We start from the raw sequence: 72,089 nt of genomic DNA on the forward strand, positions 1-72,089 counted from the left end.
TTTTCTAAGTGTTTCATACCAAAAATGACACACATTTACATCATCAGAGAGGAAGTTTCAGCTGATTCTTGGAAAATGCTGCGTGAATAGCTACAGACTTTAGGGCTTAATTGCCAATTATGCCAAGGTGTTATTTATGCCTTAAAACAACTTTGGATAAAGAGTTGCTGAAATGTAAGCAGTTTTTCCACGTTGCTCTTGCCTGCCTGGTGCAAATCTCTGTAAAAATTCGGGCCACACGGTGAGCTAACAATGAGATGTTTTGCTGCTGTTTAAAGAGCTCAGGGTTCATTTTGCCTAATCCCAACTAAGCCTCTCTAAAGCTGCAGGGAGTGCTCGTACAGCCCTTCACGCTGCCTTACACGGGTCTACAACTCTCCTCAGCTTTCTCCAGCTCCTCCTCTCCAACAGGACTACCTAGAAAGATAAAATGTTTTATTTTGGCCAACTGTAGCACACCAAAGAAGGTATCTGCAATGTAAATTTGTTCTTCAATTAAAGCATTAATTAAACCAAAATTTCAAAATATCGGGGCCTTTGAAAAACTCCAGTGTGCAGCAGTCAGGAGTTTTGAAACAATTGTTCAACTTTCACTTTTCAAGTATACCCTGTACTTTAAATAGAATTACTAAATTAAAAATGTAAATTGGACTGTGTCTTTTAACAGTTGGTGATTTGTCTATTTTCCACATTTTATTATGCATAATTTTTATAATAAAGAAGGGATTTTTTTTTCATCCCTGTTCTAGTTGATAGCAATTTTTCCATGCTTCTCAAGGCTAATGTAATAAAACTACATAAAATGTTTAAGAAGAGCCCCATTAAAATATACAAAGCATACTAATTCATGAAGTCAAAGTCAAAGCAGAGTGGAAATATGAGCTTTAATAAAACTATGTCTGTTGTAAATAACTATTCAAGCACAGTCATTTTTTTGCAAATTGCATGGGATATAGCTCGGTCTACTCGAAGCAGAGAATCACTCAGCAGGATAAATGCATCTTAGTCAGAAATAGATTAAAAGGTACAGCCGAGCCATCAATAAGAACCAGATAGCACAGTATTATTTGCTGTTTGTTTTGAAGATGTAATTGCAGATCCCAGGATTTCAATAAATCTGTGCACATCAAGGAAGGAATTGTAGAGAGGAACTGGGGCAACACGAAGAGCGTTTGGTTCTCGCATGTCGCACTGCAAAACAGAGAGGGAGCATTCAGTAAATTCAGGTCACTTCTTGTCTATCTGTCAGGCTGTGTTTTTAAATGCCACAACTTGTCTCCAAGGAAGAGTACTGGACTGACAAGGAAGCATGTTTAAAACCTTTGGGATCCTCAAGGAGCTACAGTGAGGAGCATGATTGTGAAAAATTTAGTAAGAGTAGTTTTGCCTAAAAAAATGACACAAAGCTCAAGATGGGCTCAGGACTTTAGCAGTGCCATTGAGGGCTTCGATCCAGCTATGTAGCCCCAAAATTCACTTTAATGCCTATAACAACCCAGAGCTGAAGAGCCACAGAGATGCCAAAAAAAAAAAAATTAAACCACAAAATCCCCCCATTCCAGTATGTGAGTGTCTTTTTCTAAAGGTACAAGTAATGGCACAGGCATTGCAGCATTTTTCTTCCCCTCACTGTGATTTTGAACATTTTCCTGAATATAATAATCTTTTATATTTGAAAAATATCACTGCATTGCAAAGACAAGCCAACAGTGTGAGGCCCCGTGCTCTGTTAAAAGCAGGAGTTCCTGGAATTCCCTGGCAGCACCAAAGCAGCAGCATATGTAACCTAAAAGAGGTGCCCTTTGGAGAGACAAGTGACCAGCAGAAATAAAACTGATATCTCATTTATATGGTATTATGCTATCAGCCTCACCTCCCAGTACATCTGAATCACCCAATGTATGGCCCTAAATTTCCCTTTTATTCTTTTGGAGCAGTGCTTGATGGCAACTGTGCCATTACAAGGAAGTGCTGCTCAGTGGCTGCTTTTCTGAGTGCTAAAACACATCTCTATGCAATCTATCACAGCTTTTCCCTTGCTCCATCTCAATGTTTCACAAAGCTTTTGGCCATTTGTGGATCAAGAAGAGGACTGATGTAGGTCCAGAGTTCCTTGTCATGTAAATCTGTAGCTGTGCCTCCCATCCTCAAGCACCCATGATACAACTCTATCCTCAGCAGACTCCAGAACCAATGGAAATAAGTCAACAGTGAAAGATCCTAACAACTATTTCATAAAATAACTCTATGTATTTGACAGCTTGCACAAGTAAAAATTGAAATTGAAAGAAATCATCATCAGTCCTAGTGGGTTTTTGCCTTATATGAAACTACATTTGAATAAAAGCAACGTAATATTTTGTTACTTGTAAAGATGAAGTTTGATTTACTTACAGCTACTCCTCTCTTCTCCAGCTCTTTAAACACAGATTTGATTGGAAGGGAAAATGACAAAGTGAGCTGGCATCCTCTCTCCTCAATCTGAGATGGTGTGATTATTCTTACAAAGGGCTTCTCTGGATTTGTTTTATCCTCACTGTAGTAATGCTTTATCAGGTATTCCAGGTAACCAGTGAGTAGAATAGATTTCCTCCTCAATGCTTTCATTGTAGTTTGGCTAAAAACCTGTGATGATTTGAAATCATTAGAATGAGAATGTGTTGCTGTAGAAAATGAAAAGGAAATAAAGAAAGATTTCTCTATACATTATCACTGGAATCAGGTAGTAACAGCAGAGAGAGATTTCACATAAACATGACAGGACTGGGCTTTGGAAAACACAGGATAATGTTATGCTTTAGATAATGACAGATATTTGTGCCTACTGTTTATACACATCTGTGTTTGCAGAAATAACTTGAACACAAAGCCAGTTTGCTAAGAGAGCATTCCTCTGCATGTCTAAAGGGGATCCATAAATCCTCTGTAGGTACAACAATGCTGAGTGAAACTCAAAATCACACTAAAGTTTTCCCTTGTATGTACCTTTAGTACACACCTTCTCAGTCTCTACAACTCCTTGAAAGGAGGGTGTAGCCAGGTGGGGTTTGGTCTCCTCTCCCAGGAAACAATTGATAGGAAAAAAGGGAACGGCCTCAAGTGGCACCAGGAGAGGCTTAGTTTTGATATTAGGAAGAATTTCTTAACTAAGAGCGTGGTCAAGCACTGGAACAGGCTGTCCATGGCAGGAATCACTGTCTCTGGAAGTGTTCAAAACCACGTAGGTGAGGCACTTGAGGACATGGTTTGGTGGTGGGCCAGGCAGTGCTGGTTTAATGGTTGGACACAATGTTCTCTGAGGTCTGTTCCAAAGTAAACAATTCTACTAACCAAATCCTAGGGGCAAGACTGGAACATCATGACTGGTGTAGAAATTCTTGTCTGTGAAAGCACAAAATGTACACTAACATTGACTTTTCAGCTTTAAGTTCTGTACAGGCTCGCTCTCTATAATCTACTCTTACACAGCTACAAGAACTGGTGAGTTTCAGACACTCAAATTATCATGAGGCATGCAAGAATGACTGCTTGGAAGTGGCAGTGCTGTTAGGCCACACAAACAAAACCAATGTGGTAGAGGAGTTTGGGAGCAGAAGGTGAGACAGCTTCTGCTTTTGCTCTGGAAAGGCTCCATTAAAGGGAATGATGGAAATGCAACCCCAGAAACAATTTACCCCTGCCTTCCTCAAACATCTCTTTCCTTCTTCCCATGGAATTAGCTGCAGGGGAAAATGACAGGGATACAGGCATGCAAGAACCCAACAGCCACTTCAGATCACATCCTGGCACATCAATGCTTGTGGGCAGCTCTGCCTCCACTGGCTGCAGCTGCAAATCAGAGGCAAGGCAGTGCCCTGGATGAAAATCCATGGATGAAAATCCATGATCTTCACTCTCAAGAAATCACTGTTCCACACTAGAGAAGTAATAATTTTAAGATTACTTATATCATAACCTGAAAAAACATAAAGAGAAGTACCTGAAAAATCCCACTCAAAATACACCAAAGTCTAGTTTCCAGCAGCATCTGGAAAACATTGTTTTGTAGGACATCCCAAATCTCACTCCTGATGCTATCACAGCCACTAGATGCTGCACAAAACCAAGAACCCCTGCATTTGTGCTTGTGAAACAGAACGTGGATGCTGTAAAACAGATTTTGCAAGGGAATAAATGTGACAGGGACCAGAGCCACCAGCAGTCAGCAGTTGCACAGGTCAGCAAAAATCTAGAGGTGCTTCCCTCTCCACCCAGGTAGGCAGAGCAGACACAGGACTGCTCAGTGCATCACTAGAGGGAAAACAGATCTGCCTCTTATTCCTCCAGGATTTGCAGGAGTATGAGGGATGGATCTCCTTAGGCTACATGCAAAAATCTGCTTCCACAGGCTTTGTGCAAGGAATACTTGGTCCCCTGGGTGAAATTTTTTGAAAAAGGTCTTTAAAATGTGTCTGTAGAGCGCTCCCCTTTTTTCCATAAAAGGCAGCAGCTAGTGCCATAACAGTCACTTTAAGCATTATTGAGGAATAACATCCATTAACACTTGCAGTTTTCATTGTTTCCATTGGAAACACTGCCTTCTGCTTAATGTGTCCCAGTGAAGGTGGCATGCAATTTCACTAGCCATCTCTTGCCAGACATGAAAACTATTTTGTTTCCCACTGTATTAGAGCAATTAGCACTGGGAAATACTGGCTGTGCCAAAAGGTAATGTGGGCAGGGAAAGGGGAGGCAGTGGAAACTGCTCAGCCCTCATTGTTCCAGGCTCCCTGCAGTGGGCTAAATGACACCAGCCCACACAAACCCGAGCACTCACAATCTGGGTCATGGCAGAACAGCTTTCAGCTTATCTCGAAGGTCACATAAAGTTTAAAACAATATATTGGATGTTTAAGGACTAAAAAAAATAAATTGTCAGGCGGAACAAGAAGCGCTGGCTGTGCCCTTTGCAGTCCTTCAGTGTTGCATGTAAGATGGAGAGATCATAACTAGCAATTTTGACTTTGTTTGCTGAAGATGCTGGTTTTTTCAGTAAATACAGAAGAGGGATGTGGACACAGCTCTTTGTTCCAGCATCAGCTCAGCTATTCCACTAGAACTAATAGAATGCTAATCAGAAATAAATTTCTGCCATTTATGCTGGTGGAAAAACCTTGCTACCCAAGGCTGCCTTGAAAACCAGCTTAAGGGTTATTTTATAGCAGAATATATTGCATATAGCAGGTAAATCTGAGTAACACCACGCACCAAGAGTCCTGATTTCAGGGGTGAACTATCCTTATGAGAAATGCTGGAACATATTGATGTGAAACACAAGTGTTTGGGGAAAAGCTCCATGCCCTCAATCAGAGATGGGCTGTGCTCTCCAAAGTGGATCAGAGGCTTTCAGCACATGGATCACACCTTCAGAGGAGGAATTAACTCTGTATGGCAGCACTGCCCTTCCCACAGCCACAGCATCAGTGATTCATACAGAGACAGGTCAGAGATGAGGCTCTGCTCCTTTGACCACCAGAAAACAAATAATTAAATGAAAGAAAAGACAGCTTGGAGCTATGCCACACTCATGGATGCCCCTTCTAGGAAACATTTGCAGATAGTTTCTGACTCTTCTGCTTGTAACCAAAGGCAGGACAGGTTCTCTGAGCCACTGGATCAGTTGATCCAGGACAGCAAGAACACCTAATTGTCTTTCACAAAGGATATAAGTCTGCTTTGCTGGTGAAATATATGAAGCAGCAGCTCTGAATGCAACTTTTCAGACTTATATGATTCCTTTGCAGGAAGATGCTGAGCATAATCCTTCCCATGAGTAGTACTGAGACAAGGCACTGTTGGACTTAGTGGTCTCAGACATCTCTTCCAACTTTAATTATTCTGTGATTTTGAGCCATGAATATTTCTATGGGATAAAGGTGCTGTTTGTACTGAGCTCCTAAAAGCAGGGAGAAACACATTGCTAGAGTTCAGGTTTGGAGGTGCAAACCTCAAATACTGTTGGTCCAACTCAGGGTCCTCCAGCAGAGTTTGTGAGAGACATGGGAACATGAGTATATTCATTAAAGGCCTTGGTCTCTCAGGGCTGTGGGGTTATTTTGTTTGCTTTTCATTACTTCTCCCTTTCCCTGTTCAAATATTTCACAATTTTCTTTAAGGGAGACAGCAATAATACACGTAACATTCATTAAACATTTTTATACTCTTAAATTCAGGCTCAAAGTAAAGCAATTACTTACCTCTAAACTGGCATGCAGAGCACAGACCAGTAAAATTGGAGGATTTGATAACCGGAATCCATTAATTCCTTCACTTAGTTGTAATTCTGGAAAATGAATAACTTATATTAGTATTTTTTGATTTCTTCATATTAATGGATTGGACCTTATCTTGAAGTCTGTCCTCACACAGTAAAATATTTCCCTAATGTGGCCCATAGGAATGGGTCATTAAAAGGAAATAGTAATCTATTCCCAGCTAATACTTTCAACTTCGAGAGAAGCCCAATTTTATCCAGCAGAAGACCTCATTAGCAGCTTCATGGGAACCAGAGAACTGCAATTAATTTGTTTAAATGGTGTGTGCTAAAACCACCTTTACACTTGAATCTCTTTTAAGGCTGGCACGAGGCAGAGGAATTCCAAGTCAGCAGCGGCACGCTCACGTGGAGCAAGGAATCACGTTCCTTCACTTTATTGAGCTGATGAGACACATGGGAGGCTGCATATGCAGCTAAGTGTAGCTTCAGGCCAAGGAGAGGAGCTGCCTAGAATTTGCGCTGTGAAATTTCCCAAAATCTATTTAATAAATCTACAGAAGCCTCGCTGTAAGTTCTGTGTCACCGTTGATATTTCACGCTCCAGCACCAGAGCGGGAGGACGCGGCGGAGGAAACGCTTTTCACACACAGCAGACTGGCTAATTTTATAATGCCCAACTTCTCCCCTGTAAACTGCTCATGGAAATGAATAAACAATGTTTTTCTTCTTCTAGCAAATTTCAAGGCAATTTGTGTCTCCTGCTGGCTTTCCATAGTGCCACTCTCTTGCATTTGGTCTGAAAACAAAGAGCAGACTGAGGCTATTAGAGAGGTGCTCTCCAGCCAAAGCCACATCAACAGGCACTGCCACAGAAAATTAAAAATATATTAAAAGCAAAACAACCAATCAAACCAAAAAGCTCCTTTCTCATCCTGATCCCTCAGGATAGTCTCTCTGCCATAGTTTAAACTGGAGCTGAACGGTCTAGCTGTCAGATTTGGAAAGGAGCTCTCATTTTGTGTTGGGACAATAAACACTATTTCAGAGCAGGTTTGTCTAATAACCCATCCCTCCCTAGCGCAGGAAATTTGGAGATGCTGAAACATTGGTGGGATTTCATACTTTTGTCAGTTACCTTACCTGAATTTGTATAACTTCTCATTAATTCCAGTAGAACTAATCCTGAAGAAAGGTATTACCCCAGTAACTGATGGCACATCCTCGCTCCTCAGAGACTTATGAATTTAATTCACTGAGATACTTTGAAAGTTTCATCCATATTCTATATCTGCTTTTTGAAGGTATTTCAGCAAAATGTCTGGGAGCAGACAGTCAAACCCCTATGCCCACACACAAATTTATTCCAACATTTATTTTTTTAACTCCACTGCCTCACATATTTAGGATGAGTTTAGCCTAATGCTTTTAACATAAATGAGGAAATGCAAAGTTCTGTCCTTTCTCCTTAACCTGCTACAAAAGTGGAGCTGGTTCTATATAAATAAATCAAATAAGGTAAAATTGAGAGTGCATAAGTACATACTGTTTTCCATGAGGAATCGTGTTTTGAAGTCATGGCCCCACCAGCCGACCAGCCTAAGATTTTTTTAAGAAAATAAATTAATAGAAAGATTAATAGCTTTTAATTTAGCTTTAAGCATCAAGAATTATATAAGATTAAGCAATATATACATTTCCAATAATACATTTTATTTCTAACAATGACATAAAAATTCAATAAATTCTATAAAGAGTTAGCACTAAAAACTTAACATTACCATTTGAGAATTTCTCTTTTACTGCAAATAATAAAACACATCACGTCTTTCAATTAACTATTGATTTTAACAATATCCATTTTCTCTTTATTCACTTCACAAACCAAAAAATAGTACAGAAATATTTCCACTGTTTGGTTCCAAGGCATTAAATTCAAAACATTCTCCCCTGCTCTTAAACTTAGTTTAATGAAAATTGAAAGCTAAAAGGAGTTATAAAATCTGACTTAGTTTCACCAAGAAAAGGACTTTTTGGTGAACAACAAGCAAACCAGACCTTGGAAAGAGAATTGTGTGGGCATTGCCTCATCCTTACTGCAGATACCAGTGTGAATTCTGCATACTCTTTTATTTTCCTGAACTAAACTTATTATTCAAAAACTTTCTTTAAAATAAAACCCAAACCAGTTTAAGGCTGTATTCCTTTTTTTAAGATTGTCTCCTGAAAAAAATCCCATACAATTATTTAAAAAATAATATCTCTCTGAGCTTGGACATTAAAATGACACTATGTTATTAACTCATATTTAATGGAAAGTATGTTTGAGGGCATTGCTACAAACAGTTTTCTAAAGCAGCTGGATGTACTGGATCACCTACTGCCAGGACACTGCAGATAAAACCAAAATTGTAAAATCAGGGACTTTTTCCCCACCTCCTTTGGGTTCTCCACTTCTCATCTCAGCACACAGTGGTATCAGTGATCAATAATGCCAGTCCTATGGGAGATTGCCCTGTATCAATGCTTTTACAAGATCAAGAAGTCACCATCACAGACTCCTTCCTGAACTTCTCAGCTTTCTCCAGGGCTGGACATGTTAGACACCATTTCTGCCAAGGCTTTACTCAATTTTCCCTATGCCAGATAGCAAAATTTTAGGGGTGGCAAAACTTGCAATGATAAATAAGTCTATATGTAAAGGTCACAGTAGATCAGCCTTCCTGGAAACAAACAGGGAAAAGAAAGCCGTGGCCCCTCCCTAAAGGAGCATTTTGCAGTTTGCCTAAAAGAGCTGAGCTCTGCAGAATTAAGGCCACATTTGAGTTAGAAACTTGTTATATGAATACTGCAGAGTGTAAAATAAAGTAGTTCGTATTTCTGTATAACAACACAGGTTTTATGTTTACTTCTGTGAGCTGCATCTAAACAGAGGCTCTACAGAAAAGGATGTTTTTTTCTTTATTGCTGCATGATGTTTTTATTATTCTGAGACCCATGAAAATTAATAGGGCAATATACATCCATTTTAAATGAGATATTACATTGCCAAAATGAATACACCCCAAATAAAGTACAAGAGGCTCTGCCCAAGCGACTCCATTACTGATGCTTTGAATCATAAAAGATATCTCAGTTATTTTATAGGAACTCTGTAATATATAGACAACATTGTACTGAAAATCCTGAATATTGCACGTTTCTGCAACAATCTGCTGATATCAATGTCTACATACATTCTATGGATTTCAAAGCTTGAAGCAGAAAAGAAATCAATGGGAACTAAAACATCTGGACAAATAGTTTGTGAGAAGGAGAAAACAATAGAATGATCCACTGGGACCACACCCAGAGAGCAAAGACAAAATGCAGATCAATCAAACCATTATCCAGATCAGGGCTGATGAAAAACTCTCTGGTTGCACTTCAAATGCTCAAAACTCACTAATTCTGAAGTTGGCTTCAACCCAGATCTCAGCTGCAGCACCTCGGAGGCAACTTGGAAAGTGAAATTTCTAAAGTTTTCCAAAATGACAGAATGAAAGATTTTTTTTTAAAAAGACAGTTTTTGCTTTCTTGCCCTTTCCTACCATAATCTGACAATTTGCTTTTCCTCTTTTTTATTTTTTCTCTTTTGGCTGTTCTAGAACTTCAGAGGTGTCACTGCAGGATGTGCACTTTGAGGCATCTCTGGTCCTACACTCTCATTGATCTAATGGTCCATATGGATGTCATGTTATTTGACATTTAAGCTGACAGGCTTCAAAGCATGGAAATTAACAAAATCTTCACAAATTATAGCGATTTGCTGTTTACAATTTTCTGTGAAAATTTTGAAATGAAGGTTGCCACTGCTATGCCAAATTTCAACCTGTTGTGATGGGAGAGAGCTAAGGTGTTAAACCCCAAACATAACGCTTTATAAATGCTCACTAAAAATAATAGGCAATAAAACTGCACATTAACTTACTGCAGTAAAATTTCTTATTAAAGAGTTGTTACTCTGCATGCAAAGTGAGCATTTTGAACTGCAGTCGCCATTTCAACTGTTCCTGCCTCAAAAACAAAGGCACCAAGATCTAAATAGGTTCTGAAATCCAACTCATAACTTTTGGCAAAATGCATAAAGTGGAAGGCTCTGAAAAGTCATATATTATGTGCTTGTGATTAAAAACACCTTAAATATGTTGGCAATAGGACTGCCAAGTTACATGCTTTCCATGGCAAATAAAACCCATTGTGGGAAGTGTGTTAAAATCAGTATCTAAGGAGATAAAGGTTGAATTTAGCAAATGTTCCACTATAAATTACAAATGCAAATTTATCACATATTTAACACATCACTAATCAAAATTGCTATCTCACTGATAGATAGGTTTTGGTTGCAGCATCCTGCTGCCAGTCCCAGGTAGCACCAGCAGCCTCCCAAGGCTGGTCAGCAGAGATGCTCCTGGAACCCCTCCACAGAGTACATCTCTCCATCCTGGAGCAAAAGCATATTTGAAATCCTTTGAGAAATCATGTCTAAAATGAGAGTGAATCAGTGCCAAACTAGCTGTGTCTTTTTCTGCAAGGTAAACATGTTCTTACAAGACCATTGCTGTTAGAAAATAACCTTTTAAATAGATTGTTCCATTCTGTGCCTCAAATAAAACCATTGCTATCAGGTTGGAAGGCACCTCGAAAAACAAAACATCCCTTTCCAACCCCTGCCATGGGCAGGGACACCTTCCACTGGACCAGGCTGATCAAGGACCCAAACAGCCTTGTCTAGGTCCTCACAGTTTGATAAAACTCAGACCTTCCCAGAGAATTCTGCCACTTCCAGTCTTTGCACAGAAATTTACATGTGCCACATAAAATTTAAAGCAAACTGTTATTAGCTCGGTTTAATGAAATAAGAATATAATAATATATTGCTGAGAGGTTTTCAAATTCCTTTTTTATTTACTCCAAAATGTTCTCTTGTTTTACAAATCAATGAACAAAGGTTTGCTGGGCTGGAAAATGACTGCAGAAAGGAACGGTATCCTCTTATTTAGTCATACTCTCTTTAAGGACATTTACACCAGGGAACAATCCCTTTAATAAGTATTTTTATTTAGCTCATTTTCCTCCTTCATATCTGTCTGCATTTGGGTGAAGCACTGTTGTTCATAACTTGAGTCACCTCATTTGTAGTTGTATTAATGATGCAGGAGTGCAGGATATAATGATCATGATGTATGTGTAGTGTAAACATCAAAGAAGATCCAGTTAAAGAACACAGAAAAAATACAAGAAAAATTCCTCTGACCTTTGCTTCAGCATTACAGATGATCATGCTACTCATTTATAATTTACAGCCTGAAGCAAAACGGGTCTCATTTCCCTTCTCAGCAAGAAAAAGAGACAGAAACTCTTGAGTAGTGGTACAGAAAACAGGGAAATGCCATTAATGTGGCCCAGCTTTTACAGTCCAGGGCAATGTGTTGAAGTATCCTGTCATTATATTGTGCGAGATAATCATTTCACATCCAGAGGAAGGCAAGTTGAAAAGCTACAGGACTACAGTGTGAAATTTGTAATACTTGATTTTACATCTTCCAGCTTCCCTGGGCATGGAGCAGTTTGTTTTCTCTCCCTTATCAGGTCACAAAGCGAGCTGGAAATTTCATAGTCATTATTTAGATTATATTAGGAGCTTGTACCAGCAAAGCATGATATGTTTGTGAAAGGATGGATTAAGCCAATCATAAACAGGCAGTTTGGGGCCAGGCTGTGTCCACAAAGGAGCTGATGTAACTGCTGGGTGGCAGCTCAGCTCTTCATTCACACATTGCTTTAATTTTGCAAAAGCATCCAGGTGTTGGCAAAGATTTGTTTGATTTTTTTTCATGCTACTGTTCCAGCCATGAGAAAGAATCAGCTCTGAGGAGTTAATGAGACTTGTCACTGCTCCCAAAGTTCATTACACAGAGCCCGGCAGATGCCATGTCTGCAAAGGCAGCCTTGTGCAGGGACAAGAATTAAAGGGCCAAAAATAATCATTAAATTCAGTTTCTTGCAGTCCTTTATGTCCAGGGCACAGCTGGCTATGTGAAGAGCACATCCATGTCTCAAACACCCTGAAGACTTAAGATAGGCAAGCAACAGGCACTGTGACACAAATTTAGAGGAAATAGGTAACTTGTGACTTAAATATCACTCTCTTAGCAGGAAATGAGTGACAAAATCAACCATGAGGTCTTAGAAATTAAACTGCAAGAGGGACATAGAAAGCCTGGAGGCTGGAGCCAGCCTGGAGCTAGGAACAATCCACGTCTGACCATCCTGGACCTTCCTCCTTCTAGGAAGGAGAATCATCCGGAGCCCAGCTTCTATATTTCAAAAAAAACCCAAACCAAACCAAAAAATAACCCACAAACCAACAAATGGTACAATCAGCTCCTCAAAATCAAAAACATTTCTAAACATGCTAAATATTTTCTAAACATTCTAAATATTCATCAATATATGAATCTCCAGCTCAGCTGGAAGTTTAATTCCATATTCTGAGGTACATTCCTTCTGTTTCCTGGGCTCCACATAATGCAATATAGATAGAAAAGGTACCCAGGGCTTGGATCCTCAGCAGGAGCATCTCCTAATGCTGCTGCACTCAGTCAAAGGTCAATCCCAGAAACCAGACTCACAGAAACATTTCCCTCACCCCCTGGAATTTACCTTGCTCTCGTCCAGATCTACAAAAAACTCTGCACAACCTCTGAGCGCAGACCTGGTCCCCAGGCTCAACAGCTGGGCTCAACTCTTTGCATTCTACTCTGCATTAATTTAATTGCAGCTTTCTAATTGCATTTTTATATGTTTTAATTTAATTTCTATGGCATTAATTTTATTGCAAGCACATGAGCATAATTTTGTTTCTTTGGATTCAATGCCAAAATTCCGAATAAATAGAATGACACATACATACATCAACTAAGAAAACAGAAAAACCTGCTCGTTGCTTTCCATGGCATATTTTTGGCTGACTGGCTGGAGTTTGAGAAGGAGTTTAAATTTTCTTTGTTATCACAGACTTGTCTGATCACTGATGAGTCATTTGGTCTCTCCATGCCTCAAGCCCTCATCTCTGGGAATTCTGCTCAGGACTGCTCTAACTCTGCAGTGAGGGATGAGAATATATCTGTTAAAATGTACTCACATGTTTAACAAGGAGGACCATGTAAGGATGAAGAAAAAGATTTATTTGGAAAATCTTATACAGGATTTTTTAATATGCAGATAAAAAAGGGCATTTGGAGGTAAAGCTGGTGCCATTTGGTTTTTTTCCCCTCCTGTCAGCCTTTCCCCAAATTATCACCTCACCCTCCAAAGTTGTTGCCAGCATTAGGTTTCTAGACATTTCAGAATCTAATATTTTTCTTGATCTAGATCACTTTACCAGCATTTCTGATAAGGTTGTAAAAAAATTTAAAAATCAATTTTTCTATTGCTTAATTCCACGTGGTATTTTACAGCTGAAACAAAACAAACCCAAGTGGATGGGCAATGTTATTCCACTCCACCCCACCCTCTCCATACTGAGCACCCCAGCAGGGTCCTGCTCTCACCCAGAGCTTCCCTGCTGACAGCTCCCTGAAAGGGAGAAAAGACATTTCAAATGATGCTTGAAATGATGAGGGGTCTGTTTAATCAAAACAAAGAATAATGGAAAAATAACTCCTGGTTTCATCACTGAAATCAGGAATTCAATGATTTTAACCGCCTTGTGTAGGTGAAATTCTTCCCATACTGAGAAGCTGTCAGTTATGGAGTATCCCCACAGTATATATCTATAAGGGCTAGGATTTGCACAGGGGATTAAGGGACTTATAGCAGCTACCCCTGTTAGACTGCAGCAATACTTCCAGCCTAACTCTCACAGTCTCCTTCAGAAAACCTTGCCAAGATTGCCAGAAGCTATATTTAAAGCCTTTTTTTTTTCTTCCCTTATATCTTTTTAGCTATCCTTTATCCCAAATGGTAAGCTTGGACTTGTTTCATTATTCTCTTCTGTGCAGTGCCTGTTAATTTTAAGTAGGATCTGTTGTTAGGATTTGAAAAGCTTTTGAAGCCCAGGTAATTATTAGCCTCAGACTTCTGTAGTTTAGGACTTGCACACACTCTGCTGCTTTCCTTACCCTTTTCAACTCATTACAAATGTTTCCTAATTATTAGGCATATGTGACTTGTGAGCGGCACCATATATTATTAATGGGCCAGTCTCTTAGAACTCAGTGAAAAAAATCAAAACTCCTTATGAAAAGTTGCTACTGTGAAAGTAGTAACTTTTCATATTTAATATCAATGAGGCTTTACTTTGTCAAAGGACCAAAGTAATGTGATTGTATTAGAGGCTAATAGCATGACATTTTTCTTCTGTTAAGAGGCTTGCATTTTCAGTACCATCTAAAGGGAGACAATTTTTCTCCTCTATTTTGAGGCTTGTCTTGGTTAAAAAATAGCTAAACTCACTTTCTGCCTAGCAGCAAGTTTTAACAGCAAAGACCCAAATCCAGAAAAGCAGTCTCATAATTTAAACAATGACACTTAACTATGCAACTGCAATGGATGGAATTAAGAAACTTCTAGATTTGAGTGATCACCCTCTTTCCAAAAGTAGCTGGGCAGCTCTTGGCTCCCTGAGCTTTGCTGCTCTTCGAGGTGGGTGATTTAACAAAACTGTTGCCACAATTAGAGAGGCTCTTGGGTGAAAAACCTGGGTTTTTTGGTCAGTGGAGTACAAGGTGATTTGCAGCTCGTGGCTACATGGAGACAGAGGGTGCACACACTTTTCCTGGATTGATTTTTACCTTGTTAGTCTTTTAGGCTCGACACAAGTGGGAATACACCAATTTCAACACGTCCATCCATATTACCCCTCCAGGTCAAAACAAAAGGAGATTGAGTTCACTTTTGCAGCAGGAAACAAGTTGCTGTGGCCAGGGCATGAGGAAGAGGGATGGCTGCAATGCTGCCAATCCAATCAGGGCCCTTTGGAGCCTCTCAGAGCTTTCACCAAACCTCTGAGGCGCTTGTGATAAGGGACAATAATTTCATTCGCCATGATTAGGCAAAAGAAAGGTACGATCCAACAGCAGACAAAATGGGAGCCTAAATTAAATCCCAGGAGAAGATTTCACAAAAAACAAACCCCCTAAGGCTAATGAAGTTGAATTAAAAACTGTTAAATCAGCTTACGAACAACTATTATCACAAAGTGCTCATATAACACTTTCACTGGCCAAATATCAGATATATGAAAAGGGGGAATACAGCCAACAGTATGTTCACACATTTAGTAAGGGGAAATTGAATATTCTGCCTAACACCAGAAATTAAAAATCAAGCAGGGAGCCAATTTACTCATAGAGATATTAATAAAGTTCTCAGTAATTTTTATAAAGCACTGAATAGCTCTCAATTATTTTATGCTGGCAAAAAAAAAAAGCATGTTTTATTCTTTAAGAATTCCATAATTTCTTTTCTAGGCTGTTTCAAATAGATTAAATTAAACAAGTGAAAGCAACAGTCCCTCCTAGAGCTACTTTTAAATGTGAATTCTGACTTAAAGGAGATTTGGATAGTTTTGATTACTATGATGCATTTACTGAACTATACAGTCTCTGCAATCCCTTGAATAAATCTTTCAGAGAAGGATATCTAGATAGATTTCAAAATAATAAATATATAATACTGAAATATAATATAAAATTTTTAAGATCTGGGAACTTGTGTTTCCTTGAGTCTTTGTTGTTTTTGAATAGACTAATCACAATATTAATGCAAGACCTTTATCATACCAGAATCCTTATTAGCTAAAATGTAAGTTATCACCTCTGCTCTTTGCCTGAAACAAGAAACAATCCACATTAGATGAGATTTTTTTTATGGCAGTGGCTAGAACTAATTGAATTCATAGTTTCAAGTGCCAGCAAATTTGCCACAGAATCCAGTAGCTGTGTTACAAAACATTTACTAAGTGATACTGAAGGAGGAAAACTCAGATGAAGTCTTTTCAGCTGAAGTCTAAGACATGAAATAATTAAGGGAAAACAGAAATGTGCATCTTTCAGATCTGTTTTAAAGAGTGTCTCTTCAAAAAGATTAAATTTCACCCATCACTAGAAAATAAGAACAATATGACTTAGGGGGCTTTTTTTATTAGGCTGCAGTTGTCCAAATTTCCAGTAGCACATAAACTTAACAGTCTTATGGGGTCTAAAACAGATTTGACGTGAGGTCCAGTGCAAGTATGTAATGTTTGACATGAGGTCCTACACTGGTTCCAGGAGCTCCAGGCTCTTCTCACTGCAGAAACAGGTGAGAAACATCAAATAAGGACATTTATGTGGACTCTTTGTCCTGTCAGATAATGACTGTATCTGCAACTCTGACCTTCAGCACACACTGACAAAATCTTCCTGCTCACAGTGGGTTGCTCGAAAGTCATCTCAGAAAACTCAGTGAAAACAGAGGGATGCTGAAAAACTAGATTTCAGTAGGAAATTATTGCATATTTGCTCAATAATCTGTACACAGCTAAAGAAAATAATAAATTATTCTTGACGTTGAGCAGTTGTTTTTCATGGCATGGGACAGAAAGAACTTAGCATTTTCCCAAAACTGTTGCACTGGTGTGATTAGATCAGTGAATTGATGTCATGCTGACTGAGAAATTAGGGAAAGGGAAAGAAAAGGGAAGATTGTGTGTTTCTCCCAGCATCTCACTGGAAACTCCTCTTCAGACACTTGAATGAGCTCTCTACAGCTGGAACTGCCCTGCAGTTTCCACACAGTGGAAGGCTGCAAGAGGCAGCTGCCAGCAAGCACTGAAAATTACTCCGCTGAAAAATGAGGAGTAGTCACTGTGACAGTAAAAATTTACCAGCAGCGACAAAGAGGTGTGAAAGTAAGTATTTCACAAATGGAAAGTGAGAGGAAGGATGGCTTACAGCTTGTGGGCAAGAATAGACAATATATGTCATGGAGGCCTCTAGGAAGCTCCTGATTCAAAGACATGTGGAGATGGGTAAGAAGTAAAAGACAGCAGGCTGTGGATGTCTTGTGCTGGACTTTAAGATAACATAGATATGATTAAGGGAGAGAAAATAAAAATATGAAGGTTTCTGACCTAGTGAGACCTTATCTTGGTTGAGTGTTGGAAAGAAGTTTTAACCAGGAGGAAAAGGGAGTTTGGGGACTAAAAACCCCATGAACGTGTGGAAACAAACAGGCACAAGTAGTAAACCAAGCAAAAAAAAACCCCAAAAAAACCCCAAAAAAACCCCTTTAATAATCCTCCTGTGCATAAATCCAGAGTGCCAGCATAGCAAAAAGTAACAAGACTGAATTATTTCCTTAACTTGAGCAATGGCATTCCAATGACCTTTGAAAATGCTTATGGTTTGAGTCAGGTGAGACATGAATCACAACATGAGCTGTGTGTGTGACCCCAGAGCTGCAGCTGAAGCCAGACAGGTGCTCAGCCAGGTCAGGGACACAAACAGCTCTGGGAGACATCCCAGGCACAAAACCCCTCTGAACACATAGCTGAGAATTACAGGAACATACTCCAGGATGGAGAGAAAACTGGTGACTATTAATGGCACAAAAGCATAAAGGTTTTTGCTGGTGCTTTCAGCTTAGAGCAATTTCAAGCCATACCATGACCTCAAAGCACATTTTATAAGGAGAAATTAGACACAATTTCCCACTGTGGTCTAATGAACCAATACAAAAGCATGAGCAAATCTCATTTTTAAAGGGCATGTGCAGACCACAGGTTTAACTGAGAATCTTAGGAGGAAAGCTTCATAGAAAGTTCCAAAATTTCTGAAGTAGAAAAAGTGAAAAATGATCAAACACTGAAAGTGAGTCAACATCTAGCAGGAAATCCCAGATGCAAAATTGCATTAGTTCCAGCACATTTCTGCACAAAGGTAAGTGAGCTCTTAGTGGAAATGGCAGAAGATTTACTAGAGGTTTTTTCATTAAAAATAAACTTTCCTCCCTAATATAGAAAGGTTCTGTGAGGTGGCTACAGAAACACACACATGAATGGATAAGAAAATAAATAACTCCTCTTCTTGTGACTTACTAAAAAAGCAGGCAAAGAAGGTTTTCTTTCCGTTTTCTTAGAGGTGTGTATGTAACACCAGTATGAGTGTTGTATTTCTGCAAATTACTTCAGCAGGAAGGAAGCTTGATAAAAAAAAATCAAGATACAGCACAGTGCTTTCAAAACTACCTGCCTGGAAGTGGAGAACTGAGGCACACAGAGCAGGCAGATAACAACACAGGGCCTTGGAAATGCAAGGGAAAATCACAGCACCCATCCAGACTCCAAGGAGAGCCCCGGGATCCCTTCCTTGCTAGTTACAGGATGCAAGAGTCGCCCCCAGGCTACATTCACCTTTCCATCAGGCTAAGCCTCTTGGTTCCTTTCATATGTTTGAGCAGTTGTGTCTTACACCATCTATGAGAAAGCTCCAGGCGCTGCAGATGGGAAAGGAAATGTGGAAGGGACAGAGCCACCTCCCTCTCATTCCTGAGGCTGGAAGTGGGACAGGACCACGGCACAGCACACCAAGTGATGTCCCTTCAGAGTGATCCAGGAGGAAAAATGCATGGGAGTGCACTCAGGGAATGAGAGCAGCACATTTCTTCCACATTCACCCCACAGGTGATGCTGAATTCACACCCAGCACCTTTACAATCACCTTAAAATCCAGCCAAAGCAAAGATGACAAAACAAAGAGGAAGACCTTCAAGAAGGAAAGAACAAGAAGGATATTTATAATGAGAAAAGAGGTGAGATTGCTTGAAGATACAGCTTAATTACAAGGAAGATTTGAAGGAAGAGAGAGAGAAAACGCTTGACAGAGAACAAGGAGACAATCATGGGAGCCACATAAAAGGATCCAAAGAAAAAGAATGGGAATAGATGATGTGAGTGCACATTAACCTCTCTCATTTTTTCTCCCAGAGACTCACTCCAAAGTTAAAAAATGCTCTTGGATATTTGCCATGCAGTTGGTGAATCCGAGAACACACCCCTGCAGGCCCATCATGGATCTAGATTGGCCTAATAAATCACTTGTCCCAAGACAATGCAATTAAGCCTAATTAGCCAATAGCTTTATTCCTAAACAGTCTCTTCCCAAGGGAGGTTTTAACTTTTGGTTTCTAAATTAGCTCAAGGAGCTAAATTGCTCTCATCTCCTTGGCAAAGCAACAGTTCATTTCTACCTTAGCACAGGATACTTCATGTACTCGGGGGACACGTGCTCACTGCAGGAGTAGTTTATTTACATTATCCCACAGTCTGAGTCCAGTAGGAGCAGGGAGAACCCTTCTGGAGCCAGCAGCATGTTCCTTGCAATCTGTCACCACTGACTTTCCCACCTGGCTGCACTCAGCACAGCTTCCCTACTCTGTGCTGCTTCTCCAGATCCTCTCCTTGACCAGGACAAGGTTCTCTGTTCTGATAAAGCTTCCAGGAGTGCTGAGATACTCAGAGGAGACAAATTCACACAGTCAGTGAGAAATGGACCATTATAAAGTCTGAGTAGAAGACTCAGTCTGAGTAAAAAATCTTTCCCTGTGAGAGTGGTGAGGTCCTAGCACAGGGTGCCCAGAGAAGCTGGGGCCGCCCCTGGATCCCTGGAAGTGTCCAAGGCCAGGTTGGATGGGGCTTGGAGCAGCCTGGGAGAGTGGAAGGTGTCCCTGCCCATGGCAGGGGGTGGAATAGGATGGGCTTTAATGTCCCTCCCAACCGAAATCATTCTATAATCCCATGATTCCTAGAAGCATTCTAAACAAGATCAATGTTCTTTCCAGTACAGTAGATATAAAACAACCTTCCATATCCTTTTATGACTGTCCTTTGCTTCCAACTCACACTCCTCCAAAGTTACATTATTTTCAGCAGTTTTACAGGGGCTCTTTATTTTGGGGATTATGTGACTCTAATTCAAAAAAAAGACAGGTAATATCTCCCCATAAATCAAGAAAATGAGCAAAGGAAAACTCAGTGGGAGCTACGAGTCCTAGAAGGTGTAGAATAACCTCTTGCAAAACAGTTACTGGAAAGAGAAGATTTGCACTGGAGCAGGATGGTGATCCAGAGCACCTGGGAAAAATGGGAAGGGGAAAGTATAAGAAGCTGGAGTAGCAAATTTCTGTTTATCTGACACCAGGGTTAGAGTTCACACACTAAAAAAAGCTGTTCAGGTCTCTATAAAGAAATAGCAGGAAGCTATTTGTGCTCTAGCATTTTTATTGGCATCAAAATTCCAAAAGGGGAAGTAGGATAAGAAAAAGAGCTGAAATCTCCCCTCTATCTGTGAAGATATTGGCTGAAGATGCCTTTTTTTCCTCAAAGCTAATATGAAAACCTTTTTACTTCTTGCTCTTTTAAACTTTTTTTTTATCCTGTGGTAAAAGCCAACACATTCTTTGGAAATCAACTGTTTCCTGCACATGCAGCATTTCTTCACATCACAGAAACTTTTCACTTTTAAACACTACCTGCTGCTAGTGTGGGCTAAAGTCTTGATAAATCCCTTCACTTTAAGCACTGTAGAGTTTTCATTTAATCCTCTGCAAAGGTTTATCTATTATTTTCCTGACTGCTTTACATTTATTTATACATATTTATGTATACACGAATACATTTATTTCCCTTTCATCTGTTTAAATTGTGCCTTACTTTTACTTAATTTACTGTCTCAGAACTCTGCAAGTTTGTCTTCTCATGTCCCTTTTCCCCCTTGACAGCAGAGCTGAACCTGTTTCCCATCTACAGCTGCAAACACCCTGCTGGGAACACCTGACTCGAGCATCTTCTCCCCCAGGTGCTCACAAACATTCACATTTCATTACAGCTAAATTGCTTGGTAATTCAAGTTATCCTTTCTATAAATGGAGAATTAGGGAGGGAGTAAAAAATTTCAAAAATTAAAATGGGAACTTTTCTGGAGCTCAAACAGCTAGACAAGCAAAATTTCAGTATTAGTAGGTTACTCCAGTGCTCTCTGTGTGTTGGAAACCTCCCCTCTGCAACACTTACATGGAAACCTGGTGGCATAGGCTCAGCCTGCATTGACCTGATGGTTTCAGTATTATTTCATAGCTCTGCTCTCTTCAGGTCCTTTATTTTTTTTTATTTGAAACCTTCCCATAAAGAAATCACTCTCACACAATTAGCCAGGAATATATTGCATTGTGATATATAGAGCAGGTATTAAAAAAGCTATTTGAGTATTAAGAGAGACTTCAGAGGAGGTGAGATCATGGGAGAATGGGGACAGATCAGACCCATATATGTCAGATTGATTCAGTGTCGCTGCTCTAAGGAGAAAGATGGGGACTAGCAAAGGACTACCCCACATGCTTGGGCACAGATGTTAATTGGGCTGGTTAAAACATGTTATTTTAGACCCATGGCCCCTGCAATGAATTAGAGAACCATGCCAAGCTAAGCCAAGGTGTTTGCAGGACTACAGGACGGTGTTTACAGTGACACAAAACAACAGCAGGACACAGGAGGTTCTCTCACCCTCAGCTTCCATCTGTAAAGATCAAGCCCTGCCCTGAGACATAAATCCTTTCCCAAGATACTGAATTACCAACTTTATAACTCTTGTGGGAAGCTGGCACTTCCATGAAGAAGAGTGGGACTGGTTTGCCTTTTGTCAGCTGGGACATGCCAAGGTATTATTGAATTACATCAGGTTTGGGTTGTGGGGCTTTGCAGTGAGGCAGCCCCAAAGCAGAAACAGCTCTGGCATGGCCTCATGTAGTGATGGTAAGGCTATTAAATACTTTAAATATTTTAACAATTCTATCCCAAGTTGCATTTTAAAAGAAAGCAGCAAATAAATGTTTTGTTGTTGGAGGGAGCAGTTGGAGAGGAACCCAGTTTCATAAACTGGGCATAAAACAAAGCATACTCACAAAATTAGGAGAAGTTAAACCAAAATACCTAAATTCCTTTGGTGATGTGCACTAGCTGGGTTTGGGGGGGGTTAAAGATGAGATTTTGGACTGAGTTGTTTTATTTTCAACAAGTCCTTTTTGCCCCAGCCTCAGACAGCAAAAGACAAACGTTCTGCCTCTCTGAATTACAGTCAGAACACACATTTTCCCATTAAGACACAATAGATTATTTCCATATTAAAATAACTACCTAGTCGATAACTTGCAGGAAATATGAAAGACGAGACAAATTAGAAAAATTTATATAGGTGAGTAAAAAGTGACTCACCTAAAACCATCCGTGAGTTAGAACGGTATTTCAGACAGCTCAAACGACAAGAGGGTGTCAGCTGGATTGGAATTTAATTCCCTGCTTACGTGTGGGCTGAGGTGCACAGAAACAAGTGGTTGGTGCCTCTGCTCCTGACTGAAGTGGTGTGGCCACTGGGTGTCATCCTTGATTCAGATGACAGCCAGAGACTGCAGCTACAGCAGAGCCTGCAACTTCCCGAGCAGTTAAATTCCACTCTATTTGATTGTACAACATACAGCAAATTGCTCTGCATTTAAATCAGCTATGCAATTGAATACTTTGACATAGACAAATTCTCCTTTGTCTCAGTGCCTTATTTGGAGGCCTGAAATGGCTGGTGGATGCAGGAAAGAAAGAAAAGTACTGCAACCGGGGCATAGGAACTACAAACAATATGATGAGTGATTATCAAATCTCAGGAAATATGAAATAACTGTGATTAAATAATGCAGAAGGTCGATGCAGGAAGTTTGGAATTATATCCTTGATTTCTCCCCAGGCTGGAAAAGCCTATTCCACATAGGTAATTTCATTTAAGATATTCAGTATCCAGATTCAGTACACAAATTAATTGACTATGTATGAAAGAGCTGATTCAGGAAAAACTAATCTAAACTCTTACCTACAATACCAAGCTAGTACCCTTAGAAAAGTTCCAAAATGTCATCAAGGAGGAAAAAAGACTGAAGGTCCTTAATATCTTATTAATTCCACCCCTAGCTATTCTGTAATTTTTCACTTTTTTTCCACTGTTCATCATCTTCCCAGTTCCCCACAACCAGGATCCATGGGAGTCACACAACCAGGTGTGGCTGTGGGAGCAATGCCTGCACCTGGCAACAGGAGAGCAGGAAAAAACCTTCCAGAAGAAATATCCAGGTATCCAGTATGTTTTGCCTGTGTTCACATATAAGGCTGGAATCAGCTCACAACAGGTCATATGTCATCCTAATGAGTTTTCTGTTATGGGTGACTGAAAAGAACTTATCAGCATTATTTTGTTATCTCCTGGGAGTCTAGACAGTCTGAAACCAGCACATAGTGCAGCAAAGATGCTTATTATAATATTATTTGTCTCTGGAACCTGATTTAGTTTCCATTCTTCAAGCTAAAATAAAAGGAAGTGCCAGCAATCTCTCCAAGCATTACAGCCAGAAATGTTTACATTTGTCGGTGCATTAAATGTATTTATTCCAGTGTTCTTAATATACATAGATAAAGTATAGCCATAGAATGGCTTAAATAACAGGTATTTTTGTTAATGCAGCTAACCTCAGCTGATAGCTCAGCTTTCCATGGATTACACAGTCTTTCAGAACAGATCTCCATGTAATACTTCCCAGCTTTTCCAGTGGATATAATTGTAATGAAAACATGCCACTACTAAAGAGCTATTAGGCACAGAGTTGAAACTGTCTTTGATTTTGTTCACCAACCAAAGACTTCAATGATTATTTAAAATCCATTTTTAAGGGAAGATGTTAAATATTCTCTTTATATTAAGCAGCCTCATAGACATGATTTAGAATTCTTGTCTTTAATATTACCAACAGTCTCTTTTATGATTCTATTTAGTTAAGAAGTGATACCAGACTTAAAGAAGCAAATGTATTTTAGATGGGAGCACGTGCATTAGCAATTTCAAAATTTACTAAAGTTAGTGTAAAACAACCCATCTGAAGTAACAAAGTCAGATAACCAAATTGTCAAAATGTTTACTACCCCTTTCATTGAAGCAATAGATCAGTAACAAATATTAGCCCAATGAGTTTTTATTGAAACAGGAATTTTCCTCTATTTCTATAAATATATGCATAGATACACATGCCCATATTCCATGGCTAGGAATCTACATAATTTCACTTTCAGATCTCAATTCTGAAAGGGAAGGCTCTTTCCCATTTAAACTTCACAGCACCGTTTATTTCATTTATTTGGGAATTTATTATTAGAAAAATACTTACGCTGGTTTAATATTCTTGGAATGCTTTTCATGAATGTAGGCACCAGCAAGGCCTCCTGCTCCAGAATTCAAATACTGCAAAGAATAAATCAACATGTACATGTCATGTTCATTATCTGTAAAGTTCCCTCACCCTGATCTATAAAACAAACCAATTTTAACATTTCTAGTGGTTTCTAGATGGAGATATTAGCATTTGTCACAAAGTGCTGATGGAGGTAAAAGCAGATTTATTTTTTCAGATTAGTTTAAAAGTACCTCTCTTGGCTTATGTGCAGTATTTGAAGTCTAAGAGGCCAGAAAATTGAAGTACATCTGAAACTGTTCCATATATATATATAAAGCAAAGTCACAAAACAATTAATCTATGTCTGACAAGTTTTAATCTCACTAGGAGTCGAAGGACCTAAAGATACTCTGTGATATGAACTTATTAAACCCTGCTCTGTGATCTGAAATTATTAAAGCTTAGACAAGAATATTCTCTTATTTAGGGACCACATCATAAAATATTATAGCTGTGAAACATTCTTGGTGTGAGAAATAAGAGAGGAATCTCTGCTTCCCATGTCCACAGGGCAGATGTTTAACCACCACCAGTGGCCATCTCACATCCACAAGACCTTGTAGGTCATTGCCACTGTTACTTTTTGGAACCATTCATAAAAAAGGGCACCATTAAAGTCAGTGTCCATCTCTTTGTTGTGGCAAATTCAAAGATTCAGCCAAGTCTTGCTCAACTGTTCAGGTGCAGCTCTTATTCACCTGACCTGTGTGCTGACCTATGAGATAAGTGACATTATGGAAAACGGCCTCCAACAATGAATCTGTTTTACCTTGTAGGAGCACCAGCAGGCAAAATCTACTCCCCAGTCATGCAAATGAAGCTCTACATTCCCAACAGCATGAGCCAGGTCAAATCCAACAAGGCATCCCTGCAGGAAAGAGATGATTATTAGGTTACTTATTAAGATAATCATCACTGTGAGATTATTTTGAAAATAACTCCTTCAGAGCTTAACATGCTCTTGGTATGTAGGCTATCTGGAGACTTCTTACAGAAGGAGAGAGTGATAGGACAAGTGTGAATGGATTTACACTCAAAGAGATTTAGGTTAGATGTTAGGAAGAAATATTTTTCTGTGAGGGTGGTGAGACACTGGAACAAGTTACTCAGAGAAGCTGTGGCTGCCCCATTCCTGGAAGTGTCCAAGGCCAGGGTGGATGGGGCTTGGAGCAGCCTGGGATAGTGGAAGGTGTCCCTGTCCATGGCAGGGGGTTGGAACAAGCCAATTCTTAAGGTCCCTTCCAACCCAAACCCTTCTATGATTAATCTATCAAGTCCCATCTGTTCTTAGGGATTACTAGAAACAAGTTTTCTATGCTACAGATACATGTAGAAATCAGCAATTTTTCTGTGATTTTTCTTCAAGGATGCTTGGATAGGGTTTAGATGTCTGGGGTTTTGATTGTGCAGTGAAGTGGAATCACTTGAAATGACTATTGAGAACAAATGCATAAACACAAACACTTCCTGTATGGCACAACAAACACCAGGCAGAGACAAAGCAGTAATGATCATAACGATGCCAATTACCCATGAACAATTGCATTCCAATAAATATTCATGGTCAAGGTGGCCCTGGTATTTAAAAGAGGAGGACCTTGCTCTTTGGGAATCCAAATGGATGAGATAGCAGCTCTTGCAATGCCTTGATCTTCAAGAACTTTTATGCTTGTCATTAAAAAAAAAGATTCTGTCTCTGTGAAAAGTCTTGTATTTTCCATAACCACAATTTGCACAGGACACTGGGAAAAAGTGTGTATCGGGGGTAACCACAATATCTAAGGACTGAGAGATTTCTAGCTCTAAAAGTATGAGTTTTACACATTAAATAACCACTGGATGGCAGCATTTTTAAACTAAAAAGTTATTCTAAGCTTTGCGATTTATTTAAGAGCGGAGAAATAAAACTGCTTTTTGTGCCTGGACTACAAATTAAATGCTATTTTACATTTTGCTTTTAAAACACAAACAGCTTGCTTGCAAGCAGCAGGGTAGGAATAAGAGTGAGAGCACAGTCTTCAGAAAAAATCAACGTCCAATAATAAAACAAAGGGTTTTTTAAAGAATCTCCTGCTGTTTCTTGCATGGAGGGAGTCTTAGCTAAATTATTTAAGAGGTACTTTGGTATATTTAATCTTCTGTATAAGCTAGATAACAATTTGTATGGAGCAGCGTTTTAAGAAGATGTGACACGTTAATTTTAATGGAGACATTTGTGAAGTTATCAGCTTGAAAAGTTGCTCCAAAATGATGGGAAGAAAACTCACTTCCATAGCATTTACATGATCTAAATGTTGGAACTAGAGTCCCAGTAAATAGCCGTGGTGGCTTGATTTCACAGGGACACCCAGAACTGAGTTAAGAGAGATCAGCTGAAATGGTGAAGCTAATGCAGAGAGGCAGGGGCATGCTGAATTCCAATGGGAATGCTCTCATTCAGGGATAAAATGGCTCTGGATCACTGAAACCAGCTCCAACAAACTAAATCCAATTGCCAGTGAATGAGGAGGTTCTCATAGGGTTTTAAGGCATTAACTTCAAAACTTCAGTTGACTGGATTTAAACCTGAACAGGTACGTGCACCCCACACAAACTTTTGGGAGCAATTCTATGACAGATTCACTGGTTTCAGTGGAAACCAGGAATAACAGATGAGGCATAAGCAGAATGTGTGTGTCTGGCTGTACATTAGCAAAATTGAAAAAAAAAAACCCAAAACAACAACAAAAAAAAAAGGGAGTTGCTCATAAAGAAAAAGCATGTAAGAAATTTAATTCTATAAATAATGTGCCAAAATCAGTTGTCCTTTCCCTGTCAGTATGCCATATACTCTATAAAAAATAGAGCCCATAATATCAAATTATGAAAATACAGCAGGTGGGGAGGTAGGAGGAGACACCTTGGGACAGCAACAGGTTGGATGCCCTCACAATAATGAGGTTCCATAACCACATCCACACGTGTGACCTTGACATGGACAAATGTTCTTGGGCACCAACAGTGGCTGCAATAGACCAGCTCGAACCCACTGTAGGCTCAGAGCCCACAAAAAGGAAGGTCATTCACATATCACCCATGGGTCATCTTCCTGAACTCCCTTTGCCACTCCCCACCACTTTGAAGCTGGTTGGCAGGTCCTACTGGGCACTGTGTAACAAGATTGAGGCACGGGAAATTCGGGTTCAGTGCTGGCAGGGCTCCTGCCTCGGCTCGGAAACGCCCACTCGCACCAGTTTGTTCGAGTCGTCGTCTGCAAGATGGGTTGTGCTGGTTTGCTTTCCCAGGGAGGTGTCTGGCACTTGAGTCACACAAACAGCAAATGTTTAGCCACACAGATTGCACGGAAAGAGTAAAACAAACTGAAGCAGCTCTCCCTGCTGAAGGCACGCAGAACCAGGACTGCGTGGGAACGGCGCTTCCCCAGACTGGGGGGAGCAGAGCTCTCCATCTGCTCCGGGCAAAGGAGAGGACACGCGCTCTCCCCTGCCTCTTCCGCTTTATTCCAACATCTAAAAGTCATTTCTGCCAAGTGTCTGGGTAGCTGCTGATAACCAGCAGGTAACAACTCAGCATGGACAATGACATTTGGAGAGAGGGAGAGAAATGACAGCTTCACGCCAGCAAAGCTGGGACATTTAGAAAGAGAGACAGGGAAGAAATGAAGATGAAGGATCTTAAAGCTCTTCCTACTGGGACTCAAGAGATTAAAATATTTTACATAATGGTACGGAGTCAGTGGAAAGTACAATATAACTTATGAAAATTGTATTTGAAAGGCAGAGTCTCCTAAAAGTCAGCCATTTCTTCACTTGTAGAAGAATAAAACAACTCAGCCTCCTCCATCCTCTAGAGCAAGCTTGAAAGTACGAAACAAGGAAAACTGTTACATCCTCCTCAGCCTGCTGATGAGTCTCTTGCACAATACGTAGTAATTTCGATTTATCTGAGAGACCTTAGATGGAAAAATAGCCTGAGGTAATTTTTCAAGCTTAATTTAGTTCATTTAATATTTAATGACTTAATGAAGCTGTCTATGTGCAGAGCTTTCACTCTGGGAGGAATCTTAATGTACGCAGAGAACTTAGGAAATTGGCTTAAAAAATGTAAAAGGAAATCAGTAACTTAATTCATAAATGATTGACCTCAAGAATCCTAGGACATTTTCCAGGCCTCCAGAGCTCACGGCTCAAATCTCTAGCCAAGCCCTGATAGGGCACAACACTGTGGGACTTTATTTCAATAGTACATTAAAAGAATTATTAAGACCATCTGTGTAGGACTTTCTGACATACTGCCTGACAAGTGATTTTTTTTTTCCCATCTTCTTCTCAAATAGCATTTTCACCTTGTATTTTCCCTTTCTGACTCGCTTGCTTGTCAGCTCTCCCCAACCTATTTTCTGTTCAGGAGTGCAGGGTCATTCACCACCCTTCATCCCTGGGAAGGAGAACCTTGCATTTTTGCTACAAACATGACTTTTCAGCTTTATCTGCTTTTAAAAGAACTTTCAGCCTATCTGTGACAATATGTTGACTAGAGGACAGTTCTGGATTCATCAGGTCCAGAATCTCTTTAAGGAGATATGGTAAGTCCAATTAAAGCCATGTATAGATACATAGACACTAGTGATTCTGCTTCAGCAGTTTCCTCTAATCCAACAGCAGCTCCTAACTCCAGCTTTGGCCTGGGGAAAGAGGAGAGGAGCCAATTCTTTTGAAAACCCCACATTTCATGCATTTTGATAACCAGAAGCCCTGAGTCCAAGATAAGAAGAAGGGAGCAGAAATGCTTCTTACCAATAGAAACTCTTCATGAATCAACAATTTCATGTAAATATTTGTGATAAGCAGATGTTGAAGTGTGGTGTAACATTTTCTTACATAGAGGGTTTGTATAAACATATAAACAACACTTAACCTGTGGGCAGAATCTGTAAGGACATTGAGCTGAGTGTATCTGACAGGAGGGAAATAAAAACACGGCTGGCTCATGATTTTCAAGCCTTAAGGGTACTCAAACAGTTCTTCAGGTTGAATTAATTTTGCTTTTTCTGTATACCAATGATATTTTAGTTCATTAATCTACCTGGATCTCAATCCTGCACACTCAAACCACTAGAAATTCAATTTGATGGTCTGCTTTTTTTTTCTCTCTCTCTTGAAAAATCTGTGGAAGAAGAGATTCATGTCTATATTATGTCATTTCTAACAGGCATTCAGATGGAAAAAGGCCTTTGACATTTACCTGTTCCTGCTGGAATGCTGAATTGCTGTCACAAATTGCTCTCCTTTAGAAACATGATATGGTCCCTGGGTAAAATGTGTGGTGTTTTTGTGTGCATCCCTGTGGAAGCCCATACCCCTGAGTTAATACTATTATTATTATTATTTGCATTGCCTTGCAGAAATTTTAATCTTTCTCCACCAAGTCCTGGTTATCTCCTCAGATTTTATAAACATCAAATCCATTTTCCCTCTATGATATAAGCTGTGAGTAATAAGCTCTCTCCCAGAACACCACTTTGGGGCAGTTTAGAGCTATCAGTGAAACTGCATCTTTTCCACACATCCAAGTCTGCAGCCCACAGTCCAGAGAGCATCTTTGGAGAGGTGGAAAAGCAATAGGTTTTTCCCAGGTTGTTCATCTTTATGGAAAGGAAGGAAGATTTTTCTCTCTCTTTCTCAGACACCTTTCAGACACATCACAGAGTGGCTTTCTGGGAAGCAGCACTGAAGACATGTAGGTGTTGGCAGCTGAACGAAAGCTCTGCTGCCACCAGGAGAGAGAGAGAGCAGAGCAGTGGGTGGCATCATCCTGTTAATAACCTGTCTTCCCTTTCTAACATTCCAGCACGGTGGAATTGTGATTTTTTTTGTGGTCAGCAAAGTGCTGGCAGACACTCCAGAAAAGCACCACGACAGTGCTGCTTTTGGAGCTCCTGCACAAACCCACTTCCCCTGCAGCTGACTCCCCACTTTTCTTTTCACCCTGCTTTTCTATATCCCTGTCAGAAGTTGGTTTTGTTTTGTGCTGTTTTTAACACTGGATTTTAACACCAGGTGCTGCTCTGTGAGAACATTCCCTTTTTATATCCCACGGGCCCTGCACCAGCTCTCACACCTGCTCTGCTCTCCCAGGGGGGACTTTACCATCTCTTGCCGCCAGCATAACTTACGTCCTGACGTCCAGGAAAAATTCCACTGCCAGACCTACAGCTACAGAAGAGGTATAGCGTGCTGTGAGGTAGGAACCTCTCCAGGGAGTTAAACCATTAAATATAAGGAGTTAGCTGGTTTGCCAAAAATCCGGTGATACCAAATAAGTTTACCCTTCAGTGTTTAATCTTGTATAAGGTGCATCCAGTAAAAGGCTGACAGCATGGAAAGTCTGGTGACCTCCTGTTGATAAGACAACTTAATCAAAAACTATTTTCTCCTGGATTCTTAAGGCAATTGAAATTGGTAAAGTTTTACAGCTATGTCCGCAGAACACACTGCCTGCAAGCTCTGAAGGCTGAGTCATCACTAAAATACACTCATCTTGTGATGCTGATGTGCTCCACACTGTGCCTGTCTCTGGAAAACTCATCAGTGGAGTCTGAGCTCCATGGGGAGCTCACCCCCCTGCTCAAGGGGGGCAAAATCTGTCATAGCACAGCTACAGCAAAGGAGGAAAATCATGAAAGTCTCATGTTGAAAAAGTTCAGAAAAAGCTCAGAAATCTTACACAAACTAACTTTCAAAGACAGGTTAGAACTGTGATTGCCTCCTTCTCCTCCTTCACCGAGGCTCTTGGTGTTCTACCCTTCAAGAAAAGCCATGTCAAAGTTAATAGTCATGAATTACCTTTTCCAAATAGTTTTAACATTCATCTGCCTGAAAGGTTGCTCCCACAGGGCTATTTCCTCATGCAGCACACAGTCCCCAAAGGTCTGGGCACAGAGCACTTTTACATTTTACCAAAGACCTGCAAATTTCTGTGTTTTGTTCCACAAAAACAAAAAAAAAAAAAAAAAAAAAAAAAAAAAACCAAACACCCCCCCCAAAAACAACAAAAAAAAACCCCAAAAAAACCCAAACAAAAAACAAACAACAACAACAAAAAAACCAAAAAACCAAAAACAAACAAAAAAACCAAAAAAAAACCCAACCAGCTGATTTCACAGAGAAAACTGATCTAAAATTAACGGAAAGGACACATCTGGAGCAGTCCTACCTTTTTTTGGCCAGCCCTTGTTATTCTAGGGATGTCAAACAATTGTCCCGTGTAGTACTGCACCCCACTGAACATAATGACAGCAATAGAGTCCCCCTCCTTCTCAATTACAGCCAGGATATCTTCAGTCCTCAAGGTCTCCTCCCCCTAAAACAAAATCAAAGGACACATTGGACATCAACTCTGGCAGTGATGACATTGCCATTCCTTATTTCATAATCTATATTTTACTATGGAAGAAGATCAAAAGCAAACCTTTGTCTTGGTAAGAACATACAAAAGTAGTGCTATGAGGTAGTCTATGAGCAAGTAACCTCAAAAAAAAAAAAAAATCATTAGCAACTGAATCTTGGAAGTGCCTGTTATAAAATGTCTATTCACTTCACACTTTAACATGCTTCATACCCCTTAGTATTTCTGACAGTTTTAATTTACAGTCAAAAATTCCTGGTGCAGACAGAATATCTAATGATTTTTAAGTGGCATCTGAAATTTGTGACACCCACAAGGTTTGAAAGTTGTCTATCAGCTTCACTCTTTACTTTTCTGATAAACTTGGTATCCCATAGGAAGTTATTATAAACCCGACATATTCATATTTCAAAAACAATGTCTCACACCATCAAAAGTACAAAAATCCCCAAACCTGTGGTCATTAAATATAGAAGAATTTCAACCACAAGAAAAAATCAACCTCATTTTTGATTCTTTACAGGAAAATTACTGCCCCATCCTCCTCCTGTCTTCCTAGCAAGGGATCTTGTAAAACATACCACCACCTAGGGATCAATTAGGCAGTGAAAACCTAGAATTAAATTAGACTTGTTACTGAAAAAAAGCTTGGGCAAGATGGTTGAATTGCAAGGGACTGTTATTATCTCAACAATCTCTGCAAATCTATCAAGCGTTCAGGAGTGGGCTCTTTACTCACAAGATGACTCAGATTTCAGAAGCAAAAGGTCACCCTGGGTTTATAGTTAGGTGACAAAGTTCTTAATGCTGCAGAAGTGAAGCGAGGCAGCATTTCAAATTAATCTGAATTGCATATTACTGAGAGCAGACCTTTCCCTCAGCCCGTGCTGATGCAGACACAGTGGTGCTCGTGTTATGGCAACCTCAGGACATTCAAAGGACACTGGGAATTCTCAATGAGTCAAAATCTTATTTTGCAGGTGACTCAGAATGCTGCCTTTTTTTTTTTTTTTGGAAACAGGAAAAATAGAGATAATAGATTTTTTTTGTTGTTGTTTATGTTGTTCTCCTGGGAAAGTTAACTATTGAATCAGCAATTACAAAATGGGCTCTAATGTCAAAAATATGCACAGAAAGACATCTGCTTATGATTCATACATTTTATCTAGATTTTAGCACAGATTACGACTTCTACACTAGAATATTTGAGAATATTCACATGAAATGTGTTTCTGCCCTTGGTGGCAGCAAGCAGAAGTGACAGATTCCCCACCAACCTGCCGTGGCTGCAGCAGGACCATGCTCTTCTCCACATCCAGCCCGTGCAGTCGGAGCTGGGACTCCACAGCATACTGGAAGAGAATTCCATGCAGACAACATTAACTCAAATACATGAAAAACAACTCCAAGGAAAAAAAGGAAAAACATATCAGAGCTTGAGGAAGGTGTTCAGATGCCTTGCCTTTCACTAAAAGAAACGCTTGAAAGCATAATCCAACTCCACTGAGAAATTCTTAGATTTCCTTTGGATTAAAAAACAAACTGAATTTAATTCACATGTGAATTAATTTAGTTCCTTTGCAAGGACAAAGTCAAAGCCTGAATCCCACAGGATAAAACCATGGAGCAGAACGAGGGTGGAGATGGAGCCCTTAGCAACCTGATCCAGCGGTGGCATCCCTGCCCATGGCAGGGGGGTGGAAACAGGTGGTGATCTTGAAGTCCTTTCCAACCTAAACCATTCCATGGTTTTGTGGGGATGGATGCAGTCCACCAGAGGCCAGAAAGCCAAGCCTGTAGGGATAACAGGCAAGGAGGACTGAGCATCCGTTCTCCAGGAGCCTTGGGTACCCACGTGCCCTGCTGCCAATAAAAATGAGGTTTGGCCAGCACAGACATCCTGCCCTGTGACATTCTCACCTCTTCTATTTGCAGCACAGCTGGAGGGAAATAAGAGCTTCAAACTCTCAAGCTATTTAAAAAATCCTATCTGCTGATTTTATCGATAAGTAATGGTCCTGGAGATCAAATAACAATCATCAAGTAAGAGTATAAAAGAATTTAAAATTTCACGACAGGAACTGGAGCAATGGCAGTTGCAGAGATTATTACTGAAGTGCCATAGAAATTTAAGAGCATGGAGTGTAAATGTACAAGTGCATGTGGAACAAATGTGGGATTAATCTGAACATTACTTAGAATAAAAGCTATTTGAGGTGTATACATCTGTGCCAGCATCTTCATTACAAATAAACCTGTTAGTAGCTCGAGTCACTTTTATTGCACCTTAGAGATCAAATTTGTTATCAATTTCCAGGAGTTTACGGTGCTGATGATAAAGTAGCAGTACCCCACAAACCCAAAGATTAATTTGCTCGAAGCTCTGATGCACAGGCTATTGTCTTTTATTTTATAGCAGACAAATTATGTTTGAAATAGTAATCTAAACTGCTAAGAACAAACATTTCCATCTCTGTCTGGGGATATATAAGTCTTAATGTTGTGAATTTGTATTGATTTGGTTTCATAAAGTATACAGCAACAAGAATTAATAAAACATTTACAACTTTAGTTGATTTAGGCCAATAGGTTGCTCAATGTCTTTAAAAAGACTAATAAATCAATGCACCCATTCATTCTTTTCCTCATGCAACACTTCTTATTTGAACAAAAGGAATAAAGCTACGATCTGTAAGTATGCTGAGCTCAAAAGTTTCTGACAGATTTTTTATTGTAATGTTACTTGGACAAGATGAGCTAATAAATATTCAAATCATACTACTGATATTCTTTGGAAAAATATGATTAATAATACAAATATGGTGAAATATTAATTTCTTACATGGTCAGATGGAAAGGCTCTTGCTTCTAGAAGAATTTTATAACGTCTTGGGGTAGGCTTAAAGAATGATAGCTGTTAAGGAAAAAAAAAGAAAGAAATATTGAAATCTATCTAAGCAGAGATGAGAAAGATGCTCCCAGCATGTTACTTAATAAAGACTGCTTTAATTTCATGCAGACCTACAGAGAATCCCCCAGAAATTACAAATATTTCTTTGTCCATATAACATTTATCAAAGTAGGAAAGTGTTATAATACTGTATTTCACATATCCATAACAAAGGCCACCAAAACCCAGAGTGAAAACTTGCACTTACAGGAATCAATGGCAAAGCTTTGACTGCAGCCAGGCAAGCTGGGATTTCACCCAGCTCCATCCAGCAATCAAAAGCAGCAGCTGAAGTGTAGCAGGCAGTGAAAAAGAATTAGATTTACATCCCTGCCCTTAAACTTTAGTGGTGGAATCATCCCTTACTCCAAAACAAGGCTTGACCAAAGAACTGATCTCAGCACCTACAGGTGGGTGATTTTTTCTTCTCAGGTCCTGGTCACCATGCCAGGAGGACTATGAAGACTTACAAGCCCTCCTGCTCAACTTAGTTTGGGTTCCACAACTCTGGGCATGGTCTGTGTACTCCAGAAATTCACACCTAATTCAGGGCAGAGTAGCCACATGAATTGGCTGCACCAAGCCCACCCTGGCCTGCTCCAGGTTCATTAATTTTAAAAGGTCCAGGGAGCAGATCCAAGTGATAAACCTTGTTGTGAGAACCACCCAGAGCAAAGCATCACATCTACACTCAGTGGAACCAAATCTTTGGAAATATTGGAGAATCAGAGACAGGCATTATGTAGCCACAGGGAGCACCTCAGCATAAATAGACACATTTATGGCCGCTATGGCATGCAGGTCAAAATGCTTTAGCACATTTTAGGCCCATATAAAATAGCATAATTCTAATTGTCATCTCTTGTATGCAGCCACATTTTAAGTTGACTGATATTCCAGCTTTGTCTTGCTCACAGTTGAGCTCCTTTTCCTTAACTTTGAAATTTGGCATGGAATTGAAATTTGAGAAGTTACTTGTAAATGTTTCTTAAATAATAAGATTTCCTCTGGCAACTGACATACAACACATGTGAGAACAGCTGAAACTTCCCCTACAGAGTCCTTGAAAAATATTTCTCTGTCCAGCTTTTCTGCTCAGTATTGAGTCTGGCCAGGTCTTGCACATGCATTATTCAAGATACAACTCCCAAGGCTTAAAAACTTAATCTGTCACCCAGTGTTGTCTCTGTGAGGTCCTCAGAAAACACTTTGCTTACACACACAAAGAAAGGAGAAAAATACTTGTCAACACAAGATGAAATATTCATTATAAAGACATACCATCTGAAGGTGTAAGTTAACAGTGAGCCCATTCATTAAGGCTATTTCTTGTCTCTTGGCCCCTAAAATAATAAAAAAGATAAAAAGTTTGACAAATGGTTAGAGGTTTTCTTTAAAATTTCAGAGAAATAGAACAGAGAGCAGAGAACAGTAGTGAGAAAGCAAAAGCATGAATTCAGTCAATGTTCAGTTCAATCTCCAAAGCCTGGAAAGGAAACATGTTTGAGGTGTCATCAGAGTGAAATAAAAAGATTTCTTGTCTGACTCTCTACATTGCACTGGCAGGAAAATATTTATTTTTTTCAGGTCAAACACAGAAAACAAAAGAAAAAGAACTAAATCTTTTTATTTCCCAGCAAACCACCAGTGGATTTATTAGCTTGAATACCTCAGACAAGTGAGGTCACAAAGACTATATGTAAAGCAAGACTTGAAGACTTATTTTTGTCAAAAGTTCATATGTAACACAAGAGAGAAAACATATTGAGATAATCATCTGTTGTAAGTGGTTACTGTAATGTCAAGATAAATCTCATCCCTAATGAAAAAAATAAAATGAGCAAAATTGACCTATTGGATATAACAGACCATTATTAATGTAGCAGCTTCACAAGAAGCCATACCCACATTGCTCCAAGGAGGATAATAACAGATGCCTTTGGACTACAGCTAATCACAGACAGAGCTAATTAGTAGCAACTAATTGTTGTTAGCAAGTATTTAGTAACAAATTCTCCAGCATTTGTCAAGCCCTGGTGAAAGGTTTTAGGTAGGACAGGGAATTGTGTGTTGGGCAGGGAGGGAGGCACCAAGATATGGGGAAAATCAATTCCTGTTTCCTTCTGGAATGCTTGGTGTCTGTTGTTGAAAAGCAGAAATTCATTCTTGAGATAAATCAATATCTTGAGAGTCTTTAGATGTGTTCGTGCACCTTGTCCTGATTCTCACTCAGCCACAGACTCTCCAAACGGGGAGAGGTTGCAGAGCGGGAGAGATGAAGAGAAGTGTAAGCAGGCAGGGAGGGCAACAGCCACTTTTGGAATCAATAAAGAGGAAGGAAAAGATGATTTTAGGATATAAAAGGGTAAGGGGAGCCACAAGAAAAGGAAAGCTGAACCCTGAATTTCTCCTGTCCCTGCCTTACACTGCCACCATGTCCTAAACAGTTTAAATTCAGAGTGGTTGCTTTGTCAGTGTAGGAAAAAAGATATAACCCTGGGTTCAACACCATACAGGCAAATATAGCCAAAGAACATGGAAATCTATAATTATAATTACATTATACATCCCTCCCAAGCAGGCCTCAGCTTCTGCCAGCCCAGGAAAAGCCATTCTTATTGAGGTGTTCAAAGAAATTTCCATGTGTTGCTGAAAGCTCCAGCTTTTGGACAGAAGGATTTGGAAAACTGGGAATGATCAGTCTAGGGGATAAGCCACAACAAAAATGAGGTGTCATGAATAAGCTCCCTCCTCCTTCAGACACCAGGAGCATCATCAAGTTTGTGGAAACAAACATATGAAGGACTGGTTCTTCATAGGGAAAAATAAGATTTTTTTCTTTACTTAAATTCCTCTCCTTTGCTTTCTTTTCTTTGCTCTGATAGCATTGCATCTTAAGGCTCCATGCTGCTGGAAGAGGTCACCTTGGGGTTGTTCTATTGCAGATCCAGGAGACAGCTAGAGAGAGTGATTGCAGCTCAAAACAGTATTATTTGCAGTCTTAATATTTCTATGGAACTCTTGAGGCTGAAAAAAGGGACAGGATCAAGAAATGTTATTGTTCTTATTTGTCCCTCTGCTCCTTCCCTGAAATCTGTGGTTTTCACACCAAATTCTGCATGAGCAATCCTCTGCCTGCTGTACTGATTCTGTATAAAACAAATGGTTAATCTGTAGATCACTTTTAGCTGCATGTTAGCATCCCAAATTAAATATGACACTACATTTGTCATGTAAGTCTTGGTCTTCCGTAAATTATATATTTATTAAAAGCCTTCCATTATTGAATTTCATGCCCACAAAACAAACCTCATCCATGTCATTGGAAAACCGTTATCCTTTATAACCTGCACTGCATTTCAGAAAACAACCTTTCCATGATCCAATTAACCTATTACAATATTCAAAGACCCGGCACACGGGAGACAAAATTATGTTTGCCTTCCTTATTTCCTAACTTTATACCATATCTCCAGGACAGGCTAAAACCTGTATGTTCTGCATGATAAATCTCCTCTTTAATAAAAGGAAGCAGCGTTTGCAAAGTACAACTTCAGAGACAATTATGATTGCGTTAGGCAGACACTGCCATCCTTCTCATCTCTGACTGCCAGGGAAGTTTGATCCTCGCTGGAGTAAGTAAAAAGCATTTTGTGAAATGATTGGAAAAAGGCTAAGGGCCCCAGTTTCCAAAACATTTTGGTTATTTCAAATAATCCTTATCACTCAAAGTCACTCCAGATCTGCTCAGCGTTCAGTCTTCCCTCAACAGAGACCTGCCCGAGCCCATCGCGGAGCAGCAGGCACACAGTTAATCTTGTTCCATCAGAAGGTGATCCTGCCAAGGTTGTAATGTTTTAATAAAGTCTGCTAGGAGAGGCAGAGATTGCCTTCACTGCCTTCTGCCACTTGGTGTGAGCACAGGAAAAAAGCTTTGGCCTCCACTGACCTTGACTCTTCATTTCACAACATATTTACTACTGTAACTTTCATTGAACAAGAAAATGTGACTGCCTTTAATAAGCAAGGTGCTCGTGCACTATAAACCATTAAGCAGACAAAAGTGCTTTACAGTCCTTGGTCCATTCCTGAATAAGTTTTAGTTACTACCACTACTTAGGGTGAGAATTGACAATTCTTCCTCTTCCTCCAAAGCAGGTTCAGTACTGAATAAAAAACACAGTAAGGTTCTGTTATTGTTCTTACATTAAAGTCAATAAGAAAGCAAATTCAGAATTCATTCAGCTACATACTCATGTATAATCAATATTATTTTTTGTTGTAAAATGGTACTTAAGCATAAATTGTGAGGGTAGGAACTTTAAGATCCTTTCCAACCTAAATCACGTCATGAATCTGTGGAATACCACATTGAAAAGAGCACTTTAACATAGATTTTTTTTCCCCTCCATTTATCCTTTTAACTTCATCACCATTGCCTACAATTTTAAAAATTGGAATTTACTATGATACATCCATTATTCGGGAAATATTAATTCATCTGCATTCTAAGAATCACTCACCTGTGTCCTGAAAAAGAACCATGAGGGTATTTTCTAAACAAAACCCTGCACACAAATTTGAGGGCCAGATGTGAGCCTAGACATTTTACAATTTAATCAAACAAAGCCCCGAAATTCTGGAGAACAGAATCTAAACCATGTTTTATATATTTGAGAAAAACAACATGAAGCACTTCCCAGGAAATAACTTTAAAAACAAAAAATTAGGTTATAGTGTTTAGATGACTTCAGTCATAATTTTTAATTGAAAATTTTGGAATATTTGTTTACCATGAAGAAAATGATAATAAGTTCATTGTGGTTAAGCCATGTAAAAGCACTGGCGTCACATGGAGCTTGGTAAATAAAAGGAAGGTGAGGAGATGGACGAGGAACCAGATGAAATTTAAGTAAAGCTCTCATTTCCATCTCCTTACACCTACAATGCATTTTGTAGCTAAATTAATATTAAAATAGAAGCTTAGTTGGCAGCCTCTCCAAGACAGATGTTAAGGGTAAAAGGGTCCCAGCCTCGTTCTCTGCTTTCTGCAGTGACTTTTAACCTGCAGCTGAGCCAGGGGGACCCTGGCAGGGCAGAGGCAGGAGGTCAGGGCTCAGCCTGCCTCGGGGCTCCCCATTCTGCAAACACAGCAGAGGCAAACAGCCACAGCAGGGGAGGCAGAGAAAGATGATAACTTTCCAGCTGTCCTTTGGGGGATCTTAGCTCTCTCTCTCCTGTTTATGTGAAGAACATCTTACCTTGGTTACTAAATGGGTCTTGGTCTTACCTTGGTTACTAACTGGGGTGCCTGCGAATATGACATAAGAGAAGTTCTTGTCTGCCTGCTTAGTTAAATTCAAGGTTTCCAGTTGAAAATTCCAAGGCATCTTTCCACATCTTCCTGGTTGTACCCTACCAGAACAAGAATATCCACTGGCCAAGGGAGATGGGTCATACTGGAGAAACCTTTAAATCAGCTGTGTTCAGCATTTCAACACCCTCCACTCCTTTACATTTCCACATTTTTATGTCCTATGATGCTTAATGGATGAGGGTGCTGAGCTTGCCCTTGAATGTAATGAAAGCAAGAGAAGTAACTCCTTAGCCTCCTAAGCAGCACCAGGTACAACAATACCAATTTACAAAATCAGAATCCCCAATCTCCATTTTGAGATTTTTATTTCATTCTGCAGATGGGATTTTTCTACATAGTGCAGTGATGCAGCCACACTCATATTTGTATTATCTCAGAGTTTACATCATGGATAAACCAACTACAACTATAATTTATTGCATTTGTTCTGCTCCAATAATAACACCCACTATTTTAGCTATTTGGAAACTTCATAAAGAATTCAGAGGGGGATTTTATTTATAAGTTTATAAATAAACTTGTCATGAAACATTTGTTAATGTCTCTGCTCCCAATTGTTCCAACCCCATTTGCTTTGCTTGAAGGAGAAAAACCATAATTTTCTCATTGAACACTTGTCTGCAGTTGGAGGAGAAATTACAATACAATATCTCGAATGCAGTAGGCCAACATAAGGGTAATATTTTTCCTTAGTGATGGCACAAATGAATGCCTGATAATTCAGTTCTGATAGTCACTATTGAGGGCTGCTTTCAACACCTACATTGAAATATGGGCCAGATCTCCCCAAAATCTACTAACCTAGCCTTGGCAACAGCTGGGAGGGCTGGGGAGAAAAAGACCTTGCCAAGATAATTTCTTCTTCCTCCTTTAGAGACAGCTCTGAAGGAAATCCTAGTGAAAGATTACTTTAGCAACTACATGGAGTAAAACGTGATAGAGGAGATTTGCATTCCCACTCAGCTGACTGCTCTCATGGCAAACTCACCAGGAGGAGTCTCCAGGGCTCCTCAATCTCTGGAATAACCAGAAGTGCTTCCTGCCAAAGTCCTGCAGCACTGCAGGCTCCTCAAGGGGGACAGCAGAGTCATGGGAACTCATCAATAGCAGGTCCTGCCCCAGTTAGCTTCTTCATTACCATAAGCAACACTTAAATATGAGTCTGGATTTAGTGGCAGGGAAAAGAGGAAAACCAGAAAATTTCTAGATAGAAATAATTTACCAAAGGGGAAAGTTCATAATTTTACTTCTGGAAGAGTGACTGAGAATCTGTAATACCAAGTACCCTTTAAATGGGCTTCACATGGCTTTTATGGTGGTTTATGATGCTCCAAGAAAACTTCTGCTGCAATTAGTTTCATGATATGCACATGGTCATACATTATCACACACATTCATCCCCTAAAACACTTGCACAGCCTTAAAATAAAATGTTAGTCCATGCACAAGAAAACCTGCTTGCAAACAGAAGAATAAAAGGAACTAATTTCTGCCTACAAAGTTTCAGGTTTTTGAGTCTTAAAGAATGTACGTGTTGAAGGCAACTCTCAATAGTGACTATCAGAACTGAATTATCAGGCATTCATTTGTGCCATCACTAAGGAAAATTTGTTTTTATTTCTGGAGAAAGGTTTTCCCCTGCGTGTCACACCTACCAACCAGCTCAGCCATCAGGTCCACGATGCACTCGTCTGCCAAAGCCCACGGGCGCTGGCCATTGAAATGGCCATGGACACCTCTGAAAAGGAAAGGAAAATGATGAAAATGTGTGGTATTCTAATTGGATCAGTCCTAAGAATCATATCTGATTTGTAGACTACACATTTGGAGGATAAGGATTGCCTAAGCTGAGCACAACACTTTTCTCATACCATTAAACCTGAGAACAAAGGCAATTTTTTGGTTTATGACAGGACTTCAGTTGCTTGAAAATTTACTTTGGCCCACAGAATTCCTCTGGAAATTCCTCAGAATTAAAGATGATAGCTTTTTCACAAGCCCTCTGGAAGAGGCTACATGGGTTCTGTAAGGAAAGCTGGGACAGGGCATCCCAGTGTGGGATGGCACCTGCTAAGCCAGGCTCGTGTCCCTGCACAGACAGCAGAGATCACCCCACAGACTTCCCAACCTGCATTTCAGGCTGGGCATTAGATAGGGCAGAGGATGAGAGACTTAAACACTGCCTTGCACCCAGGCAGGAATATTTCTTGTCAGAAACAATTTCCATCCTCCTGCATCTCCTGTCTGAGCTGACTCTTCTGCATAAACCAGAGGGTACTTCATGCAGGGGCAGGTGCTTCCCTGCAACAACAGAGCTGCTTGCTAATTTTTATTGCTTCTCTTCTCCCTGAAAATTGTTCTAGATCTCAGTGTGCATAAAGAATTTTGAGTTGACAAAGGGTATTTTAAAACTTTCTATTTCAAACTGCTCCTGTCTGCAGGGGATCATATGGTCACCTTAAGATCAAGTGTGTTGCTACTCTGAAGTGACAGATGTATAAATTCAGTTCTGGATTAAGTGCCCTGAACTAAATTTTCCTGCAATTATGACAGAGAAGAAAACATGTAAGTTTTCTTATATATCTGCCATGCATATATAAATAAAAAGTTGTCTATTTTCTTAAACATGCAGGGTGTAGAGTACAGATTTAAATGCAAATGGAGGCAGATTGAGAAAAGTAATAATGCTGCTAATCCAGGAAAACATTGCTCTGGGCTCCCATCTCACACTGGATGATTTTCATATTTGCTGAACACCACAGGGTACTTGTGGAGTTAGAAACACCAGACTGCATGAGGTTGAGTATAAAGCTGTTTCAAAATAAAGACAAAGCCAGTAGGAAGCTGGGTAGAGAGCAGAAGAAGTTCTAAAAGCTTTGATGTGAGAGAAAAGGAAAAAAAGTAGTAAACCTTTTAAAGAAGAGCTGGCCCACAAGATTCACTCAAAATCATAGGAGGACAGCTGGCAGATTAAGACATGAGAAAAGAGGATACATGAGACATTATCCCATCCTCAAGGCTATTTAAAAGATTGGTTTTCCCTATCCACCTTATACTATTCCTTCTCAGGTAGAGTTTCATTCTGTTTCTTGCAAAAATTACCTGTGCATTTTACAGTCAGACCCTTTTTGATTGACTTGAGTTTAATTCATGCCTCATAGGGATATTTCCAAAAGAAAACTACAATCCTAAAATATAGGGGAGATGATGCTTTTAAAAAGCACAGCTGTATTAACCATTTGAAGCCTCTCATCCTTACAAAACCTCATTTAATTTTGGGCTAGATTAGGTGAATAACGGAAGGAGTGCAAAGGTACAGCTGAACACCTCTTACAGATAAAATAACATGCTCAACAAGTCCAGTCCCACACAGACAAGGAGGACCCTGCTCCTCAGTTTGGATGATGTCCTGGTGCAGCAGCTGACTGCTTTCCTCCATTTTACAATTGCTCTCTGATGAGTCCTCGACAGCAGAGAGCAGGCAGTGTGAAATAACCCTCATTTACAAGAGCATCTCATAGATGAGGAATAAAGGCAGTGGGTGGGGAAGGGAGAAAATGCTGTGAGGGGCAGGAGTTGTGCTAAAATGTCCTCCCTTCTATCAGCCCAAAATGCAGCTGCATTCCCTGAAGACAGGGGTATATGTTTCACAAACAGCAAGACATTTATTGGTAATTTCCTGTCTTATTCTTTACTGTAATACAGCGATCAAGGGACTTTAGGATAATACAGACTGTTAAAATAAAACCCCCAAAGATTTTTCAGTGGTTCCCAAGCCTGAGGGAATCTGTATTTCTGAAAGAGGATAGCAAATATAATAAGATGGGAAAAATAAGTCCTAACTACCTATGGGACTCTCTTTCATTAGCTTTCTCTGATTTTATAGCCATTAGTGTCATCCTAATGGGAATTTACTAATGAAAGTTCTCTCTATCAGCACAAAGGACTATCAGAATTTCAGAATAAATTTCCAAGTTATCATGAAAACAGTTGTGAGATTTTGGTCATGAGAATGTTTTATTTTGAGAAGAGAACATGGACATTTAGCCATATTGAAAGGAGGGAGAGGCAGCATTCATTATTATTCTTATTATTATTATTACGGCACAGCTTACAGCTTGCCTCCCTCTTGATGGCCAATATAAATGCCAAGAGACAAAAATTATTGCCTCTAAAATGGTAGTTAAAAGCATATTCTTGGACCCCTTTTTTTATTTTAATCACATGAAACTCTGTAGACTTTGCTGATGGCACAATACATCCTATTACACTTAGGTTGTAAAATTCTATGCTCTGCCTCAGAGAATTTATATCTCTGTATATTATACCACCCATCTCTCAGCTCTGGTAGGCACTGGGGGTAATAATCTTTAAGGACACAAATGCTCCTGGCATTCCCCTCATACATGGAGAGCCTACATCCCTTTTTTCATCCACTGCCCCCTAGGTAGCAAAAGAGATTTAAATTGAGGTATCCAAATTAATGAATACAAAACTTCACCCATCAAATCACAGAGCATCAGACAACCAGATATTTCTTCAACTTCTATGAGAGTTTCTCATTGTGCAAATTAATTTTTAGTTGGTTACCATTTTATTTTCAATTTGGCAGGAAATCACAATGCCATGTTTTATTCGCTGAGGTCTGGTTGATTTAAAGCTTGCTAGGGGAGCTGGAAACACATTTTCTGAGATGATCCCAGGGTTTCAAAGGCGGTGAGAAAAGGAATTTAAATTAATTGCCATCTTCAGGAATCTTCTGCGCTCATCCAAATCTTGTTCAAGTGCAAATTTCCTTCTTGCTCCTTTGCCAAAAATGATGCAAGGTATTTAATGAGCCAGTACAGACTCTTAAGTTGGACCAAGGTTTCAAGTAAAGAAACCGCCAGAAAAAAAGGGAAGGCATATCAAAAGATAAAGAACTGTATGGACCAGCAGATTAAAGACAAAGCTAAAAATCCCAGGGCATTAAAACAGGAATTTGCAGCTCTACCACAGAAGCTGCTGGAAGGCAGAGCGCTGAGAATGGCAGGAGAGGAGGGGCTGTCCAGCAGGGCTTGGCCAAGCTGCACTCCTGTTTGCAGCATTCTCATATCTTGCAGGACTAGTTCAGCACACAAACCCAAAGATACCTTCTGACTTACTGAAAATGGTCTTTGCTACTGCAAGTGTTTTATAAACCGTCCTCAGACCAGGAGGTTGTTAATAGTCTTTGTCCATGTCAGCCTCTTGCCAGACCACTTCAATGCTTAGAAGTATATATATGTTTTATTTCTAGCTTCCATTCAGTAATTCCTTGTTTATATTTACTATGCCAACATACTTTTCATATTAGTGGTTCCTTCCTCCTCCTACATTGATACATCCACAGAGAATGATCATTTTCCCTTTCAGCCTTAATTTTGCTCAACAACTCCAGTCTTCAAGACTTGTGTGCAGCAGGCTCCCCTCTCCCCAGTCACCCTGCCAGCCCTTCACAGGAGCACAACTGGCTACAGCAGGCTCCCTTCTGTTTTAATTGTTCCACTTTAATGAGTTATTCAGACGAGAGACATTGCCTGCTGCAGTGAGTATGCTCACACACAGTAATGATTCTATAAAATATTTTAATTACTTAACCAGTTCTGGCAGAGCAGAGGGGAAACAAGGCACTGCAAAGCATCTCTTGGCCTTCATCCAACCAAAAATGGTTCTTGAAGTTTGGACTTTTAAACACTGGGTTATTGGCTATTCTAGGCCAAACATGAGGGGAAAACTCTTCATCCATTTTCACCCCTTATTCAATAAATCTTGAATTTAGCTGAAATCATAACTGAAAGATGAAACCTCAGAGGCTGCTTTTAAATCCATGCTAAGAATGCCAGTGGCTTGGATTTGTAATCTTGCTACATTGGCATAAGAAACAGTGGAAAGGGCTGTGGAGAGAAAGAATACAAATCCAGAGGAGGTATGTGGGAGGTATAGGATGAGAGCTGGAACCCCTCAGTCGAAGGGGAGGTGGGGAAAGGTGGGCACTAAGAGGAAACACAACAAGAGAGAGGCTTTTCCATGCTTTTCTCTGCCAGCTGTTTGCCTGATGAGTTACCATCACTACCTGGAGATAAAGCTACAGCTCCCCTGCCCTTGACCAGCTCTGGGTAATCTTCCTTTTCACTCTTGCCCTTAACTACGAGCAGTGAAAGCCATTTAAATAGACTCACAACTCTTTGAGAGGGGTCCCAAGGCACAACAAACAGAAAATGCAATAAACCAATTTATAAGAAAGCCAGAATCTATACCATTGCTGACTTGATGGATGCACCTAATTTGCATGCCATTTCCTAGGTTCTTGCTACTTATTTATCTAAGCCAGAGCCACTACATCCCACACTGCTGACAGAACAGCCACTGAACAGCCTTCAGCTGAGAACAGCTACCAACTTAGACTGGGTTTTGCTAAGTTTTCTTTGGTGACTGGAATAAAAGTACTCAATTCTGTGCCTTCAGCCATCTATTCCTTTGCATTCCATTCACCACCTTTTCTAAGCATACACTGTTCTCCTCAAAATAAGCTTGATTGTACTCTGTCTCAGTTGCTTGAGGTTCAGGATTTTATTCTGTTTGTTGATCTTAATTTGGGGGGTTTTGCTTAGTTGGTACTTTGGTTTTGTTTTGGTTTTAATTTGCTTTTAAACTTTCTGATTTATTCTGGGTAAGGCTTTTGAGGCCAAGCTGTGTTTTTGGCAAACAGCCTTTCTAGTTTTGCTCCCTCTCTTGCAGTGGCTTGAAATCATTGTTGAGCCATATTTCCCCCCTAGATACAGTTCCTGAAGGCACTTGTGATCTGAAGGAACACACTGCCTACCTTTTTCTTCCAGGTTTTTACAGTCACTGAGGAAAAACTCATCTTTCACTGCAGCAAAGACAAACACGAGAATAGAAGTGAGGCAGTGAAAAGATACAGTGAGGGAGCTGAAATACATTTGCAGTCCCAGTGCATCACTCTAAGAATGTTATCTGACTTCTGCCTTTTGAAGGAGCTCAGCTGTTTCCCTGACAAAGTGGGATAACAGCACAGAAATGGACGGGGTTGCAATTTTTTCAAACGACTGGAGAAACTGCATTGCTGTGCTGCCTGAATAACCAGAAGGAACGAGCTCTTCCCAAAGTCCCACTCATTCCCTCTCATTCTCAGCCTTCTCACCTATAAAAATACAGGTGAAAAACAGGAATCAATAAACCATATTGACGAGCTCTCAGCATTCATACATTTACAAGTGGAAGAGCAGCTACAGATTTCTCACATTTGCATTGAGAAGCCTCCATCTCAACCATTCCTGCTGAAACAAGGCTGCCCACTTAGCAGAATTCATTTTTCCTCTTCTGCCTCTCCATATTTCCTCTGCTCTCTCACCATGAAATCACATCTGTTCCACTCATATCCCGCACCCTATAAAAGAGTTCATCTCTCGCCCAGCTCACTCACTCATCTGGATGTTATTTTCCTTTCCCACCTTCAGTTCTCTGTTTTTTACTCATCATTTTCCTTACTCATCCCTGCTCCAGCTGCTCAGGCAGGTGCTGGGGATCTCAAAGCACAGACTCTTAATGGAACAGAACATAATATTAAAAAAAAACTAAATAAAGAGCAAAAAAAGCTTTTTCTTTCCCCCGTGTATATTAAAAAGTTCCCCATTTGTTATGATGACAGTGTCCCTTTCCCTCAATGTGTCTTTATTTTATCCTGTCTCCTTTACATCAGGTTGATTTAGCAAAGCTGCTTGTAATTCACACTCAGCTCCTTGCTGAGATGATACTGAGAAGACAGGAATGCTTCTTTCTAAATAAAATGAACTTGTCAGGCAGAGACCTGGTTTAAGAGGAGCCAAAAACCTGCCAGCATGGGCTGCAGCATCACCTTCGTTCAGTGCTTTTTCAAGGGGAACTGCTCATTGCGAGGCCTGAATCACACAGTTAAAACCATTAATTAGAAAATCACAGGGCTTGGAACCCCACCACATTTACCAGCAAGCAGCAGCAACCAAATAGGTTTGAGTGCTTTGTAGGGACACTTTATAACCACTGCAGGGTGAGAAGAGTTAAACTGCACAGGTCCTCCAGGTGAGCCAAGCAGAGCCACCACACACAGCACAGGCTCTCACAGCTGCAAGGGTCTGTCTGCCTGTTTTATTGCTCCTGCCTTTAAAAGAGATATAAACAGTGCTAGGGAAACACTGAACATCTTTTATTCCTGGGCTGCAGTACTTTTAATGCACTCTTCTGCTGCTCAAGCAGTTCCAAGGCAGATCCCAAAATAAAGAGCGCCTCTGAAGCTCAGGCCAGCATCTGGCACACCCTGCAGGGTACTCACGTCCGAGCCCACTTGTCCAGCTCTTCATCCAAATAAGTTTTCACTTTTCTTGGCTGGAGCCCAAGAGAATTCCCAGCGAAGTACACACAGCTCTCCTCTCCATCCACCAGAGTCAGGTCAGCTGTGGAGGGAAACCAAAGAAAATGCACGTGGGACTGAGCAAGGGAAGCTCAGCAGGTGGGACAGAGCACAGGAGGGGCATCACAGCACGAGTGGACACAGCACAGGAGGGCCAGCAGGTGTGCACACCCCCCAAACACACACGTGCCACCCCCAGAGCATCACTCAGTTCCTTCCCCCATCCCCTGGAACATCATGGTCCCCACATGCAAACAGAGGTGCCACATCCTGACCTCTCTCCCAGAGCATCACTCAGGTAACCCTGAGTAGCACCTAAGGAGACAATTTGCAAGCCGCTGTTCACCTTTTCCTCCTACAATTTTTGAGGCTGATTAGAGTTCAGGCATCAATAAATCCCCAGCTCTCAGGGGCTGTGTGAGAAGCAGACACTGGCACCAATTTTATTAGGTCTGTAACCAACAGTGAGTAAACAGGAAGTAATTTCCCAATCAGGCTATCCACTTTTCTTCCACCACCAATATATGCCTACTCTGAGTCATGAAGCTACTGGGATCATGCTTTTAATAAAAGTTAGGACTAGGCAAATCTGTGTCTTTCATGTAAGTTGTCCCTGCAGGATTACATCTCTATTCAGAAAACATGCAATTGCTGAGGAAAATATTTTCAGGCAGTCTCAAAAGTTCTTGTCTTGTCAGCAAATACTGTGGGCTGCACTTCCTGTCATCATCTGAGGAGAAGGAGGAAATCTATGTTGACAAATCCTTTCAGTGATTAGGAGAAAAGCAAGGCAGTAGAAATTTATAAATAATAGCTCTAGTGAGGCTCTGAACAATCTAATTACCCTGTGTCATCATCTATCAATCCAAACACAGCCTTCTTCTGTTGCTTCTCATGTTAGAGATTCTTGGAGGGACAAGGGATGGTGACCTTCTAGAAGTAGCAATTTGCATTTGTCTAAACCTATACTTACAATACCCCTAAAAGCAAATATCACATACAATTTTGATAAAAATAATTGATATCCCTCAGAATAAGGATCAAATGAATGAGCATGTTAAGGTACATGCTAAAAATGAACCATAAGAAATCAATTCAGTCTGTGAAAATTTTGTAAGGTCAGTAGAAAAACAGCCTGGAAAAGGTTTCTTAATACCTTTTCCACTAACAATTACCAAATTTGTTGAACTTCCCCAGAAACACATTTTTTCAGGAGTATAGACAACTTGGGTAATTTCTTAATTAAAGTTTTAGAGGCTTTTAAAAAGCATAAGTCAGAAAGCAATCTCAGCCTAATTTGTTTTGCAGATACTCTGTCTGTTTTTCATCTCCATTGTAATATGAATGAAAACAGAGAGGCATAAATATCATCCATGCCCCCAAACTGATTGTATTAAAAGTTCTTTTCCTACCAAGAAACACAATAACACTGTCCCCCTGGGGTTAGAGAGAAGGATCTTTGCTCAAGAATCTGGAGTTCCATCTCGCCAATACTCACCAAGCAGTAAAACAGGTGAGGAATTATCAGCAAGCCAGCTTCTCTTACACCACAGTCCTTTCTAAATAAAAACACTTCTGTTCACTGTTGGAGAGATAGGGCATTGCCTTTTTGATAAAATTATTTTATCAAAATAAAATATATGTTTATACCTGTTCCTTCAAATAATAATTTCTTGAGGTGTTATCAACCCTAAATCTGGATGAAATTTTTTTTCTTTTGACAAAAATCTCTTTGCTTCCTCCTCTCTGACATCACTAAAAGATTAATTTTGGACCATTGCTGCTCGTTTTTTTCACCATCTTTGTAATTTCTCCTGATCAGCGCCTCCTCATGCCCCAACAACTCCACATTCACTGTGATATTCTTTTTTCCTAGCACTTGTCTTTCCCCAAATTACATTTATTTCTCACAGTATTGGCCCTGTTACTTTCTGGAGGAGCTGTGGTTGATTTGAAATACATATTGAAATATTCTAACAGAAAATAAACACAACTGAGGAAATAAAGACAAAGAAATAAAGAAATAATTATTGAAATGTGTTCCTAGAGTAGCCTGGATCAAAGAATACATTTGCATTAAGATTAATTAAATATATTATATATTCACACAACTACTCAGATTTCTGCAAACTGGTCAAATCTAATCACATATACTGCTTTGCATACTAATTTTACCCATTAATCTACATTAAAGATGCATTTCTATACCTTTTAAACCTAAGAGAAAAAGCAAGTTTATTGTCAGAAATATTCAGACCAAAAAAAGGGGGAAAATGTAATGGGCTAATTACCAGAAAGAAAGGACTAAATCTGCTTATACTTATCTGAGCTCTGTCCTTAGCTGAAGGATAAAAGATCTTTTTCACACTGCCTGTACTCCCCTCACCAGCCCTCCAAAAAGCCAGATTTTTATGGTTAACCACTACTTTTAACCATTTCTTCTGGAAATACAGCTCAACACTTTCTCTCCAGGGCATCTTTTTATTCCCAAGAAACCCAGTTTTATTCCGAAATGACACCCTACTCCTTTAGCAGGTGACAAAGCACAAGCCATAGCCTTAATCAGATGGGGGAGTTGGTGCCCAGGTGCAATCCAGGCATTCCTGCCTCCCTTTAAGAGAAATTAAAGAGATTTTGTTGTCAGCTTGGAGAAGAGCAACGGGATCCAAACATTTCCCTAAATCTTCTGCTGTAATCTTTTCCTCATTTTCTCACCTGAGCCTTGTCCCTTATGCTTGCACATAAAACCTCCCAGATTTGCAGGGAGTTAGGCTGCTGTTGGTTTCCTCTTGATTGATACAGCAAATAAACAGCCCTGACAGTTTCTAGCTTGATAACTAAATTAAACTATTCTAATGACTTCCTAAATATTTTCCTGTACGTCATCTTATTGTTGTCTCCTATAGATGTTCTCATTTGCTTCTTGTAAGATTTCATTTTAAAGCCTCATTGTAATGTTTTATGTAAATATATAAAGAATATTTGATGGCTAATATCTGGAATGACATTTATCTTCAGGAATGTGTTATCTGGCATCCGCTCCTGGGCACAGATAAATGTCATGGCAGATCTGTCTCTATGGTATAGTCACACAATGTAAATATATATATATTTACCCCCCTGCTGTTCTTCAGCAGGGAAGCTGTTCCTGATGACAGCTGAAGCACATAAAAGAAGGACAGGAAAAAAAGGGGAGGGAAAAACCCCTCCATTTAGAAGCACCAGAATAATGGGTTTTCTGTGCTTTTCAACTGGTACTACTTTGTACATTGCTCATCTTCACTAAAATATATCTATGCACAGTCTGGGGACTAAATATTATTGTAACTACAGGGAGAAAACCCCACAGCAGCTCTAAATATTGTGGTAATTGAAAACCAAACAATAATGGATATTGAAAGGGAAGAAACCAAAATTATCACATGGGTATCAAAACCATTATGTACTTCTCAGAAGATTCTTTAATCTGAAGCTGCTACAACACTGCACTGAAAAGTGACCTTTGATATCCTGGAGAGACATTTGACATTCAGCAGTCTAAGATGCTGTAACTCCTGCTTGGGCAGGATTCCAGCAGCACCACTGCCATGGGAAAGTGTTCCAGCATCTTCCCAGCTTTAGTGGCACATCTTGCAGCACCATGGTGGCAGCTGAAGGAGCTTTGAGTACAGAAGAGTCAAATATCCAAACAGGGGGTTTAGGAAACTCTCTTAAGCAACGAGGGTAAAAAAAAAATGATAAAGAAAAATTACAGGGGCATGGAGGAAGCACGCAGTTTAAATATTTGCAAAGTGTCCAGTCCTGCTCTGAATAATAGAAACAACACAACTCAAGGATTTAAATGTGGGGAAAGATAAGACAATACCACCAGAACATAGAGAACTGAGATTTATCATCCCTGTGTCCCAAGGGCAGGAGCAGACTGCATTCCCAACACTCATCATTGCTCAGCAGGAAGATACTGAATACAGACTGTTCCAAAAGATGTCCAGGAATTCAAACTATTGACACCATTTTCTATCATAATCCCTTACTGGACACACTTTGGTGAATGAACCTGTAATTTCTCATTTACCATCAGTAATGTCCTTTCAGAAAAAGAAAATCTGCAGAAATTCTGTCTTCATTCATTGCAAACTGAAGAAAAAAACATTTCAAGGAAGTTCTATAATATTTTTTTCCCTTCATTTTCAATAGGTACATTTAGCCATGTCAGGAAAGGAGGAGGACTGTGCCTGTGTGTGTTCACCATCTAAGGAAATAATTTGCCATTTCTCCAGTATGCAGTGACCAGGGACTGCAGAGCCAGCACAGCTTCTTCTCTCCATGTAATGGAGACAAAAATAAGCCCAGACAGGACTTGGGAAGCAGAAGAGACCAGGGCCTTGCTGCCTCCGTAGGTGGCTGCTCCCACCAGGTTTCCCTGCAGGAATTTGGCTAAACATGGTCGCTATTGCAGGTACCAAAAAAAAGTTGGAGCTGGGTTTTAGTTTTGATGGTCTGAGCAAATGCTTCCCTCTCAGCCTATCCCCTTTTCCACCCCTCCTGCCTCCACACCAAGCCCTCCCCATGCCAAGACACGCCACAGCCTCCTCAAAGCAACCTGTGGAACAGGAAAGAAGGAAAAAAATATCCAGAACAATTTCACATAGCTTCACTGAAGTCAGGTGCTATCTATTTTAGGCAATTCATGAGGAAAGTGGAAAATATCTTCAAATAAAAGGCTTCATTATGAATTATTTGCTCAGATCAATTATTTGTTCTGAGGCACGGTCTTCCACTTGGCCTCAGTGAGAAAATAGCTCCACCACCAGCAATAAGACATAAATGTTCACATAATATATATACTACCTCTTTCATTAACTAAAATAATTGTAACCAGACAGATAATTCCAAGCTGAATCACACCAAGGAAGCAACTGCTCTGAGCTTCCCAAGCGAGGCTGCTGTTTCGAGCCATTAGACAGAAAAGCTCCTGCCTATAATTTTCAATCAGTCACTACATTGTTCAAAGCTGCTGACTGACAGCATAAGCACCACTGTATCCTCACATTTGATACAGGATGGCAACGAGAACACAGAGCTTTTTTGGTGCTAGAATAAGCTGATGGATTGATTTAGCAACAGCGGGGACATTCTGTGCTCAGATATGACTACAATTGCTCAATTATCTCATAAGTGACGATGATTTCTAAAGACTTGTGATAAACACATGCAGAAGATGTGAAGCCCAGCCCTTTCCTCCTCCCTCTACAGCAATTATAACTCTCACTTGGAGGCAGATCCTTGACTCTGGGGACACAGAAACATTCCCGAAGATGCTTTAACTCATCTTTTTCATCTAAGTGGAAAGCGAGTTTTTTGTCCGTGGGACTGCATCTGAGCTGCAAAGCAGTTTGCTCCAAAATGCTTGCTGGGTGCACAGGAGAAGATGGATCCATTTTCAGGTCATTCAATTTTCACCTGAAAATCAGAAATGGCAGTTTAGCTTCTGCAGTTTGCATAGTCACAAGTGGCTGATAAGCAGCCACTGAAGCTGCACCATTCAAGACCCAAACTTACTTGATTTAAAGCTTTTAAAAAGTGAAGTGTCTGAATAGAATGGTAAACTTGATCAAATATTTCCAAGGCAGCATATTGCTGTAACCGCCAAGGGCTTTTTTTTTCTTTCCCTTCTGTAGATACAAAGCTCTTCTCTTTTTAAACTTTATCAGCCTGTTCTAAGTTGTCCCACCAGCCTGACAGCAGCTCCAAATGCTGGAGTGTCACTCACAGTCTGGAGACGTCAAAGCCAGAGGCAGCATTATTGTTCCTGCAGTCTGAGCTCCTAAGAATAGCAGGTGCACAGACACACTGAAGTTGTTTCCAGGCTGTGCAATGTTCAGCCTCTCTCAGCATTTTTTCCTCACAAGTTGCAGGGGGTGTTTGTATATGGCCGTGCTCATGTGCAAGGGCAGAGCAGGCAGGATGCAGGTGCCAGGCTTTCAAGATCAGGGCCTTGAATTAATATTTCCTTTCAGCTACACCAAATATCCTGCTGCTTTAGATCTGTTTCTCCTGGGAAAGGAGAGAAGCCCAAGTGAAATCGGAAATATGACAGCCCATGAATTCTAAGAGAACGCCCAAAACTAACTGCAAAATTTACAAGCTCGTTGATCTTGATATGAAAAGAGTCCTGTAAATGTAATGCTCAGAGACACCACTGTGCTCCTTGGCTTTGCCATTGGCACAGAAGGCTTGCAGCACACACTCTGCACCTTAGGGCAAGACTTCCCTGCTGTGTTTTGTGGCAGCAGGCAGCCAAGAGGCTCAGTGAGGTGCTTGGTGGCTGCCCCAGTTTAGGGAAATGTGGAATTACCCCACACAACAGTCTCTGCCTTTTAACATCCCCTTGGTGCAAAGGAACCCTTGAGGGGATAGGCTGAAATAGGATAGATTAGCATATAACAAGGAATGCAGAGCCACTGGAGAATTTCACTTTTTCTCTCTGAGAAAGAAAACTCTTTAAGCACATATCTTCCATAAGCTCTCATTTCTTAAAGCCAAAATATCCTACATATAGCTATCAGAAACGAGCTGTGGATAGAACAACAGATGACTATTGAGAAGAGTTTTGTCAACACATATGGGAAGGACAACGCTTGGTATTTAAATATAAACTCCCCAAACAGCACAGCCTCCTTAGTGCTAATTAACCCAAACCTGTTTTAACTCTGGCCAAATGGCCAGCATGATGCTATTTACCTGCTTTAATCTGCTATTATTTGGTTTCATGACAAGAACATCATCTTTTACCCCTTCAGACTGGATATCTTACACAATAACAATTATTCCCCTCACACCAGCATGCAGAATTAAAAAAAAAAAAGAAATGCCAGCAGAGTTCTTTCACACAACAGTTTTCATTTAGCCAGTGTTCACCCTCCCCTGGGAGTTATTGGAGACATCCTATTTTTATGCTGTCTCCACACAGGTTGTTCACACCTCCTCATTGTCACCAAATTTATCATTCCCACTCATTCACCATAATCATCATTTAGCTGGTGAAAAGGAAAATAAAATGGCAAAAATATTTTTCAGCAGGGGGGGATATTTGAGCGTCTTGGTTTTCAGAGTGATTTTCAAGGTTTCTAGGAGGAAGAGTGCTACACCCAGAGCTGGGGGTGATGCTCAAGTGGCCCCAACTCCCAAAGAGCTGCCACCCCACTGAAAGCCCTGGGGAAGGTGTGACCAGGCTCCCTGTGCCCCAGGGAATTGCTCCTCGGCTCCTCCACAGCTGAGCAGCTGATCCAAGACCTCTGTTCCCTGCTGGGATGTCACTCACAGAGGTGCTTTTCTGCAGGTCAGGACCTTCTGCACCTGATTTGGCAAACACCAGGGAGGATGGCTTAGGGATCTTTATTTCCTCCAGGTGTTGTGAACCAACAAGAAAAGCAAGTTATGGTCACAGACACCATGGCCATCACTAATGCAGTCACCTCATTATACACACAGAGTAACTTAAGTTTCACTTCTCCAAATTACAGGATTAATGAGAGCTTATTTCCAAGCAATACTTGGATCAGCACTTGGAAAGCAGAACTAGGTTTTGTTTCCAAAGCTTGTTTATTTGATTTACAACCCCAGCATGGATGTCCTGATGCCATTATCAAAGTATGTCCAGCACATACATAATAAAGATAGAGCCCTCTATTTTTAATAATGAGTAGTTAATGCAAATTATGTTTAAAAAATCCTTATATGAGGGGTTGAAACCCATGTCTCCCTGACTGTCTCCTTCAAGGTAAAAGAATTGCCAGTGCAGTATTTTCTGTAAAATCCCCTTCCTACTCAAGTAAATGCCTGGATATTTATTTTTCATTTTTTTAAATTTTACTCCCTGGTGACAATACCTCCTGGAGGTAAGGAGCCCCTTCAGCTCTCTAAACAGATGAATCTTGAGTTAAGAATATTTGTTCAGTGATGCTCGGCCCCCATGGTCCCTAGGAAATATTGCCATCACCTCTGTCCTCTTCTGAAAACAGCCTAAAGGGGGTCTGAGAGCCTCCAGCATTCATCTCCGGGGACCACTGAGGTAATTGCCCTGAAATTTGTGATCAGGAGGTGGATGATAAGGGTGCTTGAAGGACTATTTGGTATTATAACCCCATTCTTCTCACCCAGCCTGTGGATTCCCTGCTCTACACCGCATGAGCACAGCACAGTTCCCTATTATTTAGGAATTCCTGTTATTTATCTCAGCAGTCACCATTTTTAAAAAAGTTTTAACATCTTTTAACCCAATTATTGCAGTGGATTCATGGCCATCATCTCCCAGGTCATTCACTGACCCACCTGTCAAGCACACGTGGGTTTTGGTTCCATTTGGAGCCTGAGCCAAACCTCACTGAAATAAATTTCTTGTGTCTCTATTACAGGCAGCAATCCTTGGATCAGGCTCTTGGTTCCCTGTCATTGCTGCATCTGATCAATGATTTACATTTATTCTGATTCTTATTGATATTTGATTTTGACAACAAATATAATATTAAATACAGAGGTCTAGAAGTAAAAAAAGATTAAGTGTTCAGGGGTATCTGATTTAATACAAACATTATTAAGATAAAACTACTAAATTAAAATCAATCAAAATCTTATTGAGGAATGAAAACTAAAGATCCAATTCTGAGAGCAGAATAAGAAAGTACTTTTGCCCTTTGAGTGGGAATTAGGCTTCCTAGAAAGGAGTTCCAGAATTGCTTGGGGCTGGCTTTTCCCACCCCCCCTTAACTCTGACTAACATTATTTTATTTTCTTTATTTTCAGAATAGAGTCCTGTGCAACTCTTTTATAATAATTCATGAGTCATTTGTTGTTTTCTACATGTAGAGCAAAAACATTTATATCAGAACAGCACAATTTATCTCCTTGTAACTGAAAATATTCAGTAACCTCTTCAAACTGAAATTCAGACCTATCAGTGGAAAATGCAAGTCCCACTTTGATAAACATGGCTCCTTACCCAAATATTTTTTTCACATAGCTTAGAGAAGTTTTAAGAGAAACAATTTGTCTCCATTACCTACTCTAAAAAAAGTCATTCAGGTGTTTTTATATAATCCCAGAATGGTTTGGGTAGGAAGGGATTTTAAAGGCCACTTTGTTCCAATCCCTGCCATGGGCAGAGATACCTTCCACTAGACTAGGTTTTCTTCTTTCTTTCCTTGAAAATTTATTACAATTTTTGACTTAACAGATGACATGAAGTCAGTATATTTTTACTTTTTTCTTATTTCTTTGTTCTTCTGCTCTTCCACAGGACTTGGCTTGTACTACACCCTGACTCAATGTAAAAACTCAATTATGACTGCAGGCAATCTTTCATATTCAAAAAGATCACATGCAACTTATATTAAGAAAAAAAGTAATTTTTCCATAATTTATCAGCCCCTATCAAACATTGGCCTCTACTACTTATTTCCCATTTTAAAGCTATGAAAGACAATGGATGAGAATTAGTCAGGCACAAGTGAGGTGAATGTCTGGGTGATTATTTCAGTTTTGTCCTTTATGCATAATTTACTGACTAAATAAAAAAAAAAGAGTGAATATTAGCAAGTCATCTTATCAAACCTCCTCAGGAAGGTCCATTAGGCTTAATTATAAGAATGATAATTTGTCCTGTTTTAGATCCGCTTATATCTTTATGGATCTGCCCTCTGTCTTGATGTCTTTGTAAAAAAAAAAAAAAAAAAAGGGAAAAAAAAAAAAGAAAAGTAAAGCTCCCTTAACTCTCCCCTTAAAAACATTTTCTTTAAATATTCCAAGATGTTACTCACAGTCTTCCTACCCAGCACAGTGCTGACAGGCACACAGTGAATCCCTACTTGGCGCCGTATCCTCAAGGGAAAAGGGTTTCTCATGGAGAACGCCTGTCCTGCCCTTTCTGCCCTCCAATAGCTGCTCTCCAGGTTGCCTAACACAGCTCAGCCCACAGACCTTTGATATGTTGGGGCTGGTGACCAAATTCACCCTCTGGAGAGGAAACCTGGGGGTGTGCACAGTGTGAGTGGGGAATTTTGCAGCACAGGTCCGGGCTGTCAAAATACACCCACTGAAAGCACCAATAACTGAGGCTGGGTTAGAAAACAAACAAAAGAGGAGCTCCAGAACTGCTCAGCGTGCAAGGGCTGCTTCCCCTCCCATCTTCACACCAAAGAAATTGCTTTGCTTGAATATGATTGTGCAGAAGGAAGTTTCTAAAACAGCACAGCCCAAAGCAGCATGCAGTGCGGCCCAGATTACTTCAGGTTAAATACACTTCAGTGAATTTGTTTAAATTACAGAACTGGAGAGAAAGAAAAATCTAAATATTCATAACATCCCCAACAACAGACACGCAGCAGCAACCACCACTGTATAATTAAATAAGTTATACAGCACAGTGTCACAGCTGCAGCAAGGAATGTGACAGAGAGGAATTATAATAAACTCAGTTACTTTGAGTAATTTAGGCACTTATTGACCTTCGTGTCAAGAAGCGCTATGGTGCTAAAAGTAATTTTACATAGAAAACTCATCTTTTCTCCTGTGGAGTGAAACCACGTTGCCCTGTGGTCGGCAGCTGTTCCTGGGAGGGGTGATGAAAGTCCTGAGCAAATACTCATTGCTGTGTGGAGAAACAGCCACAGTCACATGCCTGGTTCCCCAGACTCTGACCCCACCAGCCACATGATCTCCGAGTTAACCAAAAACCAGGTGTATATAGAATTATTTCTCCTGTTATTATCTTCTCCTTTGTCACCATGGCGAAATTTAAATCTCTGATTAATATAAGAAGGCACCATTCTTCCATATGGGCATGGGAAAATAAACACAGCTGTAATGAAAATGGTTTTAAACCAAACTTTTCCTTTCATGAAGGAGACAATCGACAGCAGAACAGCAAGAAGCCAGTAGTGTTTGCAACCACATGGCAGAGGGAGTGGTGGGAATTTACACAGAATGCAGATTTGCCAGGCTGAGAAACAGAGGAAGAACTGAAGGTGAAATTAGGAATGAACAGAGTTGATATCTCTCTCTTTGCTCTCTATAAACATTATCTCAAACCAGCCACGTGTTTGCTCAATCCCCTCCATTCAAGCTGGAGTGACACCCATTCCTACACACAGCTAGAACACAGGAATAAGTAACAAGAAAAAAATGCTTCCATCCAGCCTCTGTAAAGCTTCAGAGGAGGGTTTATTAAAAAAAAAGAAAAACCACAAAAATATATAATGGAGCTGTGAGGAGAGATATAGGGGCAGGAGGGTCAGAGTTGTGGACTAACAATGTAATTCAGAGATACATCTCCATCCTGGAGTTCTGTGTGCCCAGACCCCTGCAGTAATGCTTGTTTATTATCTGGATTTCCATTTTCAGTAAGCACCAATAGATGTGACACTCTTGAACCGTAATATTTCATCCTCTTTGCTAGAAAAAAGCCCAACAAAACAACCACACAGAGCACTTAATATTGACTCAAAATAGAGCTGACCTCTATCCATCAGTTCCTGAAATATCATTGCCCTCTTTTGCACTGTCAAATGACTTTTTCTGGGGCTTCCTACAAACTCAGCTTGTTTACTCCACCAACAGGACAATGGGACTGCTGCTCATGAAACTTGATCCTGCCCGGAGTCTGGTCTGAGAAAGAAGCAGGAGATTGGGGCACGTCAGCTACTGAAGCAAAAGGAATCCAAAGTCAAACGCAGCCAAAAAGGGTATTTATTTCTTGTTTGGTTGGCCATTTAGGTCAAATCAAGCTGAAATACACTGCAACTTTTCAATTTGCCTTTGGAAATAAAACTGCACAAACAGTGGAGTGAAAATTTCCCCACTGCATTTCCCTTTGAATGAGCATCGTGCATTTTAACCTTGATTGTCGATGGTGGCAGGAAAGCAGCTGTGCTGGCAAAGGCCATATGCTTGCAGACTTTTATGAGAATTGGAATATTGAGCCCTTCTTCCCAACTGGTCTTCTCAACCCTTCTGCTGGAATGAAAGGAAAACAGAGACAAAATCTTTTTGCCCCTAAATTCAAGGCTCAAACATCAGCAAACATATAGGCTGGATACTTTTTTTTTTTTTTTTTTAGCAGCAGAACAAGCAAAATAGCCTGGGCTTTTTGGGTTTTTCTCTTGGTGTTTCCTTTTTTTGTGTGTGTTTTCTTTTTTTTTTTTTCCTGTGTTGCTGTGAAGCAGCTAGAGGACAGGAAGAGGAGAAGAAGCTGCTGAAAGTTATAGCAAGACCAAGGGAGTGAGGCCACACGAGATAGCAAAGTCCTGGTGGGCAGAGAATGCAACCGAGGGCAGCTCAGCCCTCACCCTCCCAAAGGAGCTGCTAGGAGCATGATGGGAATGCAGGAACATCTGACAGACAGTTTAAAAAAGGGGAAAGAAGAATAAAAGGAGCTCTGTGTGTCTGTAACTAAAGGCTGTGTGGGGTACTTGGGGCAGAGGAGGGATTGAGGGGTGGGCAGGAAAACACATTTCCCATACCAGCATCCTCCTTGCCTCGTGACCACATTGAGCCACCCACACCAATCCTCAGGTGTGCTGACAGTGCTTCATCTCAGCCTCCTCCCCAGTTTTTTGCTGTGCCCATCTGCCATCCATCACTGCCCCTCCCAGACTGACCACAGACTCCTCAAGCCCCAGCCAAGGGAGCCTTGTCCCTGGAGCAGAAGGAACTGTCTGAGCTTTTCCACAGGAGCACCAGTAAAAGTTGTAAGAAACTAATTTAACAAAACATATTCCATCTTCTGAAGGCATGTGACAACAACAAATAACCAAGGGCACCCTACAGCAAACTCAGCCCCTGCCAGATGGGATGCCAGCACACTGGGTCCATCAGGACATGAAAGCTTGCCTTGGCACTGCTAGCCCTGAGCTTTCTTGCTGTCAAGAGGGTAATATGATCCAGCAAACAAAGGAGAGTTCTCTCTAACTGGAATAGACAGGTCTTACCCACAATGAGACGGCCTGGAAGACCCTCAGGCAGGAAAACTGTGGTTCTTGCAGTCAGGAAAGGAGCAGCAAAGCAGTGACTGTCCAAGTAGCACAGAGCTCTGCTCAGGCACAGATGCTTAGAGAAACCAGGATTGTCTGTATCTACAAGGCAAGCCCCACAGCTATTTTTTAAACCACGCCATCTGTACCTTGTGATGGCATGATGTATTTCACCTCAGGCTTCACAGCAATCGTTCAGTAAACCACAGCATAAAACCTTTGGTCTCCTCCCTGCTGAGCTTGCTATAACAACTTTCTTATCACTTTTGTTTTCTCTCCACTCCTTCAGCAGCCCTGCTCTTCCCAAAAGCTCCTCTGTTACCTCAGGTCACATTTAAACCCTGTGGGATAAAGATGCCCTACACCTGCACCTCACTTAACAGGTTCTCCTCCCTCCCCCTCAGCCCCAGCTGAGTTGCTTTTTCCTCCTGAAGTTATTTGAAGGGAACATGTATATTTGACCTTTTAGCAAGAGTGGATTGCTCTGGCTGTCTGATTTTAACTTTTGGTCTTCTGATTAAAACTAAAAAAAAACCTCACTCAGTCCATTAAACTTTACTTTACAGAAACTTCACTCCCTATAATGATGATCCAGTGTTTATTTTTTTATTTATTTATGAAGCAGTCATTAGTAGCTCCTGCTAAATAATTAATTGCCCTTTGAGTAGCCAAAATGAGCTACTGAAACCTTCCTCCTTGTCTGAATGGATTTTCCCTATTTTCTTTTCAGTCAGATTGTTAGGCACATCTTCTCTAAATAGATACATGTTTTTTCCCGTTATGTGACCTGCTCCTAGTGTTGTTTCTCTTCAGGCTCTATATTAGTAATAATTTTCATTTCTTTCTGAGTCATTAAACATAATATTTGTCCTTTAAAATATATTCTCAAAGTAGTGCCTCTATGAAAAAAAAAAAAAGAAAAAAAAATCACAGGAATAAGAAATTATTTACTTTTCTGTAGAAACATTTAAGGAGAACTATTGCACTGCTGCACTGATAATAGTTATACCCAGAGAGGGACAATAAGGGAATGAGAGTCAAGTGATTTCCACATAAAGGAAACAAGAGCAGCAACTCCCCATGGCTCTGATAACTCCATGGTATCTGCAGCAGCAGGAGAACACATTTTGAATAGATGAAATTTCCTTGTGTCTCTCCAAGTTAGCTGCTGCTAATAAAAGATGACTGTAGCTTCTCTGCCCTCACCTGCATTTCCAAGCTTGAGGCACACATACATTGTTTTTTTTTTTTTCCAAGCCTATTGCTATAAGGAATGGGTTTTCACTGTTGTTGATCTTAATGTTTTGCAAAGAATAAGATATTTATCCCACCTCTGGTCAAATATTTGGTCTCAGTGTTTGCTCTGGATAAGGACAAGGACAAGCAAGGACGTTTTGAGTGTTTTTTATCAGGGGACAGGAGGGGGGATGTACCTATCCCTTCCTGAAAGAGCAGTAGTGTGATGGCCGAGGTGGCATTTGAGAGATTGAAAGAAAATTGGGGAACGTGGGACCTCCTTTTCTCATGGCAGCTGCTTGCTAAAAGTCAAACTGTGTGCCTTGGGGATGGATTTCCATCAAACCTGCTCTTTCTGCAAGGTTCCTTATAGGTGTTTCTCTATCAGATGTAGCCTCTTTCTACCTAGCCACGGTTTCCTCATCCCCCAGGTGAGCAGCTGGGTGTCCACATCTCACAGAACAACACAACCACCAACTTCATCTGCCTGTGGCACATTTCCTGCCTGTGGTCACAGAGCTTCTGAGAAAGGGGAAATCAGACCCCAGCCACAAGCCAGATGCAATGGGATAACAACAATACCTCACTCAGAGGCTTCCCACAATACCAGAACTTTCCTTTTGTCTTAAATGTTTGTGCAGCATGTCTTTTATGATGCTCTTCACACCATTGCAGGCTGACAAATAGCTGAGGACATGAACTGAGCTCAGGCAAACGACCCCGGTGCCTTTCCTCTCCTTCCCCTTTCCCTTGTTTGCAGCTCCATAAAAGTGAATGCACTTCACACACTTTTCACTCTTGTTTTTAAGCTCTTGCAGCAGTTACCACCTGAAGAAGGCTCAGGGAGGGGGAAAAGAAGTAAAGGCAGGATAGAAAATAACAAACTGAGCTTGTGCTGGGAAAGGAAAGGAAAGGAAAGGAAAGGAAAGGAAAGGAAAGGAAAGGAAAGGAAAGGAAAGGAAAGGAAAGGAAAGGAAAGGAAAGGAAAGGAAAGGAAAGGAAAGGAAAGGAAAGGAAAGGAAAGGAAAGGAAAGGAAAGGAAAGGAAAGGAAAGGAAAGGAAAGGAAATCCAAAGGTCACACATAGCACAGTACAGGTTAATCACATAGATCTGTACCCTCCAAAAGCCGGAATTGCAAGGCTGGTTTAAATTGAAATAGCGCGTGACTGTTGTGGATGGCCTGGAATGAGCAGAGGAACCAGCAGCACGTGAAGGACGGTGACAGGCAGCAGTGGCGTGTGACACCTGAGGGAGGCCAGCAGTGGCTTAGGAAGGGGATATAGTCACACAAACCCTGTGATAAGAAACCCTTCTGCAGCTTTCTCCCCGCGCGGGTCTAAGCGCACACAGAAACAGCGGCATCATCCTTGGCAGAGCTGAAAATCCTGGACAGCTCCAATGCCAAATTACAAGAAAAGCAACAAGCTTTGCCACCAGGGCACAGCACTGCTCTTGCAAGGGGCCAGAGGTGAGGAGAAAACCTTGAGCTTTATTCACAAACCCAGCAGGCTGCACGGGAACGCATCAGTACCAAACTGCCCAGAAGAACAAACAGGTTCTCGTGCTGCTCCGAGGAGGTTTTTGCTATCCACACACCCACTCCTCCTGCCCCCAGCCCCAGAGTCCACCCTCCCAGCCCTCCCTGAGCACAGATTTTATCTTTGCTTGATTCACTCATAAACTGATTAAGCAGCAGATCAGACCACAAACCGGCCAAGGTTTAAACGAAACTTTAGCCAACATTTAACACCATATCGATATTTCTAATCCCCAAATAACCCTTTGTTTGCCCCCTCCCTGGTTCCAGGCAGTGACTCAGCAGGCACAGGGCTCCATTAATATTCCCAGAGTGTTCCCTGTGCACTGCCTGTCTCCCTTGTGCTGTGATCAGACCTATCAGGACGTGGTGAATTGCTCTGAGGAAGGTTACAGGTCTCCATAGGGACTGCTCATGATCTTTGAAAAATGCATTTACCTCTAGCAAGCTATAAATGCTTAGGAGAGTTGCTAAAGATCACTCAAAATAGATTATTGAACACTTTGATGCTGCACTCTCATCTTGTGTTATCATATACTTAAAGTATATTAAAAGATTCCCTAAATGCCAAGTGCATTTGCCTGGAAGAGATTTGTGTTTTCCAAAGCCAGAATAAAATATCTTTGTATCATTCCAGGATATGTAATGCTTTTTTTCTGCTATCCTGCAGAAAGGGTTATAAGTGTTTGACAGTACTGTTTAGTTTTTTTTTTCCTTCTTTTTTCCCTTCCCCCAGAACCACTGACTGTTCTGATAGACTTTAGTTAACTTCTTTGGATTGTTTTTTGCCTCACTAACGGTCCACAGACAAAATGAAAAATAAGAACCTTCTGGATCCTGCCTTGATAAGGTCAGGCTGTAGAATTTTTCTTTCCAGCAATTTAGCCAGGCTCTCTCCTTGCAGAATACATTTACTTGGTAATAAACATCTCCAGACAGCCGGGCTGTACAGACTGGAAACAATTAAGCCAAAATTGGGGAAAGCAGCACATGAATAAGTATATCACTTTTCAGTGAAATTAGACTGAAATTTTCAGGAGCAAAGAAAGCAACAACATTTTCAAATTGCATTAATTAGAGAGATTTGTAAAAAACCTCATGCAAGTATTTTATGAATATTTTAATATCAAACTATGAAGAACATGTGCTGGATAATCACAAGCCTTTGGTGCTGTCCTGCTGTGGTCAAGCACCAGACACACACAAACATTTAGGGAGCATAATTCAAAATCTAGTAGGAACAACAAAGAAGCTTAGTCATATTTCTTTGGCTTTACAAAAGGAACTCTTCTAAGCAACAGGTTAAAAGGATTTGTCTAACTATAGTAGAATAAGATTAAAATGCAGTTTATTCCAGAAATTAATTAAAAGTTTATGAAAATCCTCATCTCTCAGGCAAACAATGAAATAAATGTTTAGCTGCCCCAGATTGTTAGAGATAGAAGTGAAATTCCTTTGTAACAACCCAGAGTTTTTCTACCACCACAAACACTTCACCAGATCCTAAATTCCACAGTTTTCCAATTTTTGCATAAAGGCACTTATTGCAAATCCACCACCTGTTTGCACGCAGTAAAAGAACAAAAAGCATCTGTTCTGTTATTTTTAATTCGTTTGTCCTCCTACACCTCCTCTGTCCAACATCCTCAAGTATTTTAGATGTAAATTTTTAAATAATTTAGAACTGAAAAATTGCACATCATGTTGGTGACATCATTTGGTGTGATTTTGTCAAGAGTCTCAAAACTGGCATGAAGCTAAACTTGGTTTTAGAAAGAACTATTTTTTTTTTTTTTTTTCAGTTTGGAAAGTTCACAGCATTTTCCAGAGGAATTAATGAACATTGCTAATAGCTTGATCCAAGTTATAAGGCATTAGGAGGACACAAGCAGGAGGAAAGGCAATATATAACCTTTAGATGGAACAATTAGAGATCAATTATTAGAGCCAGAGAAGAGAATTTGAAAGCAGCTTTTTCATTAATCAAAGATTATCTCAAATTAGAATGTTTAATTATTTGCCACAGTTCCTTGTATTTTGTTCTGCAAAGGAAAAAAAAAAAAAGGCAAGGGCTTTTTGAAAGCTGATAGGTTTTGAACATTCAATTTGAACATTATTTTAAACTTAAAATACCAAATATTTTAAAAAATAGGTAACACTGAAATTGCATAACTCAGAAGATTACATTGAAGATACACAACTGATGATTTTTATATGCTAAATCTGTTGGGTTAATCTATTAATCTCTTAATCTATTTGGATGTCCAGCCACATGGAAAATTTATTTTAATACAAATGGTAATAAAGGGAAAGATGGGAGCATCCTATGCACTGTAGTGACCTGGGGCAGGATCTAAGGGTTTGGTGTTAGATTTAGATTGAATTTCTAGATGGCTGAACTTTAGATTCTCAAACAATTTGAGCACATCCAAAGCCTCGAGTGGGAGGCAGCATCACCAACAGGCACAGGAAGGGTGCTCAGAGCAGCTGGTGGGCAAAAAACGCTGGGCAGTGCTCCAAATGGGAGCTGCAAAACCTGCTGGAGACCTGCTGGGTCAGGCTTACCTTCTGTCCTGCGGTGACTTTGTGATGCCCAGTGTATCCCCACCCGACTGCTTAGCCCAGAAATAAGTATTGCACTTTAAGATTGGTTCTGAGAGCAAAGGGGGAGAGAAGAAGTGCAGAGTTTGTTTTCAGAAGCTGCACTCGCACCTCCACACATCCTGTTGTCTGCGGATGGACAGGCAGCAGGACAGAGCTCTCCTTTGCTGTTAGTTCATTTTTAGCTAGCTGAGGCAGAGAAGTTCCCTGGACTGTGGTTTTTCTTTTTCCTGAAACTGTTTAAACCTGCTCTGGACTGAAGAGCAGTGGCAGCTCACACCTGTGGCCCACCAGGCTGGGTCTGGGCATTTCCTGATCAGAGACTGAGTGAGCCGAGCTACAGCCCACCAAGGGGACTCTCTGACTTTGTCATCTCTTTTACAGCAGCAAAAGGTTTATTATTTAATGCTGGTTTTGGTTTTTTGGGGGTTATTTTTGGATTTTTTTTTTTTTTGGGGGGGGGGGGGGGTGTTGTTTTTTGTGCTGGTGAATGCTTTTTCCTGTTAAATAAATGGATTTTTTCCACTTTTCTCCAAGGAAATATTTTCCCGAACTGGTTAGGGTAAAGGCTGCTTGAATCTGCTTTCTAGAGGAGCCCTTTTGGAAGTTCTCTCCCAAATTACCTAAACCAGGACATCTTCCCTGGCCTAGTGGCCACCACCAACCAAATCAGCAGTTAGTCCTGACAGCTGAGATGAGAGCTGGGAGGAGATACACCTGGAGAGCAGGAAAGGCCTTTTGCAAACAGGGATTTTAGACTAATGTGAGACAAAGAGAGCTTTGCTGAGGCTGCTCTGCAGTCCAGGCAGGTGTTCAGTGTGGCTCAGGAGGAAGAACTGCTACTCATCATCAGAAGAGCTGGAGCAGGGCAGGTTCCTGCTAAAACATCCCTAAAACCTCCTGTCCCCATGGAGAACTCTGCACTGCCAGGGCTCTGAGGGAATGGCCTGTGCTGGCTGCTCCTGAGGGACAGACTGGGCAGCCTGTGCCTGCCACACTCACCATCCATCTCCTGGGAGGGAGAGAAACGCTTGGTGACCACAGCATCTCTCAGGGTCTGGGTCTCAGGATGACCCCAAGAGTGTAAAAGTCCTCATTTCCCAGCCCGTGCAGCCAAAGAATTCTGAAATGCACAGGATCAGCTTCTCTAGGTTGTTTATTTTTCCTTATCTGTAAGTAACATTCTTTCTCTGACCTGCTGAGCTCTGTCCAGCAGGTCAGCCATGGCGTTCTGTCTGCCCTCTCAGGCAGCATTTACATTTTATACCAAAAACTACCTGTGCTATGTTTACAATAATGTGTCAATATCTCTAATTTATGTTGGACAGTGTGTCTCTACCTTAAACCAATAGAAAAGTGTCACCATCACAGCAAGACATAGAGGGCAAGAAGAAGGAGAAGGTCAGAACACACCCAAATCCCTCCATTTTGTCCCTTTGAACCCCAGTCTAAAAAAGCCCCAAAATTCTACTTTTTCACCCTGTGTTAATTCAACTACCACACTATTCAATCCCTTATGGCTTGTAATTCCTCATACAAATTTGCAGTTTTTTCCACAGGCTAAAATCAAAGCCAAAGGTGTTTTTGACTCCATGCCAAGGTCTCTGAGCCCCTGCCAGGGTCTGGAGCCAGCCAGGGCAGCCAGAGGGATGTGCTGGGCACAAGCACCAGCTGTCCAGGGGGCTGTGCCCACCTGGTTCCTGCTGATGGATCTTCTCAGGAAGCATGTCCCAGCATGATGCCTCAGCAATTATACTTCATGGACAGCCAGACACAGGTGTAGATGCAGGCTGGGGGCCCAAGCTGTTCCCTTTATGAGATAATTTTCTTACACAGACACTTTTTTTCCTCTTGGCCAACCCCATACTCAGGCCACAATAAAGCTTTTTATGTCTTTATTCCTTCGTAAGATGTATACAGATTATACTTGGATACAGGTTTTCTTTTCCTGGATGACCTTCTCTCCTTGCAAGGCCCCATCCTCTTTTGGCCAGGTTAGGATGACCCCAGGCATGTTCAGAGTCATTCAAACCAGGTTTTTAGAATCATTGAATCATTTAGGTTGAAAAGATCATCGAGTCCAACAGTTCCCCCAGCAGTGCCAAGTCTACCATTAACCCATGTCCCCAGGTGCCACAACCACACATTTTAAACACCTCCAGGGATGGTGACTCAAGCACTGCCCTGAGCAGCCCATTCTGGTGTTTGATAGCCCTTTCAGGGAAGAAATGTTCCCTAAAATCCAATATAAATCTTCCTTGGTGCAACTCAAGGCTGCTCCCTCTCCTCCTGTTCCTTGGGAGCAGAGCCTGAATCCCCTTGGCTCTGCTGTCAGGAGCTGTGCAGAGCCACAAGGTCCCCCCTGAGCCTCCTTTGCTCCAGGCTGAGCCCCTTCCCAGCTCCCTCTGTCAGGTCCCTCCAATCCATCTCCAGAAGATGCTCTCCAGGCAGTCACAGCACCTTTTGCACAAGAGGTAGTGAGAGATAACTTTGTAAAAACACAAAAACCCCAAAGCCCCTTTCATTGCCCCACTAGTTTTTGCCTCAGAAATTATTGTTATTCTACAATCTTACTTTAATGAAGTAAAGGCAAAATGTGCTTCCATTGGCATGAGCTGAAGAAGTTTATACCAGACAGACATTTTGAGAGACAGAGCCCATAAAAATGGTTTACTGACATATGTGCACAGGCTGGCAGAAAGCAAGTCTCGCTCGACCTTGGAGGAAGGGATTTCCAAATATTTAACACCAAGGGCTGTCCATGTGTGTGTTTCCACCAGCTCGACCTGTCTGTGATCTGTCCACCATCCTTCTCCCTTATAAGTGTTGAAAAAATGAGGTTGTGAAGTCACATTCAGCTGCAGAACTAAGTTGAAGATAAAATTTTGCAGCAGGGTGCATTTTGTCATTATGGAAGTTCAGATCCTAAAGGATCCCAATATCTCCCCACAACCTCTATGAGCTTTGACAAAAAATAAAAGATAATGATTGCTTTCATAAAAGTCACTGAAGCTCTGGTCAGGATTTCAAGTTGTCCCACTCTGGTATATGTATTAAGATACCTTTAAAATAAAACGCCTGGCTGGTGCATTTCTCAAGGCAGTTCCTATTTAAGGAAAAAAAAAAACAAAAAAACAACAACCCAGCAGTTCAGCTATTTGAAAACTGGCTGTATACATGTTGAGGCATGTTTACAGTACATCAGGCTTAACCCAAAAATGTCCTCAGATATTCCTCTGCACTCTACTACAAAAGCTTGAAAACAGAGATTATTACAGCTTTACTAAAGACAGCACCATAATTTTGATGTCTCAGGGGTGAGTGGAAAAACACATCCCTGCAGGTTATCCCTAACTCTTATTAATCAATACCTAATCTTGTTCTGTATCGCACAGAAATATTACTATTTTCAAGCCTCTCAGAACAGAGCTAAGATGCAGCATCTGCCAGGTAAGAGCCAGTCCTGCCAGCCAAGCTCTCAGTCTCACCACAGGCTTTTCCTACAGTTCCTCTAGTGCAAAAAATCTATAAATATCACCAATAAAACCTCTTTCAGATCTTCCTAGTGTAAGTCTTAGGGATTTCACTGCTGGAGTAATACCCTGCCTTCTCCAGAAGGTTATTTTTGTGGGGGGAAATAAATAAATAAATAAATAAATAAATAAATAAATAAATGAATAAATAAATGTTGCTCTAAAAAACTCAATGCCACAACGAGTTTTTCATTCAAAACTCAATGAAATCAGTCAGAAACCACTGAGAGCTGCAGTGATACAACTCATGGTTGTGCCGAATTACAATCTTAGTAATAAATAAGGAAATTCTGGGAAAATATCCATGATGGAAACAGCTCACCTATATGTGCATACAAATAGAATTTTATATTTAAATATGAATGTTTTGACACCAACTCAGTAATGAGGGAGGGGTTTTGGTTTTAAATGTTTGCTATCAGATGCTGGAACAATTAACAGCATTGTGTGAAAATCTCCTGACTAAAGGACAAATGTGATAAGCAGAGAACACATACACCTGCATAGGAACATTTTCTAATTATTCACATGGCTGTAAATGATCCCTGGCATCTCATAACATGATGAAAACTGAAGATAAACAGTACATGCCACTGGGAAAAGAGTGCAAATCCTTCCCCATTTCCCTTGAAATGAAACTTTTGGCCTTGTTATGGCAAAGGAATAAAATTGAACACACAGTTTTATGAAGGTTTAAGGTCTCCTCTTGTGTTGGCCACATACTTCCAGCACCTCTCTTGTGCCAACACCAATTATCAAGTTGTTTAAAAATTGTTTAAAAATTAATTTCCTACTTTTTTTTTTAAATTTAATCCACCTTAGCTTTCAGTTTATTATCTAGCTGTCCAGAAGGTCACTCATAAATCAGACTGCTGGCTTATGTGGGAGAAACATGGATGTTTGTACAGGTAGAAAAGGGGTGAAGGAATTAAGATATTCAGTTCTAACTCAGACCTTTCAATCTAATTGCAAACCAGAAATTGCTGATTTACCCTCACCTGAGGTAACAGAGATTCCCATAATACACAAGGACCCCTGCAATCTTTCATGGTGTTTGCACCCATTAACTGCAGTGCAAAACCACACAATATCATAAAACAAATTGGTTCTGTCTGCAAATGGGAGAGACAAACTTGTTAGAGAAGATGGAAATCTCTGCAATTCACTCAGAAACAAGCTTTACAGCTTAGCCATAAATACCCAAAAATCTTGCTTTCTAACAGAACTGTGATACAAGTTAATATCTTTTGTTTCTAGGTAGCACATGAAGTAGAAAATCCAATGTGTCCCCATGGCAAACCTACAGCTGGAAGATGCAATAGTTATTTTTTTGTACAGTTTACCTGCACAGGAATCAAGCTCAATCTAGTGCCAGATGAGAATTAACTCA

General features: G+C 40.5%; 1 protein-coding gene across 2 annotated transcripts; it reads right to left on the reverse strand.

Moving 5' to 3' along the window:
- Positions 1–865: 865 nt before the first annotated feature.
- On the reverse strand, positions 866–58,706 carry KYNU (kynureninase). 2 transcript variants are annotated; one of them, XM_021530356.3, is made up of 14 exons: positions 58,593–58,706; positions 54,036–54,226; positions 48,686–48,806; positions 41,991–42,073; positions 36,240–36,301; positions 34,851–34,922; positions 33,286–33,360; positions 31,817–31,963; positions 25,371–25,469; positions 24,536–24,609; positions 7,800–7,852; positions 6,237–6,322; positions 2,395–2,625; positions 866–1,191 (listed from the first exon to the last, which is right to left on the reverse strand). In XM_021530356.3, exons 2-14 carry the CDS (start codon positions 54,202–54,204, stop codon positions 1,039–1,041), a joined length of 1,425 nt encoding a protein of 474 aa, XP_021386031.2. In that variant the 5' UTR covers positions 54,205–54,226; positions 58,593–58,706; the 3' UTR covers positions 866–1,038. The 2 variants fall into 2 exon arrangements, with proteins under 2 accessions (XP_021386031.2, XP_021386030.2); XM_021530355.2 differs by having other exon boundaries at positions 58,582–58,706.
- Positions 58,707–72,089: the final 13,383 nt, after the last annotated feature.

Source organism: Lonchura striata, chromosome 8 (assembly GCF_046129695.1).
Source record: "Lonchura striata isolate bLonStr1 chromosome 8, bLonStr1.mat, whole genome shotgun sequence".
Classification (NCBI taxonomy): domain Eukaryota; kingdom Metazoa; phylum Chordata; class Aves; order Passeriformes; family Estrildidae; genus Lonchura; species Lonchura striata.

Bases quoted from the DNA above. Each gene is read 5' to 3' on its own strand.
- KYNU (XM_021530356.3), bottom strand. From the start codon at position 54,204: ATGGATCCATCTTCTCCTGTGCACCCAGCAAGCATTTTGGAGCAAACT. The intron at 42,074-48,685 runs GTGAGTACCCTG...TTTCCTTTTCAG, and splicing joins CTGGACAAGTGGGCTCGGAC to AGGTGTCCATGGCCATTTCA. The intron at 24,610-25,370 runs GTAAAACAGATT...TATTCTTTGCAG, and splicing joins CCTGCTGGTGCTCCTACAAG to TATTTGAATTCTGGAGCAGG.